We start from the raw sequence: 71,865 nt of genomic DNA on the forward strand, positions 1-71,865 counted from the left end.
TGGCCCTGAGCCGTTCATCTGGGAGATTTGTGGTTTACAGAACATAATGGCGTTTTATTAGTTGCTCGATTTCTGCCCTGCAATGTGAGACGCCCGCTGGTGCATTGAAGCACACTGCGAACGCTGTCGATTGGGAAACATGAGCTCCACTGTCTCGCATGACAGTCCTCTTTCTGCGCCTCTTTTATCTGGTAAACTAATAAATGTGCAGGAAGCAGGGTAGATGTTCACAGAGAGCTCGGCCAGACAGGGCCTGTATTTCAAACTGTGAAAACTGGCGTGTGCAAGCCTGGAGCCCCTTTGCGGCTCTCTTATAACTTTTAATTAGACTGATTTATCTGTGGATAAAACAAGCTGGCTTTAGACGTCTTGTCTTCATCTGTAGTCAGCCGTATATTTGCTGTGGGTGTCCGCTGGACCACAGGCGCTTTTAGAGTGTATTTACGTCCCAAAGGAATGATGCACGTCGCTGGTATATAAGCCCACATTTGTCTAACGTTTTTAGAAACTATGTGAAGACGGTCTGCCTCAGCTAATCTACAAACGCACTGCTAGATGGTGAACGCGCGCACACCATCTGGAATGCATTACACGGCCACCCTGACAGCTCCTAATTGATATTTATGGACGGCCATGCGCGAAACCGCCGAGAATATGCCAACATGGCCGCCTAATGCCCTATGGCATCAAGACTACTACAAAAACAGCACCGCGACGACCAATCAATATTCAGATAAGAAAAAACTGAGGAATGTGTCTTTCCCAAGGCCTTAACACACTTTTTTTTCTTTCTGTAGTAATAGGATCTCGGGCTCCGCCCGAGCCCTAAAAATGAAACAAAACTAAGCCCTCTCTTAGATTATTTTGAAGATACATGGGTAGGGAGACTACACAGATCAGGACACAGAAGGCAACCAAAATTCCAAATCTCTTGGTGGAACGTCTACCTAAGTACACTAAATAAACAAGCTAAAAGCAACAACGCTGTCGAAGGATGGCACAATGCTTTCCAAGCAAGTACAGGCAGAAGTTCCCTAACCCTACATAAACTCCTTCAAGCATTACAAAAGGAGCAAAGCTACCAAGAACTCCGAATGGAGCAATCTATAACACAAATTGGCCCTAAACTAACTAAAGAAACCAAAAGAATTTACAACACCTTACAAAGCCAGGTAACCCTATACCCAAGTACCAGAGGCCTACCATACCTATCTACCATAGCTAAAACAATTCTTTAAGCATAGCTGACATACCTACACTTTTCAAATAGTAAACATAAAATATACATATTAAACCCATGTTAGAAACTGTAACAAAATTATTAAAATACATTTAATACATTTATTTAAATATATCTAAATAATTTCCTTACAATTTCTAACATATAACGTAAAATTATATAGAAAATAACATGACAATCCCACCCAAACAAAAATGAAAAAGACTTACTCACTTTGTTGCTGAAGAGAAACCTTTGTAATGAAATAAATCCTTCCATAGAAGTAATCCATCCAAACAATCCAAACGAGATGATCCAAAAATAACACGAAATCCCAAAACGTTCTTCTCCAATACAATCCACTCGAAAACCCTTAAAACCCCGAAAATAGTTCCCAAAAACAGAAAAAACGCTCCATGGAAATGAAATATATAAAAAAAAAAAACGACATCCATAACGATTCTTCTCCATAATCGATCCAACGATAACCCATTAAAAACCCGAAAATAGTGTAAAAAATAAAAAACGCTCCTGGAAAATGCGTAAATGTTAGAAAGTGTGTCTAAAATATATTAAAATATAATAGACGCACTTCTTACGAAAAAAAACGCAATATTCTCCCAAAAACTACATTCACACGAAGTACCTGTAAAATATTTTTTTTTAAAAACCACCCGCACACCATGCACCCCAACATACAATTTAAAACATTATTAAACATAATACAAAACATTTAAGTAACATTTCTAACCCTATTCCTACCTCAACATAGTAACCCAAAACGAGTAAACAGGGACCAAAACGAAAACCGTAACTACCGCCTAAAACACACACATCCTACAACTACCAAACAATAGAAAACCTACACACACTCCACAAAGACTCGATCTAAACATATAACTTAAATAAAGTACTTAAAATTAAACTTACCCTTCCACACGCGAAGCAGCCTCCAACCGCGAGCTCTTCCACGTCGAAATGACCCAAAATAACATAGCGCGGTTACAAAATAGACCCCAACAAAAAAATAGTCCCATTGATATTAACATTAAATCACATTCTAAAATTATTTTACACATGTTACAATATATATTAGATAACTATTACTAAACAAAAATGTAAAATTGTTATAAAAATTATTACAATGTGCTATATGTTATTTTCAATTACTGTATATTAAATAAACAAACATTTACTTTAATAAAAATTACTTACATTACTGTATGAATATACAATACTGTTATTAATGTTACTATTATTTACTGGTTGTATAAACCAATAATTTACCTAAAAATATTACATGTATAAAAATACTTTACCTCTGTAAAAATTATTATTAATATTTTATATATTAATAAGAATTTATTTAAAAAAATACAAATGTAAATTGTATATTAACGTTAACAAGACCTACCTTTTTTGTTAATGTATATAAATATGTGTAATACAAAAAATGTTTAAAAATACTACCACAGTGTTAAACATTTTTAAAAATAATTGTTGTATAGGACTTGTAAAATAAATCTTTATTTTTACATGAAAAACTGTGAAATAAACAAAAAAATGTACACTTAATAAATATTACTTTACTTAAAAATATTTGTAAAAATTATCTTTGCAATAAAATTTTTTGGAGACAAATGTACAACTGTGATTAAAATGTAAATGTTAAAATATATATCATGAAGATAAAAATGTACACATAACATTCAAAAATGTAAATAAAATTATTTTCTTATTTCATTACCCCCTTTTTGGAAATAATAAAATATTTAAAACATGCTGTGAGTCTGATTAATTCATTTTTAATTACTAACAATTACAAAAATTTGTTAATATTTTTATAATAATTTTACCATACAACATGTATTTAAACATTGTTAATATCATTATATATACTCTCACAAAATACTAAACATTCAAGTATTATAATTTACTATTCCCACTCCATCAACTATATATTCTACCGAGGAGCTGAACAGTCAACCCAAATAATTTATTATTCCCACTCCACCAAGTATAAACTCAAGGAAGGTGCTGGACCCTCAACCCAAATAATTAACTATTCCCACTCCACCAAGTATAAACTCAGGGAGGGTGCTGGACACTCAACCCATATAATTTACTATTCCCACTCCACCAAGTATAAACTCAGGGGAGGTGTTGGACACAAAACCCATATATTTACTATTCGAACTCCACCAAGTATAAACTCAGGGAAGGTGCTGGACACAAAACCCATATAATTTACTATTCCCAATCCACCAAGTATAAACTCAGGGAAGGTGTTGGACACAAAACCCATATATTTTACTATTCCAACTCCACCAAGTATAAACTCAGGGAAGGTGTTGGACACAAAACCCATATAATTTACTATTCCCACTCCACCAAGTATAAACTCAGGGAAGGTGCTGGACACAAAACCCATATAATTTACTATTCCCACTCCACCAAGTATAAACTCAGGGAAGGTGTTGGACACAAAACCCATATAATTTACTATTCCAACTCCACCAAGTATAAACTCAAGGAAGCTGCTGGACACTCAAACAATATACTTTTCTATTCCCACTCCACCAATTACAAACTCAGGGAAGGTGCTGGACACTCAACCCAAATAATTTACTATTCCCACTCCACCAAGTATAAACTCAGGAAAGGTGCTGGACACAAAACCCATATAATTTACTATTCCCACTCCACCAAGTATAAACTCAGGGAAGGTGTTGGACACAAAACCCATATAATTTACTATTCCCACTCCACCAAGTATAAACTCAGGGAAGGTGCTGGACACAAAACCCATATAATTTACTATTCCCACTCCACCAAGTATAAACTCAGGGAAGGTGTTGGACACAAAACCCATATAATTTACTATTCCAACTCCACCAAGTATAAACTCAAGGAAGCTGCTGGACACTCAAACAATATACTTTTCTATTCTCACTCCCCCAATTACAAACTCAGGGAAGGTGCTGGACACTCAACCCAAATAATTTACTATTCCCACTCCACCAAGTATAAACTCAGGAAAGGTGCTGGACACAAAACCCATATAATTTACTATTCCCACTCCACCAAGTATAAACTCAGGGAAGGTGCTGGACACAAAACCCATACAATTTACTATTCCCACTCCACCAATTACAAACTCAGGGAAGGTGCTGGACACTCAACCCAAATAATTTACTATTCCCACTCCACCAAGTATAAACTCAGGGAAGGTGCTGGACACAAAACCCATATAATTTACTATTCCCACTCCATCAAGTATAAACTCAGGGAAGGTGTTGGACACAAAACCCATATAATTTACTATTCCCACTCCACCAAGTATAAACTCAGGGAAGGTGCTGGACACAAAACCCATACAATTTACTATTCCCACTCCACCAAGTATAAACTCAGGGAAGGTGTTCGACGCAAAACCCATATAATTTACTATTCCCACACCACCAAGTATAAACTCAGGGAAAATACTGGACACTCAAACCATATAATTTACTATTCCCACTCCACCAAGTATAAACTCAGGTAATTTGCTGGACACAAAACCCATGTAATTTACTATTCCCACACCACCAAGTATAAACTCAGGGAAGGTGCTGGACACAAAACCCATATAATTTACTATTCCCACTCCACCAAGTATAAACTCAGGGAAGGTGCTGGACACAAAACCCATATAATTTACTATTCCCACTCCACCAAGTATAAACTCAGGGAAGGTGCTGGACACAAAACCCATATAATTTACTATTCCCACTCCACCAAGTATAAACTCAGGGAAGGTGCTGGACACTCAAACAATATAATTTACTATTCCCACTCCACCAATTACCAACTCAGGGAAGGTGCTGGACACTCAACCCATATAATTTACTATTCCCACTCCACCAAGTATAAACTCAAGGAAGGTGCTGGACAGAAAACCCATATAATTTACTATTCCCACACCAACAAATATAAACTCACGGAAGGTGTTGGACACAAAACCCATATAATTTACTATTCCCACTCCACCAAGTATAAACTCAGGGAAGGTGCTGGAAACAAAACCCATATAATTTACTATTCCCACACCAACAAATATAAACTCAGGGAAGGTGTTGGACACAAAACCCATATAATTTACTATTCCAACTCCACCAAGTATAAACTCAAGGAAGGTGCTGGACACAAAACCCATATCATTTACTATTCCCACACCACCAAGTATAAACTCAAGGAAGGTGCTGGACAGAAAACCCATATAATTTACTATTCCAACTCCACCAAGTATAAACTCAGGGAAGGTGGTGGACACTCAAACAATATAATGTACTATTCCCACTCCACCAAGTACAAACTCCGGAAAGGTGCTGGACACAAAACCCATATAATATACTATTCCCACTCCACCAAGTATAAACTCAGGGAAGGTGCTGGACAGAAAACCCATATAATTTACTATCCCAACTCCAGCAAGTATAAACTCAGGGAAGGTGCTGGACACTCAAACAATATAATTTACTATTCCCACTCCACTAAGTACAAACTCAGAGAAGGTGCTGGACACAACACCCAAATAATTTACTATTCCCAACTCCACTAATTATATATCCAAAAACAAATAAAATAATAAACACATACAAAAAACATACTCACAAAAACCAAACATCTTACACCAATTTTTGTATTCACATATTACAAATATTGCAATCAATCAATAAAAATTCAATATTAACAATAATTATAAAATATTCTATCATTATTTTCATTATATAAATATAATTAATAAATATTTTTTAATACTTTTTATTTTTTTAATTATTTTTCACATAATTTTTAAAATAAAAAATTTTCAATTAAAAAAATTACCATAAATAATATTTAAATATTGTTTTAGATTTTTAATACATTTTTCCTAAAAAAATACTAAATGAATTAAAAAAAATTATAACTCCCACAATTTAAATTTTTAAATGTAATATTTTTTTATTTTCAATAAATTAAATTTCAAATTTGAAAAAAACACACCCAAAAAACTAAAAACATAATTAACACACCAAAAAGCAATTTTTTTAGGAAATAGTATGAAAATTTGAAAACAATTTTCAAACATTTCAATTTACATCTTTTTACACAATAACAACCTATTTTCATAACAAAATAGACATAACACTCCTATAATTTTCTATAATATTTGTTAAATATTTTAATATTAAATATTTAAAAAAATAATTTCAATTTCAAATGCAAATTTAAAAAAAACTCCCCACACTATACCCCTGAAAACACACATCCCATTCCTATAATTTATTATAACATTTTTATAAATTAATTCAAATTTTTTTTAAATTTCAAAATTAAATAAAAAAATTCAAATTTCACATTTTTAAAACACTCCTCTCCCTATTCCCCTAAAAACACACATCCCGCTACTAAAATTTATGATAATTTTTTAAAAATGTTTTTAAATTAAAATATTTTAGATTTTTAAAAAAATGTATCCAAATTCACAATATGAAAACACTCCCTACCCTATTCCCCTAAAAACCCACACCCCGCTCCTAAATTTTATTATACATTTTTTTAAATTTTTAAAAAAATGTAAATTTTTTTAATTAATTTTTTTTATTTACATTCTTAAAACACTCCCCACCCTATTCCCCTAAAAACCCACATCCGGCTCCTAAATTTTATTATACATTTTTTAAATATTTTTTTAAAATTTAAATTTTTTTAAAATAGTAAAATACATATTTTACAAATTCACATTCTTAAAACACTCCCCACCCTATTCCCCTAAAAACCCACATTCCGCTCCTAAATTTTATTATACATTTTTAAAAAATGTTTTAAAAATTTATTTTATTTAAATTAAAAAACATTTTTTAATTCACATTCTTAAAACACTCCCCCCCCATTCCCCTAAAAACCCACATCCCGCTCATAAACTTTATTATAATTTTTTTTAATTAATAAAATATTTAAAATATGTATTAAAAATTATATAAAAATATATATTTATCTTTATAAATTAACTAACATATTTAACAATGTGGAGAAGTGTGGCTCAGAGGTTAGAGGCGGCAGACCCGGAAGCTGAGATCGGTCCTGGACCAGGGTTCAATTCCCCGCTTCGACGGGTCTTGGGCTAAAAGTTCCACGGACTCGATAATTCTCGCCCCGGTGCCTCCTCGACTCACGGGTTCACACTCTGCGACTCTGGGAAATAGCTTGCTTAATCTCCACAACGGCCCCTCGCGGCGGGATGCCTGACTTTCACCTTGTGGATACCCTGCTATCTCACAGGGGAATACCAGGACGGGTTCCCTAAGCAAGCGCTGGGAAACCCACTGCGGGTAGCTGTGCGCTATATAAGCTCAACTACATTTACATTTACATAACAATCTAAAATCCAAATATCGATATTCTTACACTCTATATTTTGTCTTTCAATATTCTAACATTCTATATTTTTACATTCGATATTCTAACACTATATTTTTACAATCGATATTCTGACACACTATATTTTTACTTACGATATTATTTACTAACAAACATAAACGATATTTTACACACTCGATATTAACAACTCCTTCGATATTTTTTTTTCACTTTCAAAATTGATATAACTTACCTTGATATTATTGTAAACTCGATATTCCTCACTCGATATTATGTCGATAAAAAAACCTCGATATTTAGACTGCATACTGCCCAGGGATATTCTAAGTTAAGGAATCTGCGGCTAGACAACGTCTCTACCAGATACATCATTACCAAAGGTAAGTAAATCCTTCTTCTAGCTCAGTGGGTTACTGATTTTGTTGCAGAGATCCTGTTGTTACATGGATTTCATACGTAACAGTCCTTTTAGTATGTTATGCAATTTGAAGGATATAGGTTTAAAGCCTCAGCGTTTTTTCCCTTTAATCTTTAGTTATTTTAAGATTGCTAAAAAGGTTTTGTTGGGTAGTAATACAATTTTATGAGTATGATGTCCCAATCGTGTTACATTTTAAATCCTGAGTTAATGGGGCAGAGTTACTAACACTTTGCATCACAAAAGTGATGCAGGCCTTATGCAAACTGTTGGTTTGCAGCTTGCCTTCCAGCACAAATCCTGAATTGCATTGAACAGTCAAGTCAAGAAATTTATATAGCGCGCTACATACCCAGAGGGTCTCAAGGCGCTTGAGGAGGGGTGGGGAATTACTTCTCGAATATCCAGGTTTTAAGTTGCTTTCTGAATGCTAGGTGGTTTTGAGTGAGGCGAAGGTGCAAGGGAAGTGAGTTCCAGGTTTTGGCCGCTAGGTAGGAGAATGATCTTCCTCCCATGGTGGTTTTGTTGACGCGGGGAACAGCAGCGAGGGAACAGCAGCCCTAACGTGGCACATAATAGCACTATGTGCTACTTTCCATCAAGGAGGCACACCATGGGTAGTTCATGGATGTTCCAATGCACCCATCCATGATTTTTTATGCTAATCCCCATCTACTAACTTTATAGAACAGGATTTGCTTTTAAAAAGTACAACTCCAGGAGGAAGGCGTAAAGTTGGAAAAAATATTTTTTCTCTCCAAACTTTCCAAGTAGGGCGAACATGGCGATGATGGATTAAACCCAGATCAGTTGACTGGGGGTGAGTGCTTGTAATGTCCATCATCCCCTTTGGTTTTTCTTTGTTCGCCCTAAGATGGCAGGGTATCCTCAGACGTGAGTCTCTTGCTCACTTTGTCACTGGAGTCAAGCAAGCCGGGCTGAAGACGGCTGAAATGCCAGAAACCGGTCCTCGGAAGCTTGTTTCCGGTCCAGGGAAGACATGGCTTGGCAGTTCGGGCTGGACTGTTCCCATGAGGCACAGGGTCAGACTGATTTGCATATGGCCATGTCTGAACTGGGGTGGTGGAGTGAGCTAAAGAATGATGATGGATTAAACCCAGATCAGTTCACTGGGGGTGAGTGCTTGCAATGTTTAACTCCGTCCATCATCCCCTTTGGTTTTAACTACATTTGTGAGCACAGTTTCCTCTTGTGTTTTTCTGACCCTGCCTTTCAGCTGCAAACACAGGCAGGCCCAGGTTACTTGGGTACACAGATTGTTTATGTTTCTCACTTCACCGAGCGGGAGAGATATGCTGCTGGACAGACAGAATGGGATAAATTACAGTGTCTAAGTATGTGAACGTGAAGAATTCTGCCTCAGCTCTCATCGGAGCCTGGCCAGCTCTGTTGAGTGACCCCGACTCAGAGAGTGTAGCCAGCGCCTACAGCGTAGATGAAGGGAGGAGGAGCGTCTAGACTTCTCTCTCTGTGTTAGTAAAGAGTATAAAGATGGTGACCTCTTGGCGCTTTGACAGGAACTCTCCTGTGAGTGGACGCACTGCCCAGGGCGTTTGTCCCAGGTTGAGACCTCCTGTTGAGACTGTCAACAGGTTCCCCAGTCGTGCTGGCAAGGAAGATGCTAAACAGACAACCGATGAAGGATTCCAAGTTCTAATTACTCATTCCTGTGTACACGCAGTTATATTTATATGCACTTATTATTCTGTATATATATATATTCACTATGTGCATTTATTTTACATGTGCATTATTGCCATTTGATATATGGGAACTTGCTGCAAAAAATATTCCCCTTTACTTGGCAAATGAGTGTTGAGCTTTGTTATGTTATATTTTGGTATTCCAAAGTGTGTAGAGTCATATTTTGAAGAGTGTTCATGTTGTGTCCTGGTATTTTGAAGTCTTGCTGAGGTGTTCTGACGAAAAAGCAAGACATCAGGCGACAGGCCAGGTACTGTAGCAGCTAGTCTGGGGAGTCAGTCAGGATTTGGACAATGGGATGGCACAGAGAGATAGGGTCTCTTAATATAAGAAAGCGGGCCCACAGGGCCAGCCAGTTCGCCGGATGGGTTAACCCCCCTGGCAAACATGCCATACATCAGATTAAAAAAATGCGACTGACCCACCCCTGGAGCTGGGACAGGCGGGTACAGATCCGGAACCACCTGATCTGGGATAGATTGAGGTCGTATGGCGGGTTCTGGTTGCAGCGTTGGAGAAACTAGATCCAGGATCGGCATGGTCGGAGGCGCTGGAGATTTTCCCTGGGCTCCGGGGAGCCCCTCGGCATTGGAGAATGCTCCGGAGTCACCCGCTGTGAAGGCGAAGGCATGTTGTCATCCTTCCTATGATGCTGCAGAACCGTTGACGCCGACTTTGAAGACTTGTCCTTTGAATAGCGAAATTGGGATCCATTACGCCGCTTCTTCTTATGTTTTTTGGACGACCTCGAAGTGTGCGGAGTTAGCGACTTCTTCCTCGACTTAGTCCTCTTCTGACTTCTCTTCTCCTTCCTCGCCCGGGCCATGAACAGCTTTGCTTCTCTTTCTTCAAGAGACTTTGGATTCATCCGACGACACGATGAGCATCCATCGATGTCGTGGTCAGACGATAAACACCAAAGGCTTCTTCTGAGTAGCCATCGTGCAGAAACAGTTTAAAGACAACTGCAACAAAGTGGACTACAAAGAAATAGAAAATTCTAAAAAAACGTTACTCATCAGCGGGGCGGAAAAAAAGGAACTGACATGAGATCGCCGACTAGGTTTTCTTATCGCTCCGATGACGTCACGCGGAGTCTCGAGCGGAGCCATGCTATTTTGCAGTCCTCGAGGACGTGGAAGAGCTAAAAAAAATGTTTCTGTGGAATGCTGCGCAAGGGGAAATTCAAAAGGTGAAGAATTCACAGGCAGATGTATCCATCAGAACCATAGGGTTGGTTGGGTAGGTGCATTGCTCCACCAACCCGTAAATGAGGCCTCTAGGCGCCAAAGATACTTCTCTGGCTCGTGAGCTACTCTATTCACACTTCATTCTCATTCCCTTTCTCAAAGTTATGATCTGACCTCGGTCACTCTCTCTGCCATCTCTCCTGCTGCGCAGTACTTTGATGCCACCTTTTGAGGGAACCTAGCCCAATGTAAATAAAGTGCTATGAAAATAAGCAACATAATTACGTGTATAGCCTTGCTGTGCTTGTCTGCTGCAACCAGTCTTGCGTGCTCGCACATGTCACAGACCCTAGACTTCTCCCTCTGCGCCTTGTCAGGTAGATACCCAGTTCTAGCAACTGTATATGGAATTTGTTCATAAAACCTCTAGGCGCTGCGCAGAGCTGCTCTGCATCATTCAAACGGGAAACGGAACTCATGTCCCTGCTTTTGATTCAATGCCAAGCATTTCAATCCATTCTAGTGGTCACGACGCACAGGTACGGATGCCACGTGTGAGCGTGTTAAGAGCCACACAAGTGGCCATTGATGCACAAGTTACTTACCTTCGGTAATGATATATCTGTAAGAAACATTAGTAGTGATAGATTCCTTACCTTAGAATTACCCCCAGGCGTCAGACTGCATCCGGAAAGTTTTTCGTTAGCAGTACCCCTGCGCATCGGTAGGTGTCGTTGGTAGGCTCCGCGTGCATCGTTGGCGCCAGGATGACGTTGTTGGAGCTACTTAGACACACTCACGTGCGCTGACGTCAGTTCTGTACACGACTGTCCGCGCCAGGAACACAGAGTCATGCAAGAAAATGACCACTGGTGCCATGAAACTAGGGCCCTGAAAGGGATGACTTTAACCCTAGATATCAGTTCGCAGAACGGGGAGGATAGGTGGGGCGGTAAGGAATCTATCACTACTAATGGTTCTTACAAATATATCGTTACCGAAGGTAAGTAACTTGTGCATCTGAAAGAAACAGTTTGTAGGAAGGTGGATACCTGACTATAGTTACCCAAGATTTTTTGCCTTGTGTTTAGATGGTTTTTCGACTTATTTGGCCTGGGATTCTGCTAATCAGGGTCCCAGGCTATCTGTTTACTCTGTAAAATGGACTCCATGTACCTTAGGTACATCTCCAATTGGGAATTCGGTCACCTTGTGAGCCCCTGTATAGTGTACTATAGGTACCCAGGGCATGGGTGCATCCAAGGCCTGCCAGGGGCTGCAGCATGTACTATGCCACCCCTGGCTGGCCACTCAAACTGACACAAGTGACTGATCACTCAGCTGGGGCAAGGTCGTGTAATCACCCCTTGCTTAGGTATAGTATTCCTATATCTACCCTTATATATAGACACACAGTAACCTATATGTCACTCCTATGGCAGGCCTTAACAATCCTGGAGGCAGAGTGCTTGGTCATGTGTGAGATGGTGCTCTAGCATGAGCTGAGCCTGTCTGCAGCTTTCGGAACCATGTCCTTATAGCTGTTCTATGATAACGCCATACCATATACTCTTAAGTGCATTATAATCCTCGCGGTTACATGCTAACTTTGGGTTGGCTTTATCTAAACATGTTGTGTAAGGTGTCATACGCTTTGGAATACTACCCCCTCGCCAATTCTGGCGACGGGGGTAGCATTCCACCCTTCTAGAGGGAGAAGACATGTTGTTGCTGACTATCCCGGTTAGAGTTAACCAGAGCCCCAGCGTCACAAAATGGACGCTGCTGCCACAGACACAAGTCTGACCTCCTGCTGCTGGGAGTCCTTCCAGTCATGGAGGTTTGGACAATAGGTTTCCTGCCTGGAGAAGTGCGAGCACCACCCCAGACAGGACTTTGTGTATTGGGACAGGGAGGGCTGAATAGAATGAGACACTGCCTGAGGCACACTAGGTGCTCCATGCATACCCCAGTTCAAACCGGTTGCTGGGGCACTCCAGCCCCAGCTCTGGCGCGAAACTGGACAAAGGAAAGGGGGTGTAACCACCCCCCTTCCTGGTCCCACCCATAGGAGGGACCTAGGAACTAATCCAGCCCCTTTTAGCTGTATAAAGGTAGGAGCTGTGTCCTTAGACTTTAGATTTGATCCTGAACTGAAACTTGAATGAAACTCTGGACCTTCGACATTCTGATGAAGCTGAAGACTGAAGAATCTCCCTCGTGGCCAAGGAGTGACCACCCTGGGCAACCAGGCACCATCCAGCAAATCAACGGCTTGCTTTGTTAGCGTTCCCGCCGGGACCCGAGCACAGAGCCTGACAAGACCTAGACTTCCAGACCTCTCTGACCCTCTCTTCATGTCTGCAGCATAGCTGAGATCCGTGGAGGCGACGAGACACGTGGGACCGGCCATCTTGAAAAGTCCACGACTTGCTAACTGTGCAGCTCCTGAGGTATCCTCGAAGCTGGGGGATTAAGAAGCCCCGAATCCGAGCTCCACGTGCACCAAAGATCAGCCCTCCACACTCCACGAGTTCTGCGTGGGGCCCTTCTGCTTGTGTTCTGCTTGACGCGTTGTCTGGTTGCTGGCCCGTTGGCTGGTAGCCTCTGTGACGACAATCCTTTTGAATCACCTCGCTGGTCTGGTTGCTCCAGACTGGCCCTTGCCTCCCTGCAAAGGTGAGGCACCTCAGACCCTCCTGGTCTGCACCAGAAGCCTTTTGTGTATCCTGCGTGGGTTGCCTTTGCTTAGGCTTGTTGGCTCCAATCCGGAAGTCGACCCCTCCATCTGCGAGAACCTTCGTGGGACAGCTCCTCTCCAGCACCTGGTCGTCCTCGACGCCTCCTGGTCCGCGTGGCTGCAAAGACAAGCTTCACGACAGCACCTGATTGCTCCTCGACGACGTCTGGTTCCTTCCTGGTTCCACCTGGTCACTGGCTAGTGACCTAGACTCTGTCCCCTCTGCTTTCAGGTCTTCTTCATCTTCGATCCACCCTTGGATCCACCCGGACATCTTCCTCCTGGTCGCCTGCAGCATCTTTCTCCACAGGCTCCATAGACTTCAACGGCGAAACCCAACACATCTTCACACCTATGCACCCGCTTCCTGTGGGTGAGGTAACGCGAGTACTTCGGTGCTCCTAAGGGTATTGACTATCCAAGTGTCTAGGTTTTTAGTTGTTTCCTTCTAGCTAGACCGGAAGTGTCCTGAATCTTCATTTACTTACATTCTAAGTTCCCATTGCCTTTCTATTGACTCTCGCGCGAGTGTACTGACACTGCACGCGCCGCCTGTGGGCCTCCTACTCCTAACCTAAGGTTCAGATAGTGTAGCCCCAGCGATTCTCTAGGCCCTAGGCCTTTCCTTTTCTCGAGTTTTGGTTCTTATACCACTTACTTAGTATATGGTTTTACGCGCCCCTAGGGCCTAACTGTAAATTGTGCTATTTAAAGTATTTCTAAGAGTAACTTGTTATGTGCTTTGGCCTCTGATCTCATAAAGAGTTCAGAGGAGTGTGTTAGGAAATAAATATATATATATTTTATATATATCCTGTGTGGTGTCCTTTCATTTGGTATTCAAGAGGTTACATATGGTCAAACAGCTGGCTTTACACGCCCTCAAGAGTCTTTTAGCCTAAGACTGTTCTGTCCATGCTACCACTAGGATAGCTGGTCTATAAGGTTAACTTACAACCAACACCATAAGGGTTGTTTGGACTGGTGCAAGGGGCTCACTAGAATAGTGAACATCATATACCAGGCCAACTTCTCACACAGGTAGTGATAGATTCCTTACCTTAGAATAGATACCCCAGCAATACCAACCCCGGTGGTCGGTCTACGAACCAAGATCACACCAGATAGTCCTGGAGAACAGAACGGCCAAAGAAGCCGTCTCTCCGGACTTGGCTGTCAAGGCAGTAGTGCTTGGTAAACGGGTGCAGTGAGGCCCACGTAGCTGCCTGACAGATGTCATGCAAGGGAACGCCGCGTCCCAAGGCAGTAGTGGGTGCCGTCGCCCTGGTAGAGTGGGCGCGCAACCCCACCGGAAGCACCTTTTTAGCCAACGAGTAACAAGCCTTTATGCACAGAACAACCCATCGAGAGATGGTCCGCTTGTGCAAAGCCCGACCATTCTTGGCGTCCACGTAGCCAACAAAGAGCTGGTTACCCACCCGGAACTGTTGTGTGCGGTCCAGATAGAAAGAGAGCACCCGTTTTGGGTCCAGACGGTGGAGCCTCTCTTCCTCTTTTGGGGGATGCGGAGGAGGAAAGAAGGTGGGCAAAGTGATGGTCTGCCCGATGTGAAAGGCAGTGACAACCTTTGGCAGAAAAGAAGGACGAGTCCTTGAACAACTTTGTCTGGATGGACAGAGAGAGAAGGAGGCTTAGAAGAGAGAGCCTGGAGCTCACTCATCCTTCTGGCAGAGGTGATGGCATCCAGGAAAGCAGTCTTTAGAGTGAAGAGACGAAGAGGACAATTGTGAAGTGGCTCAAAGGGAGCACACATCAGAAAAGTAAGAACAAGATTCAAGTCCCACTGAGGCATCACAAAAGGAACAGGAGGAAACATGTACGTGATGCCTTTCAAGAACCTATTTACAACGGGGGACATGAAGAGGGAAGGCTGATCTGGAAGCCTTAGAAAGGCGGAAATGGCCGTGAGATGGCCCTTGATAGTGCCCAGAGCAGAGCCCTGCTGGGCCAAAGAGAGAAGAAAAAGTAGAACCTCTGAAAGAGGGGCGGAAATGGGATCCACAACCTTTTCTGTGCACCATGCCACAAACGTATTCCACCTGCAGGCGTCTACCGTTTTAGTATAGGGACGCCTGGCTGCCAGAATCACATCACAGACTTCAGGAGGCAGGTCAAAAGACGTCAACTGCCGCAGCTCAATCTCCACGCAAGGAGGTGGAGACTGGACAGGTTCGGGTGGAGGACCGTCCCCTGCTGCTGCGACAGAAGGTCCCCCCGAAGAGGCAGACGGATCGAGGGATCAATGCTCATACTGAGTAGCTCGGGATACCATACTCCTAAAGCCCAGTCCGGAGCCACAAGGATGACTTGGGCCCGGTCGCACCTAATCTTCTTCAGCACTCTGAGCAGAAGTGGTATAGGCGGAAAGGCGTACAACAGACCGCAACTCCACTTGCGACGAAAAGCGTTGGAGAGCGCGTGCCGCCTTGGAAATTCCAACGCGCAGAAGTGATGACATTGCACGTTCTCTCCTGTGGCGAATAGATCTCACCAAGGCTCTCCCCACTGTTGAAAGAGGCCTTGCGCCACATCAGAGTTCAGACGCCATTCGTGATCCATCATGCACCAGGCTGAGTTCGTCGCCCTGGGCGTTCAAGGAACCTGCCAGGTGTTGAACCACCAGGGACATGCCCTGATGTTCCAGCCAAGCCCAGCGGTGCAGAGCCTCTTGACAAAGGGTCCACAACCCCACCCTGCCCTGTTTGTTGTAGTACCACATGGCGGTGGTGTTGTCGGTGAACACCTGTACTACCCTCCCCATGACAGATGGAAGGAATGCCTTCAGTGCAAGCCGGATCGCCCGAAGCTCCAGAAGGTTGATGTGGAGCTTGGACTCCGCCGGAGCCCAGAGGCCTCTGATCTCCGCCTCCCCCATGTGGCAGCCCCATCCCAGAAGGGACGCGTCCGTCACAACTGTATATTCCGGTTGGGAAAGGGAGAGGGATCTGCCATTGACCCAATCGCTATTTGTGAGCCACCACTGCAATTGTCTTACAGTGCCCTTGGCTGCCTTGCGCAGCACCACAGCATAAGTAGCTCCCTCCTCCGTAGCCACGGAGGAGGAGAGAGAAAACCAGTGTCAGGTGAAGTGTCTAGACCACTGGCCTCCCCTAGCTCATCTGCCCAGTCCTGACATAACTGGCACTGCTGTGCCAGAGGGTCCTCAGACCCCTCCCAGTCCTCCCCTTCATCCGTGTCCTGATATACAGGCAGAAATGACGGAGCCGGGGCGTAGGTGAATAACTCACCAGTCGGGGTCGGAGACGGCGCCGGTCCGACACGAGGCCCGGGATGAAACCGGGGCCGGTTTCGCCCGAGGACGGCGCCAGTGGTGGCTCAGAGGGGGTCGGCGCCGGCAGAGGAGTCGTGAGGTCAACCGGCGTCGACCGGGATCCAGGCCTGGATCCCACGGGGTCCTGCGGTGCCAGGACCGAAGTCGTCGGCGGCGGCGGGGCCGAAGCCGCCGGCAACCTAGGGCTAGGACCGCCAGTCGGACCGCGGGGCACGAAGGCGTGCTGGCAGGGCCCGACGGCGGAAAGAGAGTCCTCATGGCCACGAGGAAGTCTTGAATCTACTCTAGTCTCGTTGAGCCTAGGGACCGGACGGTGTGGGGCTGGATGCGACTGCCCGGGCTCCGCCGAAGCCGCGCACCTGAACCCTCGGTCGAGCTGTGCGACCGGCGAGCGGAGGTCGAAGAACGATGGTGTTTCTTCTACTTCTTCTTCCCATGCCTCGACTTACCGGAGTGCGAGGACTTGGATGCTGACGAGCAGTGATGACTCCTGCTCCGTGACCGGTCCTTCGACCTCCGCGACCGGGACCTTGAGCGGCACGGAGCCAACTGCCGGATCACAAGCAGCTTACAGGAACGCTCCCGCCTAGCCTTCGACGTCAAGGCCCGGCAGTCGGGACACGACTTGTCGTTGTGGTCGGCCCCTAAACAGTAGAGACACCGGCAGAAGGGTTCGGTAACCGACATCAGTCGGTGACAGGCGTCACACGGCTTGAAACCGGGCATCCCTACCGGCACCAGGAGTCGAAGTCGACTCGAAATAGATAGACAAAAAATGTCCAAAAGTTAGTCAACAAATGACCAAGGGTATGCTCTTCCCGGATCTACGCTTGCTGGCGTGGAAAAAAGAAGAACTGATGTCAGCGAGCGAGGGCGGCATCTAAGTACTCCGGCGATGTCATTCCGGCGATCACGATGCCGACGACAGACGCGGAGCCGAAGACGACGCCTACCGACGCACAGGTGTACTGCTGAAGAAAACTTTCCGGGTCCAGTCTGATTCCTGGGGGTTATTCTAAGGTAAGAAATCTAACTAAAGTGTTTCTTTCAGATATTGAGGTTGGCGTGCGCGTTTCAATTCATAATAATATTTAATTGGGAGGTTTGCTCAGATTGCCAGCTGCCAATCATGCCAGAGGCAGAGCCTCTTGGTTCAACTGCACTCTACTAGAAAGGGCAGATTGTGGATTTCGTGAGCAGTGAGGTAAATGTTTATGATGTAGAGGTCTTTGCAAAGGTGGCGAGCAGAACAGCTCACCATTGTTTTACAAAAAAATGCGTCAAACATAGTATTTTGTAACTTTATGGTAAATTTAACAAGCATTTACAATGCAATGGTTTTGCCTTTGTTAAAGTTAGAGCTATTGGCATTGCTCTTGACACTCTGAAGCTCCACTCTGAAGCTCCACTCTGCACTCTGAAGCTCCACTCTGCACTCTGAAGCTCCACTCTGCACTCTGAAGCTTCACTCTGCACTCTGAAGCTCCACTCTGCACTCTGAAGCTCCACTCTGCACTCTGAAGCTGCACTCTGAAGCTCCACTCTGCACTCTGAAGCTGCACTCTGAAGCTCCACTCTGAAGCTCCACTCTGAAGCTCCACTCTGAAGCTCCACTCTGAAGCTCCACTCTGAAGCTCCACTCTGAAGCTCCACTCTGAAGCTCCACTCTGAAGCGCCACTCTGAAGCGCCACTCTGAAGCTCCACTCTGCACTCTGAAGCTCCACTCTGCACTCTGAAGCTCCACTCTGCACTCTGAAGCTCCACTCTGCACTCTGAAGCTCCACTCTGCACTCTGAAGCTCCACTCTGCACTCTGAAGCTCCACTCTGCACTCTGAAGCTCCACTCTGAATCTGCACTCTGAAGCTCCACTCTGCACTCTGAAGCTCCACTCTGCACTCTGAAGCTCCACTCTGCACTCTGAAGCTCCACTCTGAATCTGCACTCTGAAGCTCCACTCTGCACTCTGAAGCTCCACTCTGAAGCTCCACTCTGAAGCTCCACTCTGCACTCTGAAGCTCCACTCTGCACTCTGAAGCTCCACTCTGAAGCTCCACTCTGAAGCTCCACTCTGAAGCTCCACTCTGAAGCTCCACTCTGAAGCTCCACTCTGAAGCTCCACTCTGAAGCTCCACTCTGATGCTCCACTCTGATGCTCCACTCTGAAGCTCCACTCTGAAGCTCCACTCTGAAGCTCCACTCTGAAGCTCCACTCTGAAGCTCCACTCTGAAGCTCCACTCTGCACTCTGAAGCTCCACTCTGAAGCTCCACTCTGCACTCTGAAGCTCCACTCTGAAGCTCCACTCTGCACTCTGAAGCTCCACTCTGAATCTGCACTCTGAAGCTCCACTCTGCACTCTGAAGCTCCACTCTGAATCTGCACTCTGAAGCTCCACTCTGCACTCTGAAGCTCCACTCTGAATCTGCACTCTGAAGCTCCACTCTGCACTCTGAAGCTCCACTCTGAATCTGCACTCTGAAGCTCCACTCTGCACTCTGAAGCTCCACTCTGAATCTGCACTCTGAAGCTCCACTCTGCACTCTGAAGCTCCACTCTGAATCTGCACTCTGAAGCTCCACTCTGCACTCTGAAGCTCCACTCTGCACTCTGAATCTGCACTCTGCAGCTCCACTCTGAATCTGCAGCTCCACTCTGCACTCTGAAGCTCCACTCTGAATCTCCACTCTGAAGCTCCACTCTGAATCTCCACTCTGAAGCTCCACTCTGAAGCTCCACTCTGAAGCTCCACTCTGAAGCTCCACTCTGAAGCTCCACTCTGAAGCTCCACTCTGAAGCTCCACTCTGAAGCTCCACTCTGAAGCTCCACTCTGCACTCTGAAGCTCCACTCTGCACTCTGAATCTGCACTCTGAAGCTCCACTCTGAAGCTCCACTCTGAAGCTCCACTCTGAAGCTCCACTCTGAAGCTCCACTCTGAAGCTCCACTCTGAAGCTCCACTCTGAAGCTCCACTCTGAAGCTCCACTCTGCACTCTGAAGCTCCACTCTGAAGCTCCACTCTGCACTCTGAAGCTCCACTCTGAAGCTCCACTCTGCACTCTGAAGCTCCACTCTGAAGCTCCACTCTGCACTCTGAAGCTCCACTCTGAATCTGCACTCTGAAGCTCCACTCTGCACTCTGAAGCTCCACTCTGAAGCTGCACTCTGAAGCTCCACTCTGAAGCTCCACTCTGAAGCTCCACTCTGAAGCTCCACTCTGAAGCTCCACTCTGAAGCTCCACTCTGAAGCTCCACTCTGAAGCTCCACTCTGAAGCTCCACTCTGAAGCTCCACTCTGCACTCTGAAGCTCCACTCTGAAGCTCCACTCTGCACTCTGAAGCTCCACTCTGAATCTGCACTCTGAAGCTCCACTCTGCACTCTGAAGCTCCACTCTGAAGCTCCACTCTGAAGCTCCACTCTGCACTCTGAAGCTCCACTCTGAAGCTCCACTCTGCACTCTGAAGCTCCACTCTGAAGCTCCACTCTGCACTCTGAAGCTCCACTCTGAAGCTCCACTCTGCACTCTGAAGCTCCACTCTGAAGCTCCACTCTGCACTCTGAAGCTCCACTCTGAAGCTCCACTCTGCACTCTGAAGCTCCACTCTGCACTCTGCAGCTCCACTCTGAAGCTCCACTCTGCACTCTGCAGCTCCACTCTGAAGCTCCACTCTGAAGCTCCACTCTGAAGCTCCACTCTGAAGCTCCACTCTGAAGCTCCACTCTGCACTCTGAAGCTCCACTCTGCACTCTGAAGCTCCACTCTGAAGCTCCACTCTGAAGCTCCACTCTGAAGCTCCACTCTGAAGCTCCACTCTGAAGCTCCACTCTGAAGCTCCACTCTGCACTCTGAAGCTCCACTCTGAAGCTCCACTCTGCACTCTGAAGCTCCACTCTGAAGCTCCACTCTGCACTCTGAAGCTCCACTCTGCACTCTGAAGCTCCACTCTGAAGCTCCACTCTGCACTCTGAAGCTCCACTCTGAATCTGCACTCTGAAGCTCCACTCTGCACTCTGAAGCTCCACTCTGAATCTGCACTCTGAAGCTCCACTCTGAAGCTCCACTCTGAATCTGCACTCTGAAGCTCCACTCTGAAGCTCCACTCTGAAGCTCCACTCTGAAGCTCCACTCTGCACTCTGAAGCTCCACTCTGAAGCTCCACTCTGAAGCTCCACTCTGAAGCTCCACTCTGAAGCTCCACTCTGAAGCTCCACTCTGAAGCTCCACTCTGAAGCTCCACTCTGAAGCTCCACTCTGAAGCTCCACTCTGCACTCTGAAGCTCCACTCTGAATCTGCACTCTGAAGCTCCACTCTGCACTCTGAAGCTCCACTCTGCACTCTGAAGCTCCACTCTGAAGCTCCACTCTGCACTCTGAAGCTCCACTCTGCACTCTGAAGCTCCACTCTGAAGCTCCACTCTGAAGCTCCACTCTGAAGCTCCACTCTGAAGCTCCACTCTGAAGCTCCACTCTGAAGCTCCACTCTGCACTCTGAAGCTCCACTCTGAAGCTCCACTCTGCACTCTGAAGCTCCACTCTGAAGCTCCACTCTGCACTCTGAAGCTCCACTCTGAAGCTCCACTCTGCACTCTGAAGCTCCACTCTGAATCTGCACTCTGAAGCTCCACTCTGAAGCTCCACTCTGAAGCTGCACTCTGAAGCTCCACTCTGAAGCTCCACTCTGAAGCTCCACTCTGAAGCTCCACTCTGAAGCTCCACTCTGAAGCTCCACTCTGTAGCTCCACTCTGAAGCTCCACTCTGCACTCTGAAGCTCCACTCTGAAGCTCCACTCTGCACTCTGAAGCTCCACTCTGAATCTGCACTCGGAAGCTCCACTCTGCACTCTGAAGCTCCACTCTGAAGCTCCACTCTGCACTCTGAAGCTCCACTCTGCACTCTGAAGCTCCACTCTGAAGCTCCACTCTGCACTCTGAAGCTCCACTCTGAAGCTCCACTCTGCACTCTGAAGCTCCACTCTGAAGCTCCACTCTGCACTCTGAAGCTCCACTCTGAAGCTCCACTCTGCACTCTGAAGCTCCACTCTGAAGCTCCACTCTGCACTCTGAAGCTCCACTCTGAAGCTCCACTCTGCACTCTGAAGCTCCACTCTGAAGCTCCACTCTGAAGCTCCACTCTGCACTCTGCAGCTCCACTCTGAAGCTCCACTCTGCACTCTGCAGCTCCACTCTGAAGCTCCACTCTGAAGCTCCACTCTGAAGCTCCACTCTGAAGCTCCACTCTGAAGCTCCACTCTGCACTCTGAAGCTCCACTCTGAAGCTCCACTCTGAAGCTCCACTCTGAAGCTCCACTCTGAAGCTCCACTCTGAAGCTCCACTCTGCACTCTGAAGCTCCACTCTGAAGCTCCACTCTGCACTCTGAAGCTCCACTCTGAAGCTCCACTCTGCACTCTGAAGCTCCACTCTGCACTCTGAAGCTCCACTCTGAAGCTCCACTCTGCACTCTGAAGCTCCACTCTGAATCTGCACTCTGAAGCTCCACTCTGCACTCTGAAGCTCCACTCTGAAGCTCCACTCTGAAGCTCCACTCTGAAGCTCCACTCTGAAGCTCCACTCTGCACTCTGAAGCTCCACTCTGAAGCTCCACTCTGAAGCTCCACTCTGAAGCTCCACTCTGAAGCTCCACTCTGAAGCTCCACTCTGAAGCTCCACTCTGAAGCTCCACTCTGAAGCTCCACTCTGAAGCTCCACTCTGAAGCTCCACTCTGAAGCTCCACTCTGCACTCTGAAGCTCCACTCTGAATCTGCACTCTGAAGCTCCACTCTGCACTCTGAAGCTCCACTCTGCACTCTGAAGCTCCACTCTGAAGCTCCACTCTGCACTCTGAAGCTCCACTCTGCACTCTGAAGCTCCACTCTGAAGCTCCACTCTGAAGCTCCACTCTGAAGCTCCACTCTGAAGCTCCACTCTGAAGCTCCACTCTGAAGCTCCACTCTGCACTCTGAAGCTCCACTCTGCACTCTGAAGCTCCACTCTGAAGCTCCACTCTGAAGCTCCACTCTGAAGCTCCACTCTGAAGCTCCACTCTGAAGCTCCACTCTGAAGCTCCACTCTGAAGCTCCACTCTGCACTCTGAAGCTCCACTCTGAAGCTCCACTCTGCACTCTGAAGCTCCACTCTGAAGCTCCACTCTGCACTCTGAAGCTCCACTCTGCACTCTGAAGCTCCACTCTGAATCTGCACTCTGAAGCTCCACTCTGCACTCTGAAGCTCCACTCTGCACTCTGAAGCTCCACTCTGAAGCTCCACTCTGAAGCTCCACTCTGAAGCTCCACTCTGAAGCTCCACTCTGAAGCTCCACTCTCCACTCTGAAGCTCCACTCTGAAGCTCCACTCTGAAGCTCCACTCTGAAGCTCCACTCTGAAGCTCCACTCTGAAGCTCCACTCTGAAGCTCCACTCTGAAGCTCCACTCTGCACTCTGAAGCTCCACTCTGCACTCTGAAGCTCCACTCTGAAGCTCCACTCTGCACTCTGAAGCTCCACTCTGCACTCTGAAGCTCCACTCTGAAGCTCCACTCTGAAGCTCCACTCTGAAGCTCCACTCTGAAGCTCCACTCTGAAGCTCCACTCTGAAGCTCCACTCTGCACTCTGAAGCTCCACTCTGAAGCTCCACTCTGCACTCTGAAGCTCCACTCTGAAGCTCCACTCTGCACTCTGAAGCTCCACTCTGAAGCTCCACTCTGCACTCTGAAGCTCCACTCTGCACTCTGAAGCTCCACTCTGAAGCTCCACTCTGCACTCTGAAGCTCCACTCTGCACTCTGAAGCTCCACTCTGAAGCTCCACTCTGCACTCTGAAGCTCCACTCTGAATCTGCACTCTGAAGCTCCACTCTGCACTCTGAAGCTCCACTCTGAAGCTCCACTCTGAAGCTCCACTCTGCACTCTGAAGCTCCACTCTGAAGCTCCACTCTGCACTCTGAAGCTCCACTCTGAAGCTCCACTCTGCACTCTGAAGCTCCACTCTGAAGCTCCACTCTGCACTCTGAAGCTCCACTCTGAAGCTCCACTCTGCACTCTGAAGCTCCACTCTGAAGCTCCACTCTGCACTCTGAAGCTCCACTCTGCACTCTGCAGCTCCACTCTGAAGCTCCACTCTGCACTCTGCAGCTCCACTCTGAAGCTCCACTCTGAAGCTCCACTCTGAAGCTCCACTCTGAAGCTCCACTCTGAAGCTCCACTCTGCACTCTGAAGCTCCACTCTGAAGCTCCACTCTGAAGCTCCACTCTGAAGCTCCACTCTGAAGCTCCACTCTGAAGCTCCACTCTGCACTCTGAAGCTCCACTCTGAAGCTCCACTCTGCACTCTGAAGCTCCACTCTGAAGCTCCACTCTGCACTCTGAAGCTCCACTCTGAAGCTCCACTCTGCACTCTGAAGCTCCACTCTGCACTCTGAAGCTCCACTCTGAAGCTCCACTCTGCACTCTGAAGCTCCACTCTGAATCTGCACTCTGAAGCTCCACTCTGCACTCTGAAGCTCCACTCTGAAGCTCCACTCTGAAGCTCCACTCTGAAGCTCCACTCTGAATCTGCACTCTGAAGCTCCACTCTGAAGCTCCACTCTGAAGCTCCACTCTGAAGCTCCACTCTGCACTCTGAAGCTCCACTCTGAAGCTCCACTCTGAAGCTCCACTCTGAAGCTCCACTCTGAAGCTCCACTCTGAAGCTCCACTCTGAAGCTCCACTCTGAAGCTCCACTCTGAAGCTCCACTCTGAAGCTCCACTCTGAAGCTCCACTCTGCACTCTGAAGCTCCACTCTGCACTCTGAAGCTCCACTCTGAAGCTCCACTCTGCACTCTGAAGCTCCACTCTGCACTCTGAAGCTCCACTCTGAAGCTCCACTCTGAAGCTCCACTCTGAAGCTCCACTCTGAAGCTCCACTCTGAAGCTCCACTCTGCACTCTGAAGCTCCACTCTGAAGCTCCACTCTGAAGCTCCACTCTGAAGCTCCACTCTGAAGCTCCACTCTGAAGCTCCACTCTGAAGCTCCACTCTGCACTCTGAAGCTCCACTCTGAAGCTCCACTCTGCACTCTGAAGCTCCACTCTGAAGCTCCACTCTGCACTCTGAAGCTCCACTCTGCACTCTGAAGCTCCACTCTGAATCTGCACTCTGAAGCTCCACTCTGCACTCTGAAGCTCCACTCTGCACTCTGAAGCTCCACTCTGAAGCTCCACTCTGAAGCTCCACTCTGAAGCTCCACTCTGAAGCTCCACTCTGAAGCTCCACTCTGAAGCTCCACTCTGAAGCTCCACTCTGAAGCTCCACTCTGAAGCTCCACTCTGAAGCTCCACTCTGAAGCTCCACTCTGAAGCTCCACTCTGCACTCTGAAGCTCCACTCTGCACTCTGAAGCTCCACTCTGAAGCTCCACTCTGCACTCTGAAGCTCCACTCTGCACTCTGAAGCTCCACTCTGAAGCTCCACTCTGAAGCTCCACTCTGAAGCTCCACTCTGAAGCTCCACTCTGAAGCTCCACTCTGAAGCTCCACTCTGAAGCTCCACTCTGCACTCTGAAGCTCCACTCTGAAGCTCCACTCTGCACTCTGAAGCTCCACTCTGAAGCTCCACTCTGCACTCTGAAGCTCCACTCTGAAGCTCCACTCTGCACTCTGAAGCTCCACTCTGCACTCTGCAGCTCCACTCTGAAGCTCCACTCTGCACTCTGAAGCTCCACTCTGCACTCTGAAGCTCCACTCTGAAGCTCCACTCTGCACTCTGAAGCTCCACTCTGCACTCTGAAGCTCCACTCTGCACTCTGAAGCTCCACTCTGCACTCTGAAGCTCCACTCTGAATCTGCACTCTGAAGCTCCACTCTGCACTCTGAAGCTCCACTCTGAATCTGCACTCTGAAGCTCCACTCTGCACTCTGAAGCTCCACTCTGAAGCTGCACTCTGAAGCTCCACTCTGAAGCTCCACTCTGAAGCTCCACTCTGAAGCTCCACTCTGAAGCTCCACTCTGAAGCTCCACTCTGCACTCTGAAGCTCCACTGAAGCTACACACCGCGCAGGGCAGCTCTGGATGCTGATGCGAGAGGCCAGCTGGGAGGCGCGCTGCTCGTCTTCCTGCTCGTGCTGACTCGGAGAGAAAACTTGTTTTCATTGGGAGAGCGGCCTTCAAAGACCCGGTCACTGCGCCTCTCCGAGTGTTTAGCTTGGGATAAAATGGGCGCAGTGTTGTGGTGATGACAGTAGAGCAAGGGAGGTGCCGGCAATGCCGGAACAGACTCGGGGGCGTTCCCGGCGTCGCGTGACGTTGGCAAAAGGCAAAGAATGTCAGGAACGCCCCCGTGTCTGGTCCGGCATTGACGGACAGGCCCCTCGTCCAATGGCAAGGCTCCGTTTACGGAGCCAGCCAATCAATGACGAGGGCCGACCCAAAGCACCCTACAGTTCTCAACAGGACCACTCTGAAGCTCCACTCTGCACTCTGAAGCTCCACTCTGCACTCTGAAGCTCCACTCTGAAGCTCCACTCTGAAGCTCCACTCTGAAGCTCCACTCTGAAGCTCCACTCTGAAGCTCCACTCTGAAGCTCCACTCTGAAGCTCCACTCTGCACTCTGAAGCTCCACTCTGAAGCTCCACTCTGCACTCTGAAGCTCCACTCTGAAGCTCCACTCTGCACTCTGAAGCTCCACTCTGAAGCTCCACTCTGAAGCTCCACTCTGAAGCTCCACTCTGAAGCTCCACTCTGCACTCTGAAGCTCCACTCTGAAGCTCCACTCTGAAGCTCCACTCTGAAGCTCCACTCTGAAGCTCCACTCTGCACTCTGAAGCTCCACTCTGAAGCTCCACTCTGAAGCTCCACTCTGAAGCTCCACTCTGAAGCTCCACTCTGAAGCTCCACTCTGAAGCTCCACTGTGAAGCTCCACTCTGCACTCTGAAGCTCCACTCTGAAGCTCCACTCTGCACTCTGAAGCTCCACTCTGAAGCTCCACTCTGCACTCTGAAGCTCCACTCTGCACTCTGAAGCTCCACTCTGAAGCTCCACTCTGCACTCTGAAGCTCCACTCTGAATCTGCACTCTGAAGCTCCACTCTGCACTCTGAAGCTCCACTCTGAATCTGCACTCTGAAGCTCCACTCTGAAGCTCCACTCTGAATCTGCACTCTGAAGCTCCACTCTGAAGCTCCACTCTGAAGCTCCACTCTGAAGCTCCACTCTGAAGCTCCACTCTGAAGCTCCACTCTGAAGCTCCACTCTGCACTCTGAAGCTCCACTCTGAAGCTCCACTCTGAAGCTCCACTCTGAAGCTCCACTCTGAAGCTCCACTCTGAAGCTCCACTCTGAATCTGCACTCTGAAGCTCCACTCTGAAGCTCCACTCTGAAGCTCCACTCTGAAGCTCCACTCTGAAGCTCCACTCTGAAGCTCCACTCTGAAGCTCCACTCTGAAGCTCCACTCTGAAGCTCCACTCTGCACTCTGAAGCTCCACTCTGAATCTGCACTCTGAAGCTCCACTCTGCACTCTGAAGCTCCACTCTGCACTCTGAAGCTCCACTCTGAAGCTCCACTCTGAAGCTCCACTCTGAAGCTCCACTCTGAAGCTCCACTCTGAAGCTCCACTCTGCACTCTGAAGCTCCACTCTGAAGCTCCACTCTGAAGCTCCACTCTGAAGCTCCACTCTGCACTCTGAAGCTCCACTCTGAAGCTCCACTCTGAAGCTCCACTCTGAAGCTCCACTCTGCACTCTGAAGCTCCACTCTGCACTCTGAAGCTCCACTCTGAATCTGCACTCTGAAGCTCCACTCTGCACTCTGAAGCTCCACTCTGCACTCTGAAGCTCCACTCTGAAGCTCCACTCTGAAGCTCCACTCTGAAGCTCCACTCTGAAGCTCCACTCTGAAGCTCCACTCTCCACTCTGAAGCTCCACTCTGAAGCTCCACTCTGAAGCTCCACTCTGAAGCTCCACTCTGAAGCTCCACTCTGAAGCTCCACTCTGCACTCTGAAGCTCCACTCTGCACTCTGAAGCTCCACTCTGCACTCTGAAGCTCCACTCTGAAGCTCCACTCTGCACTCTGAAGCTCCACTCTGCACTCTGAAGCTCCACTCTGAAGCTCCACTCTGAAGCTCCACTCTGAAGCTCCACTCTGAAGCTCCACTCTGAAGCTCCACTCTGAAGCTCCACTCTGCACTCTGAAGCTCCACTCTGAAGCTCCACTCTGCACTCTGAAGCTCCACTCTGAAGCTCCACTCTGCACTCTGAAGCTCCACTCTGAAGCTCCACTCTGCACTCTGAAGCTCCACTCTGCACTCTGAAGCTCCACTCTGAAGCTCCACTCTGCACTCTGAAGCTCCACTCTGCACTCTGAAGCTCCACTCTGAAGCTCCACTCTGCACTCTGAAGCTCCACTCTGCACTCTGAAGCTCCACTCTGAAGCTCCACTCTGCACTCTGAAGCTCCACTCTGAATCTGCACTCTGAAGCTCCACTCTGCACTCTGAAGCTCCACTCTGAATCTGCACTCTGAAGCTCCACTCTGCACTCTGAAGCTCCACTCTGAAGCTGCACTCTGAAGCTCCACTCTGAAGCTCCACTCTGAAGCTCCACTCTGAAGCTCCACTCTGAAGCTCCACTCTGAAGCTCCACTCTGCACTCTGAAGCTCCACTGAAGCTACACACCGCGCAGGGCAGCTCTGGATGCTGATGCGAGAGGCCAGCTGGGAGGCGCGCTGCTCGTCTTCCTGCTCGTGCTGACTCGGAGAGAAAACTTGTTTTCATTGGGAGAGCGGCCTTCAAAGACCCGGTCACTGCGCCTCTCCGAGTGTTTAGCTTGGGATAAAATGGGCGCAGTGTTGTGGTGATGACAGTAGAGCAAGGGAGGTGCCGGCAATGCCGGAACAGACTCGGGGGCGTTCCCGGCGTCGCGTGACGTTGGCAAAAGGCAAAGAATGTCAGGAACGCCCCCGTGTCTGGTCCGGCATTGACGGACAGGCCCCTCGTCCAATGGCAAGGCTCCGTTTACGGAGCCAGCCAATCAATGACGAGGGCCGACCCAAAGCACCCTACAGTTCTCAACAGGATTTCGCCTGCGCCACACCGCGCAGGGCAGCTCTGGATGCTGATGCGAGAGGCCAGCTGGGAGGCGCGCTGCTCGTCTTCCTGCTCGTGCTGACTCGGAGAGAAAACTTGTTTTCATTGGGAGAGCGGCCTTCAAAGACCCGGTCACTGCGCCTCTCCGAGTGTTTAGCTTGGGATAAAATGGGCGCAGTGTTGTGGTGATGACAGTAGAGCAAGGGAGGTGCCGGCAATGCCGGAACAGACTCGGGGGCGTTCCCGGCGTCGCGTGACGTTGGCAAAAGGCAAAGAATGTCAGGAACGCCCCCGTGTCTGGTCCGGCATTGACGGACAGGCCCCTCGTCCAATGGCAAGGCTCCGTTTACGGAGCCAGCCAATCAATGACGAGGGCCGACCCAAAGCACCCTACAGTTCTCAACAGGATTTCGCCTGCGCGAAAAGCTGCGCAGAGCGCAGCTTTCGCTAGGCAAAACCTAAAAATGATGTGGCACGCTTACTATTCAAGGCTGTATTTTTTCCCCCCTCTGCGCTGTGTGCGGTGGTGGGACTCTAAGACGCCCCGTGGCCTGGGTGCAACTTCCTTTACACTCTGCACATATCCTCTCCCACTGACAGCTTCCTTCGTGCTCTTGTGCTATTAGGCCTACTCGTTACACCTCCCCCTGCTTATGCTGACCCAGAAGCACTGTGTCTTCTTTGGGGCTTGCACAGACCCCTGTTGTGTTGTTGAGTAAACCCATATTTTTAAGAATGAAGTGGAATGGTAGGGTGGTTAGGTAAAGATCCAAGTGACATACAGCTCTTAGAAGCTACAAAAAACGGTGTGATGAAGTTCTATGTAAAAACCTGATTTAGTAGCACATGTGTATTATGCACATGTATGTAGAAGTTCTTTACTTATGTATGTATGGTCTTATAATGTGCAAACTTTACCCAGCCAGGTTTCAGAGCGCTTAGGGTAATAGCGAGAAAGTGGCACAATGCCATCTACATCAGACCTTCTCCTCTCCCAAGACGCATGCACAATGCCGTACACAGCCAGGGGTTTAGCTATCAATAGTGCAGCAGCCGGTGCAGTGGCAACTGGGCCCATAGGCATAGGGGGCCACCGCACCCCAAATGGTGGCAGGTTTTTCTAATAAAACCATGGGGTGGGTGCCAAAGGTCCTTTATTTTCTCTAGGGCCCCTGGCATCCTTAACCCGTTGGTTGCTGCTGTCGGCCAACGGCCGTCGCAAGCACTACCTCGGTAGTGCTGCGCACGTTCGTTGGCTGACGTGGCCCCGCCCGTTTCTTAGAACGTTCCGTACTGGAGCGGAACGTTCAGCGCAGCCAACGGGTTAAAACACGCTTTGCTTTTGTCATTGCTGTAGTTGGTGTTTTTAAAGTCGCAGTTTTTTTGATTTGGCACTGGCGGACTCGGAGGAGGTCCATCGTGGGGTGAGTCATGAGGGGGTGACACACCATGAGTTACCCGCACTGGGTGACACCAACCCTAGTGACGCCACTGCCTTGAGGGGCATGAAAAGGGATGCATTTGTTTTGTAAGTGTCTTTGGACGGGAAGAGATTTGAGGTCGATTTTGAAGGTCTGGGTAGAGGTGGTGGTGCGGTGCTGTGGAGGAGGAGAGTTCCAGATTCTCACGGCATTGCCCGAGAAGGATGGAGCCATCGATCTTTCCCTTTCGAAGGTGGGGGCCTCAAGCAGCAATTTTTCCGCATTACATGAAGGTCTGGAGCCTCCAGAGATTTTAAGTTTATTTGCCAGGTATCGAGGGGAGGAGGGCGTGTGCAGGCAAGCTTGTAGATTGAGCTTGCTTCAATCGGAAGCCATCGAAGTGAAAAAGGTATGGGTGTGATGTGGTCACTTCTTTTGGGCCCAATTATTATTTATTTATTTATTATTTATGCGTTTTTATATAGCGCGGACTTTACCCAAAGGTGTCAGAGCGCTTCACAATAGGAACAGAACTGATACAAGAGAACATTACAAGTGAACAAATTACAAAAGCAAAAGTTACTTTACCTGAGGCAAAAGTGACATTCGTGAGTGAACAAAGTACAAGAGGTAGCAAACGGTGCAATACGTGAGGAAAAAGTGGCAAGTGTGCAGGTTACAAAAGTGAACAAAGTACAAGTAGAGGTATAATACTGCAATAAATGGAGGTCACTCAAACACAAGAACAAACGTTACGTAGGCAATGGTGGCACTTGTGCAAGTGTCAAAAGCAAACAAAATGTGAGAGGTAGCAAACAGTATGTTACAAGAGAAAAGTGACGTGTGCATGTTACAAAAGAGTACCAAACACAGGTACAATGATAATATTGCAATAAATGGCAAACACTCAAACCACAAGAACACACTGGGAAGGCACTTCCATAGTCATGGAGAATAGAAATGTTCTAAACTAAAAAGGTCTTCCCCCAGATAATAGAGGGCGTGAATTAACTTTGGAAGTGTCTTTGAAGGAGGAGAACTTTGAGGTCAGTTTGAAGGCCTGGGAGGAGGCGGTGGTCCGGAGCAGAGGCGGAAGTGAGTTCCAGATTCTCAATGACACACCTACCGCCTGGAATATTTTGATTATCCTGGTGAATAAATGCAGCGGAGAGCCCTTGCGGGCGCTGCTCCCCGTGTGGGGTCAGCTCACCTCATCTCTTGGCGCGTGTGCTCTCTGCGGGCCGTGTACCAATGTTTGAAGTGTTAATGGGAACAGCTCCTTGGGGGCTGTGCGCCCTCCCCAGCGCAGCAGCAAGGAGGGGTGGGTGCGTCAGTCTAGGCCCGTGACATGGGAGGGCTGCGCTGCATGGGGGCGGGGAGCAGCGATAAAGGAAGGGGTCCCCTCCTCTGAAACCATTTGAAGTGCCGCCTCCGAAGCACAGCGCCTGCCTGCGAGAGAAAGCGCCTGCCTGCGAGAGACAGCGCCTGCCTGGCAGCGCAGCGCCCAGCAGCATAGCGCCCAGAAGCACAGCGCCATGGCCAGCTCCCGCCTGCCCCTCCTCTGCCTCACCTGCTCCCTGCTGCTGCTCCTGGCCTGCAGCGAGGAGTCGGTGGAGCTGCGCTCAGCTGAGAGTAGCGCCAACAAGAGCCAGGAGGAGAAGGAGCTAGTAAGTGCCACGGGCGTCCCACTGGGTGGGTGGGGAGCTTTACCCAGGAGAGCGGCGGGGCTGGGGAGGAGTCCGGGGCACGCCTGCTGCTGGCTCACTGTGTGTAAACTACTGGACACGTGTGTGAGTCCTGCAAGGGCTGCTCCGCCTTTTATCATTCCGAGGCCCACAAACTTGCTGCCCCCGAGTTGTATAAAAGCAACACTTATTAGTTATAGCGACAAAAATACGAGCGGATTCATTAGGTTAGAAACGTTATCTAAAATCTTTCTGTATTCCTTGCACTATCAACATTTCTCTTGTTTATCCCCACAAAGCATGTCTAATTTGATACCCCTCTGTTTCTCCCTGGTTCCGTCGATCTGTCTCTTTCCTCGGGCGCTCACTCAGTTTCCCCTTAACATGTTCCTTTTCATCCCCAGTTTTCCAATGTTATGTCCCCCCTTCCTCTCACCCTAACTATCTCCACCGCCTCTACGTTTCCCTCTTTAAAGCGCACGCGCTCATCTTCTTTCTTGATACTTCTCTCTCTCCCTCCCTCCCTCCATCCATTCTCTCTTCCTTGCCTCCAGCGCCTCGATGCCCCCTAGCAAGGTCTGAGCTATAAAAGTACTATTTTTTTATGCCACCCGCTGGATACACCTTTAAGAAGGGGCGGGGGGCTTGCAGTTATTTATCATAACAGCCTTCAGCCCTCATTCTCGACAGGTTCTAACCAAACATTTGAAACTCTGTCACTTTTCGTTCGACTCTCCCCCCAGGATACTTTTAAAGCTATGCTTATCTATCGCCCTCCGGGGCCAGAGGTGCTTTCCTGGATGCTATTGGCCCCCTGTTGGAGGAAGGGAAACATCCTTTACGACGCAACTTTTACCACGCAGTGCCTTTACAACGCAGGTTTTTCAACGCAAGTCATTACAACGAATTGCGCTGGGGGGCGCTCTAGGATAGGTAATAGTTTAATTTACTATCCAACTCCTTCCCTACTATCCACGGGGACTGGAGTTGGAATAGTAAATTAAACTATTCACTATCCAGCACCCCCCAACGCAAGTCGTTGTAACGACTTGCGTTGAAAAACCTGCGTTGTAAAAGCATGCGTTGTAACAACGTACATCCTTGGAGGAAGGGCTGTGTGCTAACTCCTTCACAATTTTGGGGGACTTCAATTTTCATTTGGAGGACTCGGCTGATCTTGACAATATGAGATTGAAGTTAATAACGAACAGAGGAAATCTCGGGCAACGAGTAGAAGGCGCTACACACGCTGCAGGACACACTTTAGATGGCATATTCACGAATAACGTAGGCCTCTCTCTGTCAGAGATATTGCCACTTCCTTGGACAGATCATTCGGCCATAATTTTTAATCTTGCACGAATACCCCACGATCGACTTAAATCTAAGCCCAAAAAGAATGTAGTTACCCGGGCCTGGAAAAATATTGATAGCCTTGAGACTGGGAAGTTTCTGAAAGTAGCCACCCCAAATCTTTCAACTAATGTGGATGAGGCCACAACGGCTTACTCGAGACCGCATGTGGGAAATTTGCTCCACCCAAACTGGTTACCCCTAAGAGAGCCCGCCCTCAGCACCTTGGTTCTCTGCAAACCCGCAAAAACTTAAAACAGACTGTAAGAGGCTGGAGAGGGTATGGAGAAAAGGGTACAATATTAGAAATAGAGAAGCTTATAAAGAAATCCTCTCCATCTATAAAAGGTTACTCTTAGAATAAAAAAATATATATTTCGCAGAGCAGATAAAAGAGGCTAAATCCTCTCCTAAAGAGTTGTTTAGAACTATTTCCAATCTTACGAACCCTGCCAAATCAAATACTCAAAGTATACAGATAACCTGTGCACACACATAGAAATCAAACATATAATATGGCAGTTTGTAAAACTGGAAGAAAAAAGCAGTTGAAGCCTGTTGATCTCGTTGCTTTAATGTTCGTTCTAGAAAACACCAGCCGACACGTGTTTCGTCGGAGTACAATACACTCCTACTCTTCAGGGCTAGGTCCTAATAGATGCGAAAAAATTAATTCCCCACAACCGGTGATAATTCCAACCCGGTTAGGGTATCTACAGATTGTTCGGTGGGTGGAGAAAGAGAATCAATTGCTCCGCTGTGGCGGTGTGCTCAATAAATGTTGGCCGATAACAGGGTCAGGACAGACGTGGGTACGTCTTCAAGTGCAGAATGAGAAAATATATCTTCACTGTGTGAATTCAAGTATTGACGGCTCCTCAGTAAAAGCCTGGCGGTCTGTCCGACTCCGGTCACGGCGTCCTCCTCGGTAACGATGATGTGTATTGATGTGCACAGGTTATCTGTATTTAATGTAGATGTATGTCCTGTACAACATCATCTAAGGGGTTGTTAGGGTCACCCCTTTCCTGTACGGCACCACACTATTAGGCCTTTTACAGTGAATTGGCCAACTATCCAGCGGAGCGCAATCACTCCCTCACACTAAGAACCCTTTCCTTTGGTGTTAACAAATACTCAAAGTAGCCCAGCTCTGTGTGAGTCGCTAGCCTCCTTCTTTCATAACAAGGTGCTAGTTATCTTCTCCTCTTTTATGAACCAGCAAGGAAAGGTGGGTGACGCGGCAGCCAACCCTATGCTGGAGACCACCGCCTCGTCACATATGCTAGAGGGCTTCAAACCTTTCGAAACCCAGGAAGTAATTAAACTTTTGTTGGCAGCTCGGTCCGGGTCCCCCCTGGACCCGTGTCCAGAGTCAGTGATCAAATGCTTCCCAGAGTTCATTGCATCTACCCTCACAACATTGATTCACATCATTATTGAGTCAGGTCAATATCCCAACATTTGGAAATCAGCCTCAATTCTTTCGCTGAGAAAGAAACCGAATTTGGATAAAAATTATCCTAACAGCTATAGACCTATTTCACGACTTCCGTTACCGGCCAAAATGATACAGAAGGCCACCAATGTGCAACTCAGCACGTTTCTCCAGAACACCCATGCACTTGACTCCACATAGAATGGCGTTCGTGCAGGTCACAGCACGGAGCTAGCTCTTATTAAAGCTATGGAGGAGGTCAGAGAAGTGGTGGACCAGGGAGGTATGGCGATCTGATTATGCTGGATTTGTCAGCAGCCTTCGATACGGTCCACCACGATGTTTTGAAGGGCCGTTTATCGAAGGTAGGGGTTCAGGGCAGGGCCTGGAGCCTCTGGAACTAATTTCTGGCCAGCAGAACACAAACGGTGGATCTTGACAGGGAGAGATCTAAGGCCTTCTCCATCCCGTGTGGGGTGCCTCAGGGGTCCTCCCTCAGCCCCACGCATTTCAATGTATATGTCTGTCTGCTGGCAGCATTGATAAGATCCTACAGGCTTCAAATCACTTCCTTTTTAAAAAAAAAATTATATTTATTTTATTTCCACAATATCAATGCAAGGAAAAACAAACCAAAGCAGACAAAACGGCGAGAAAGAGAAAAAAAAAATTGAATCATGCATTCATATATGCAGAAAAGGCTCCCCATATATACAATCCTAGTTTACGCTTTCTGGCCCCCTTTATAGAATACAGACTCACTTCTAGATTAGCTAAGATATACATTTTGGCCCGCCAACACTCAAATGTTGGAGCTCAGGCCGTAGCTAATCGGAAGCTATACATAATCGTGCTACAGTCATTGCAACAAAGAAAAAGTGATGATGTTTATAGAAAGAGTTTCCCTTTTTACGACCTGACCAATCCCTAAAAGCATTAAGGCCGGGGAAATATTGAGCGAAGTCCCAAGGATATTGGATATAAAATTTTCAATATCATGCAGATAATTACTCAATTTGACACAACTAAAAAATATATGGATACTATCTGCATTGTCTCCCCCACATCGAAAACATTTACCATCATAGCGATCTCCCCATGTAAACATACGTGCTCGCATCGGCGGCACATATTTTATTTATTTATTTATTTTCTTCAAAGGTTTTATATAGCACTGCTGGACCCAAGAGTATCAGAGCGCTTTACAAGGAGGGTGAACATAATGAGATAAAATTACCATTGTGCGAAAAGAAAAAAATTACAAAATGATATTGTATTCAGCAGAGCTAAGGGGGCAAAGAAATGGAGAGATAAAATTAAGGGGAAAATGAATATTGAAAGTTAGGAGAGAGAAGGGGGTGAAGAGATGGGGAGTGAGAATATGAAGGGATTGAGAGGGGGTGGGGAGAGAAGTGGACAAGAGAGGAGAAAAGAGTGAACATGTTCAGAGTCAGTAACACTAGATACCCCAATATTTGTTGAGAAGAAGTACTTTGAGTTCTTTTTTGAAGAGAGGGTAAGAGGGGTTGCAGCGAAGATCCTTGGGGAGAGAGTTCCAAATTGTAGGAGCGTTACCAGAGAACGCACGGGATTGGGTCTTTTGACATTTGAGTCTGGGAGGGATCAGGACAAGGGAGTTTGTGCTCCTCAGGGACCTGGAGCAACCAGCTTTATGTAGTTTGGTTGCAAGGTAAGAGGGGGTGTTTTGGTGAAGAGCTTTGTGAGTGATGCAGGCAATATATTAAATTGGAACGATACAGAGAAGATTAGCATGGCTCCCGAGCTTCAAATCACTTCCTATGCAGACGACACACAAATTGTGTTGTCCGTACAACAAGGCAAAGAAGAGGAAATGACTTCTTGATGCCAGGACTGTCTGAAAGACATATCTGGTTGGATGGCCTTGAACTGCCTGAAACTTAATGCAGGCAGAACCGAGGTCATTACATTTGGAAACCACCCCAACCTCCGGTCACCGGACTTGTGGCCCGAAGAAATGGGTAGGTTTCCAGCTCCCACGTCCAAAGCTAAGAACCTGGGAGTAATTATGGACAACAAGTTGGCTTTTGCAGAAACCACCGCAATGGATCACACACCGCTAGCCCCTCCTCCGGATCGCCTCTAGGCACTCTGGTACATGAAGTGCGTGAAGTTCGAAGAATGACTGCAGATCAGGTCAGTGGAGTTGTTTCGTCAAGTTTTTTCCTTCTTAGAATCTTGAGGAAAATACAAGATTTCTTACCAGAGGACTGTTTTAGGAATGCTGTCTCAGCCCTCATTTTGTCACGGCTGGACTATTGCAACAGTCTGTACCTGTGTATTAGGAAAAAACATCTTCACAGACTCCCGCTAGAGCAAAACGCAGTGGCTAGGTTGCGAACGGGCATACCAAGGTTTCTCTCCGTCAGACAGAGTCTTCGTTAATTACAATGGCTCCCAGTAGCTAAACGTGCACAATTTAAAGCACTGGGCAAGTTTTTTGAATCTTTGCGGGAAATGGCCCTGAAGACCTGAGCAGACGTTTCAAATGGTATGTCCCCAAAAGAGTGCTGCGCTCTTCGGAAGGAAGACAAGTGAGTGTGCCCCGAGTAAAGAGGCCAACTGGGGCGGCAGCAGCTTTTCTTTTTTGGCGGCACAAGCCTGGAATGACCTGCCAGGGCATCTCAGGAGTGCCACCGAGCTCCTCTCTTTCAGAAAGGGGCTGAAGACCTGGCTATTCTCTGAATACAAATAAACAAAGGGGAAGTGTAGAGGTATTGGTGATAGAATCGCCCTCCTTGGATATGCATACAAACAATGGGATTCTATCAATGTGACAAGAAAATTAATTTTTGATTGGATTTTTAATTTTTCAGAAAAAAAGGGGGTTGAAAAGGCTATTCTTTGCTGATGGCAAAGGCAAGCACTTCCTAAAAAAAACAAGTGCTCCCGCATCGTTCGTAGGTCGCAGCACGCCCCGCCCCGTAGAGGGACGGGAAGACCCCTGTGATGACGCATGACACTAAGGGAATCTTAGTGTGTGAGGGGTATTTTAAAAACACATAGTGCTTGCCTTTGCCATCAGCAAAGAGTAACCTATTCTCTGAATAAACATTTTACCTATGGAACCACTGGGACAGCATTCAGCGCCAGGACACCCTAGGGTATACGTGCGCTTTAAAAGCTTCAATAACATAACACACATACACACAAACCTGCTCCCTTCCTGCCTCTCTCGCCCCATTCCATTCCATCGCGTGCCTTTCGTCTATCTTCCCTTTCCCCTCTCTCTCTCCTTCTGCCGCTCCGACCCCATCCGTGTTTCCGTTGCCACGTCTGTTTTTTTGTATTTTTCTTGTCCCTTTTGCATCCATCTCTTTGTGTTTTGTTTTTCCCTCCTCGATATCTCACTCGCCCTTCTATCTTCCTTCTTTCTTTCTCTTCCACTCCTCTCTCTCCTCTGTCTCTTTCTGTTCCTCTCTCTCGTCTCTTGTCTTCTTCTCTCTTTCCTGTCACTTTCTCTTTGTCCTTGGGGGGTAACTCAAACTGTTGGGGCGTCTCTGCAGAATGTTATCTGGCCCCGACACCCCAAAGCTCATAGACATTGAAGCAATTCATCTGTGTTGTGTGAAGACACATCTGTCACGAAACTTCCATTTTATAAGACAATTTCATTAATGAGGCAGAAAAATGATGCAATGGGTTCTATGCATGAAGTCACTGTGTGTGCTAGATGGTGGGGTTGATGATAGAGAAGGCATTTATGGCCCGGGAGGTGACTCTTGCATTGTCATATACAAACCCTCTCAAATAAAGCATGGCCTGGACCTACCTCCCCGGTGCTCGAAGAGCTGACTGCAGGTGGATGGATGCACTGGAGATCTCTGCAGCAGGCGCATGAACCGAGTCATCTCCCGTGCTTGCTCGCGAACAGTAACCATCCTGGACAAGCTGTAAGATTAGAAAAATGTGTTTGTGTTACGCTTCAGCACACTCTGTGAAACACGACAGCTGTTACTACTACCCAGTATAAAGAGGCTCGATTCACCGAGCTTGGAAAGATGACGGACTGAGTCAGTCCTGCTGGGATTCCAGTTCACTCGTCCATTCACTCATCCATCCATCCCTCTACTCACGCACCCGTTGACCTTTACATCATCTAGCCATGAATGCATCTATTCACCTGTTCATCCACCATCTCCAGGTAACTACCCATTGAGATACTCAATCACCCATTCAATCGCCTCCCCATTAATCTGCTCATCACCTATCTCTTACAATCACCTGCACGTCCATCCATCCAGCGATCCATCCAGGCACCCACTGGCCCATTCATCCATGCACCCACTGGCCCATTCATCCATGCACCCACTGGCCCCTTCATCCATGCACCCACTGGCCCATTCATCCATGCACCCACTGGCCCATTCATCCAGGCACCCACTGGCCCATTCATCCATGCACCCACTGGCCCCTTCATCCATGCACCCGCTGGCCCATTCATCCAAGCTCCCACTGGCCCCTTCACCATGCATCCACTGGCCCCTTCATCCATGCACCCGCTGGCCCATTCATCCAAGCACCCACTGGCCCATTCATCCAAGCTCCCACTGGCCCATTCATCCAAGCACTCACTGGCCCCTTCATCCATGCATCCACTGGCCCATTCCTCCATGCATCCACTGGCCCATTCATCCATGCATCCACTGGCCCCTTCGTCCATGCACCCACTGGCCCATTCATCCAAGCACCCACTGGGCCATTCATCCATGCACCCACTGGCCCATTCATCCAAGCTCCCACTGGCCCCTTCATCCATGCACCCACTGGCCCATTCATCCAAGCTCCCACTGGCCCATTCATCCAAGCACTCACTGGCCCCTTCATCCATGCACCCACTGGCTCCTTCATCCGTGCACCCACTGGCTCCTTCATCCAAGCACCCACTGGCCCATTCATCCATGCGTCCACTGGCCCCTTCATCCATGCACCCACTGGCCCCTTCATCCATGATTCCACTGGCCCATTCCTCCATGCACCCACTGGCCCATTCATCCATGCATCCACTGGCCCATTCATCCAAGCACCCACTGGCCCATTCATCCAAGCACCCACTGGCCCATTCATCCAAGCACCCACTGGCCCATTCATCCAAGCACCCACTGGCCCATTCATCCAAGCACCCACTGGCCCATTCATCCAAGCACCCGCTGGCCCATTCATCCAAGCTCCCACTGGCCCCTTCGTCCAAGCTCCCACTGGCCCATTCATCCAAGCACCCACTGGCCCATTCATCCATGCACCCACTGGCCCATTCATCCATGCACCCACTGGCCCATTCATCCATGTATCCACTGGCCCATTCATCCATGCACCCACTGGCCCATTCATCCATGCACCCACCCACCCTATTCATGCAGAATGACTGCCCGCCTTCCCTCCCTCCTTCCCTCATTCCCCCATGGCTCAGATCTCCTGCGCAATCATTCACTCGTGCGCCCATCCAGCGCCTCGCTCAATGCTGCTTCTCCCTTACAGATCGAGGCGCTGCAGGAAGTGCTGGAGAAGCTGAAGAGCAAGCGGGTCCCGTCCTTGGACAAGAAGCTCGGCTGGGTCCCCTCGGTGAGTGGGGTCGGGGTGGGCAAGGGTGGGCTTGTGGGCACCCAATACTCCTCTGGGTGGGCTGTGTGGACAAAACCTTCTGCTGCCGCTTTCCAGGGAGGGGCTAAAAACCCAAACAGCAGGCGCATCTGGGCAGTGTGCGGCATCCAAACTCCTAGCCAAGGACTACCTGCACAGACCCCCAGAAGCCACTGCAGCAAGACGAATACACCCTTCGACATCCCGGGGCTTCTAAACAGGCCCGGGGCACAAACTCCGACTCCCTCTGTAGAGCACCAGGTTTCATAAAGTGAACAGATGTTTTCAGGAGGGTGTTTCTCTCTGCCAGGCAGCAGCTCCTCGCTTACTGGCACTCAAGGACTCACCTGTGCCCCATAAGCTAGCAGTGAAGAGCAATTTTAAAACTGTTCTGTTCCTAGCGTGCGGACATCCTTCATACGGTTAAAGCGCCGATATTAGTGGCTTCAAGTAGCTATAGCAGTGTGCCCTTACCAACAGGGGATTGGACGTGCCAGGGAATAGTACAGAATGGCGGTGTACAGGCTTGTACCAGCCAATGCCAGTCTTCTTGTGAAAGAATGAGGTGATGCCAAGGCCAGCGTGCCCTTGGTTCTCAGTGATACCACCCCACAGGGGTTTATCAGTTCTGATGGCCTCTCTCGTCCCCTTTTCAATCAAACCCTTCGGCTGGGAGCAACGCCTAAACGTTTACCAGAAATTAATATTGTTTCCAGATTTGTGCCCCATGTCCAGAGGAGCGAGGTGCCTTTATCCAATGATACGGCATGCATATACAAATGGACGGATTTTAGGTCTCGCCTATTTAACAACGTAGGTGCTACCTATTGTGAGACAGATTGTAGGCTTACCAAGGACCTACGGGGACTGAGAGCCCGCCCATTGCTTTCCATTGTTTTGCTTTCCTCTCACTCTCATTTGTGCACTACTTATCCAGCGCCCCAACTTTTCACTATTGTTTTTGTCCCTCCCATGGAACATTGCCTCTTTACCATCTCTTTTGATTGGCTTGCTTCAATGGCTCTACTGATTGCTTTTCAAGCATTCATTTTTAGGTCGAGCCTAGCGCAGCGCACATGCCCTGCTCTAGGAGATGACCTTGTGGAATCGGTCTGCACTTTCCTAACACTCGTACTTGTGGCGGCATCCACCTTGTGGGAGCGAGCAGCGACGAGCAGGGGCCATCTGTTTCTAACTAGTGTGGCCGCGCACGCTTGTTTACATTTCTCTATTCTCTCTCCCCTGCCTGTATCACCCTCGTTTTGGATTCGGAAGGACATAAAGAGAATAAACTCACAAGGTGTAGAGTTAAGTGCAGCCGTTTCTTTTTTTAATTGTACTCTGTGTCCCCGAGATCCCTGTTATGTCCCGTACATGCTGCAGCATCACAGATGGCCATGTATTTTAGGGGAGGATACACTATTGCGTACACTGTGACCAGGGGGCTACAGTTTGTAACAAGTGCCACCAGCCACCGAGTCACACGCTGCGTGAGAGTTTCGGGCAGCTGTGTTTTTTGCAGAGAGCTTCCGGTCAAACAAACAGAGCCACTTTGAGCAATTCCAAAGCATCTGTCTCGTCTGCAACACACAGCTGTTTGTTTTTCGTCTCCTCTCTCTCTTTTCCGTCCCGTCCCCGTTTGTGTTGTTTAAGCGGACCACGGCACCTTGTGGAAGTCAGGCATATTTGAATGTATGGACGAAGGAGCACTGAAAGCAATTTAGAGGAAGATGCTTATATTTTAAAAACTTCAGCACTGTGAGGTCCAACCCTTTGTTTTTAAAACACAGAAGCAGAACATGGCATTTTACCCTTGCTTCTCTTGCCAAATATATGAAAGAAAAATGTTTAGGACGTCAGTGGGAAGTTTGTGGTATTTACAGCACTTCATATTGGCCTCTAAGCACTCAACGGTGTGGCTATATCGAGAATTTGGGCACAGCCTTCATTCCGACCGGACTACATACACTTTGTAACTCGAGCAGGACCTTAAACTTGTTTATTATCAGGCTTAGCGCTCAGAAGTGCTAACACTCTTCAAAACACCCAGCGTACAAAGACCTAAATAAACTTGAAATTGGTTTATTACACCACAGCAGTTTTATCATACTGGAGGACGCTCGGAGCAAACCTGTTTTCAGTTTGATTGGATTGAAGAGGAAAATGTGCGGCACACAATTACGAGCCTGTTGTGTCGTGATTCGTAGAACGCACACATTTCTCTACCCCTTATAACCAGCGACACATCTGAACCCAGACCAAAGTATTTTTGAGCCCAGGGCTTTAAGTGGGCCGGGTCCTGCCGGTGCTCAGCTCCGGCGGCAGTTCTAAAAAAGCAGGTGCTGAGACGGGTCTCTAGCAGGCTCTCCATTTTTGCCCTCAGTGTGAAAAAAAGTCTTCACTCTGCAGCAGTGCCACCCTCCACTGCCTGTGATGTAACTTTAAAGAGACTCGCTATAATTCTTATATTGTGCTGCATAACTAAACACTTATAAGGTCCCAGAGGCGAGACCCATTGGCTATGGCAATGCTTGTTTTCTTTTGGTGTAAGCACCCCAAGAAAGTGCATGTGTTTTCCAGCTGTCTTATACATGTACTTGTCTCCCCCTGCACTCAATGTTGCTCCCTGTTGTACATGTGCTTCTCCAGACACCCCTTTATTTTGAGCTTGCTGTTTTGTACTCCTCTTGTTGCCTGCTCGCCAGTGTGCTCCTCCACCACCTGCTCCACTTTACTCTTTCACACCCATTGCTTCTCCTCCTAACCCTTACCCTCTGTATTGCTTTCCCCATCTGTGCCCTCCTCTCAAATCCATTGCTTCTCTCCCCCCTCCCTGTACTCCCCTCATTGCCTGCTTCCCTGGGGGCTTCTTCCCTGTCTTCTCCATGTTATTCTTTCGTCCATTACTTCTCCTCCCCCTCTCGCACTGTCTGTTTTGTAGCATTCCCTCATGTTGTTCCACCCCCTGTGTTGGTTTCCTTCCCACCTACCCCCCCAAAAAACAAGATGTTTGCACTTTTTTTTAGGTTGAGCCTAACAGTGAATGCGCTGTCTCTTCGAGACATGCTGTATTCACTCTGTGGGCATGCAGCTAGCCCATTGCCTTTTGCTTGGTCCCTTCCATTGTCCTTCAAAAATACTTGCTTGCTGTTGGTTAATCCTTGCTTTTTGCCCTCCTTTTTGTGTTTTGTTCACTCACACTTTAGTGTTTATCTGTTCGCGAGTGGGACTATTTTTTTTTTTATTCCTTTCCTGCTTGTCTTTGTTGTTGCAGCTTAAAAGCATCCAGCCGCTACCAATCTCCCTCTTCCCCGCAGCACTCACTCCAGGCTTCCTCTGCAAACAGGGCTGTAATTATTGTTCTTATTGCCTCACTTAGAATATTCCAAAAAGTTGGCGTAGATTGCGACAAGTGTGCATGTCAAGGTGTTACTTCCTATTACAGAACACATGTTGACTGCTTTAGTACATGTGAGTCCGTGTTCTAAAAAAACAAGGAAATATCACTGCGGCTCTCCCCGGAATAAACTGCTTGCTACAAACTCACCCCATAACGCTTGCAGGGCCTTGACTTGAAAATGCCTTTTCATCCTTTTCACAGCCTGTCTGTGGTGGTACTAGGGCAAAGGGACCACCCCCAAATTGTTCAGCACAAAATGGCCTTGCTTTTACTGACAACCTCCAGGTCCTCACCCTATGTTGCGGGGACCTCAAAACTATCACATTCCCTGCCTTTCGATGCAGTTTCAAACTTTACCATGGCTAGAGGTTTTGCACAATAACTGGAAGTGGTTTGTGTTTTAGGGACCTTGTGCATGGCAACATTGTAAAAACCCTGAAAGACTGAAAAATGTTTAATGCTTGATTACGCTCTCTAGAGACTGATTATTCGATTTTAATTCACTGTTCTTTTACAATGAGGTTTTAGTGTGATGTCTTGCCTTTTTGGATTTTTCTTAATTGTGTTTTAATATATCTTTAGTTATCCACTTCCCAAAATTAAAGCTGCAGTGCAGTTATTTCTGCGGAACACAATACATAACAGGGTGAGGTAATAACAAGGAAAAATCACTGGCAACACTCTCCGGCAAAGCCGGTAACAACAAGAAAATATCACTGGCAACTCTTCCCTGGCACAGCCCGAGAGCGATGACTATAAAATTCACTGCTTGCTGCAAACACACTGCGTAATGCTTGCGGTGCCCCACCTTCAAAGTGCCTTCTCGTCCATATCTCAGCCTGTGGTAGTCCCATGGTGACAGGGCCACCAGCAAATTGCTCAGCAGGACGTGGCCTTTTTTTGTCACCTTCCAGGTCCTCACCCTATGCTGGCGGGGAAGACCTCAAACTCATCCGCTTCCCTCCAATGCAGTTTTTTTAAATGTATTTATTTATTTATTTGATTTTTTATTTCAAATGTTTTTATTAAAATATAAGTTTCATATCAGAAGTTACATACAGTACATTATAATGCAGAAAGAAGAGAGAAAGTTTTCAATCTCTCTCATGGCTGGAGCTTCTGTTCTACAGTTGGGAGTGTTTTGCCTTTTTAGGGCCATGGTTCATGGAAACACAGTGAAAGGTTAAAAATGTAAATGTACTGTTCCTGTGATTATACCCTCTAGCGGCTGATTGTAATTCAAAGCTCCTTCACAATGCAGTTTTACTTTGATGTCTTAACCTTTTTGTTCCCTCCTAATTGTGTTTGAACCTAATTTTAATTATCCATTCACCTAAAGATGCAGTAGTTATTTCTGCAGAACACAACACTTCCACAGTGAGGTAAAACAGCATGCCATGAGTTAGTTCTTAATAGATAACTAGTGTTAACTGCTTTACTACACACAAGGATGCGTTCTAAAAAAAACAAGGAAATATCACCAGGGCTATCCTAGCACAGTGGGAGAGCTGCTAATATAGCCTTATAGCCTGCCGTAGAGGGCTATACCGGCTATTAAAGGCCCTCTCCAGCGTTAAAGGCCCCGAGCCGAAGGCGAGGGCCTTTAACAAGGGAGAGGGACTTTAATAGCCGGTATAGCCCTCTACGAAGGGCTATAAGGCTATTAGAACATTCTGTCACAAGAGGACAGAATGTTCTAACAACAAAAAACAAAGCCTTTTGGGAGCGTGAGGGGATTGGAATCCCCTCAGGGTCCTTGAAGCCTTTGTTCCCAGCCAGAGCTGTGAACAAAGAAACATTGGAATGTTGGAGCTCCGGGCTTCTACCAGCCATTATAAGCCCGGAGCACTCCATTGTTTTCAATGGAGCTCCAACATTCCAATGTTCTAATATAAATTAAACTGCTTGCTGCAAACTCGGCCCATAATCCTCTGCAGGGCCTCGCCTCTAAAATGCCTTTATGCCCATATCTCAGCCTGTGGTGGTGCCAGGGTGATGGGACCACCACCAACTTGTTCAGCACAACTTGTCCTTTCTTTTCTCTTCAGCTTCCAGGTCCTCACCCTAAGTCTGGGGGAACCTCAAAATCATCACTTTTCCTGCCTGCCAATGCATTCTCAAGTTTTCCCATGGCTGGAGCTTTTGGTCTACAGTCGGGAGTGGTTTGTTCTCTAGGGGCCTTGTGCATAGTAACATTGTAGAAGATTTGGAAGGCCAAAACATGTATAATGCACTGTTCATGTCTCACAGGGAAAGCCAGGAAGGGTTCCACAGCGGTATACAGCGCCAGGATGATAGTGCGCTTTACAAGTATACATACATACATACATGACCTTCAGGGGCTGATTGTATAGCTGCAATGTAATGCTCTTTCACCATGCAGTTTTACTGTAATGTCTTGCCACTCTTGTTTTCTCTTAATTGTGTTTGAACTTATCCTTCGTTAACTTCTCCCAAAAAGTTGCAGTACAGTTATTTATGCAGAACACAATACTTTCACAGTGAGGTAAAATATTGTTATTTGTGTTATAAGACAGCAGATACCGTCAGATGTAGTAAACACACATGCCTTCCCCCACATTGTTTTCACTCTGCTACCATTTGCAGATGAGAGGATACATGGTTTCGCTCATATCACATTAAGCTTAGCATATCATTTCCAGAGCTCCTGGTTGTAAAGTTTCTTTCTAGGGATGAACCCGACGCTTGCCTTTCCACTGTGAATCATTCTCAGTGTTGGCGTCATCATGTCCCATTGCTCAAAACACAACGTCACCCTCTCTTGTGCCTTTTGGTTGAAGCAGAGTGGGCTTGTGTTATGTCATATGATACGCGCTTAGCTCATGCACACAGAGGGGCGTATTTATGAGAGCCCTGTGTCACATTTGCACCACATAAAGTGGTACATGCATGAAACAGGGTTCACATAAAGACTTATGAAACCGCGCAAAGCCACCATGCATGGCTTTGAGTGGGATGTATGACGTTACAACGCATGCTTTTACCACGCATGCCTTTACATCGCAGTTTTTACAACGCATGCTGTTACAACGCATAGCGCTAAGGGGTGTTGGATAGTTGGATTTACCACGCAGTGCCTTTATGACGCAACTTTTACAACGCAAACCATTACAACGCATTGCGCTGGGGGGCGCTCTAGGATAGGGAAAGATTTAATTTACTATCCAACACCTTCCCTACTATCCACGGGGACTGGAGTTGGAATAGTAAATTAAACTATTCACTATCCAGCACCCCTTAGCGCTATGCGTTGTAAAGGCATGCGTTGTAAAAACCGCGTTGTAAAGGCATGCGTGGTAAAAGCATGCATTGTAATGTCATACATCCTATACAGTATCTTGCCAATGCTGAGGAGCATCTCCAACGGTACTGCCAAACCAACAGATCCCAAAGGTGAGACCTATTGGCTATGCCAATGCTTGTTCTTTTTAATTACCGATCCAACTCAGATCAGTAACTAAAAAGAAAAAGAAAAAAAACAGCCCCGTTATTTTATCGGTGCGCGCATGCACGCGCGGTGCCGGATCCAACAAAATGACGCGGGAGGCCGTGCCGTAGTGTGTTTTTCTTTCATCATGCTGCACAACATCGGGTGATGTGGGAAGGGGAGGTGGTTGTGAAGTGTGCATGGTTCCCCCTCTAGCTTGAATCACACCTCTCTTGTGTCTCCTTTCTGCAGTGTGATGCCGGGGAGCAGTGTGCAGTGCGGAAGGGCTCGCGGATCGGGAAGCTGTGCAACTGCCCCCGGGGTACGGCTTGCAACTTCTACATCCTCAAGTGCTTATGAAGGTCATCTGAAGGAAAGAAAGCAAGAGGAGGTCAGAGGGCTCGAGGGACGGAGAAGATGCTGCTTGATTGGACGGGGAAGGGGAGACACGGCCTAGCTTGAACTATAACCTCCTCATTTGATGGTCGCGACCTTCCCTTCACCTTGAGCAGGAGGCAAAAGAAAACTTTTCTTCAGGGGATGTTTCTTTGTCAAAAGACCACACCCCTTTTCTCCGTTTCTCTTCTGCATTTGGTATTTTAATTTCACGCTTCAGGTCATGAATTGGGCCCTTTCTTGGGGCTGCTTTATTTTTGTAGTGTTTCTATGTATTCATTTTGAGTGTATTGAAGAATATGAACCAATGGTCGTGCGGGAGATAGGCACCACACTCTGAAACAATTAACCAATAAAAGATGTTTCTATTCAAAACCTTGTCTGAAGACGCCTTCATTTTGTTTCCAAAGATGGCTTCCTCTGTGCCTTTCCTAAATACGCATGCGTGAGGGAGTGTTGCACTGCCATCTTGTGGCAGAGAGCTAGCACTGCAGCCTAAGAAGATATCAGTATTTGTCAGTAAAGACAGAATGGGCATAGAAGGTGAGGTCTGCAGCTGAAAACATGCCCTGTGTCAGAGGCGCAACTAGAGTCAAATTTCAGGGGGGGGGGCTAAGAAAAAAATTTCGGGGGGGGGGGGGGCTGAACCTTTAATCAGTAGGCAGAGTGGAGCTGCAGGGCCTCCAACAAGGGGTGAAACAACAGCAAGGCCTAATTAACATTCAAATGGTCTTTTAAAGACCTGTGAAACGTTCAGGTGTGGCTGTGTGTGTGCCCGGGGATCTGTCTCATCCCGGGCTGCCACACACGACGGGGGGGCTGAAGCCCGGTGAGTCCAATGGGTGTTGCGCGCCTCCCCTGTGTCCAGTTTCCCAGCTGAGAAGATCTGGAACTATTGAATTAAATATATTGTATCCTTACGGAGGATGGCTCGTGCTCTCTGATTAAAGGTATAGCAGCCCTGCTGAGAAGAGCTTGCATTGTCCAATAAAGGAGCCCAATGGCCAGGTTCGGAATGGTAACGTGGGCACTCGGGAAATGGCCGAAGGGCCGGTAGCCGAGTTCCAGCTGTGGACTGCTTTTTTGTGCAGCCTGGGGGCTGTCTGTGCCGATAGGGTGCCGCCAGCGGCCCAGTGGGTGCCCCCTCCCTTTCTCTCGCTGGGCCAGTCCATTAATGTTTGCCAATTGAGCGGGGGCAGGGGGCCTGAGCAGAAGTGGTCTCACTTGCATTCATATGTGTGGCTCAGCAGTGTGAACTAGTCTGTGCATTTTTTTTTTATCTATGTTAAGTTAATAAAACATGCCCTACCCCCTTTCTTTTCATAAAACTTCGCTGAAGCAGTATTTTGCGGAAAGGCAATACGCAAAGGTGGGCCACTTTTTAGTTGTTTTACCCGGGCCGATTTTTTATCCCAATCCAACCCTGCCAACTGCCCCAGATGAGCGGGTGCCATCATTAGCTATAGGAGCCCCACCCAATATTGCCGATGCTTGTAAGAATCACAGGTATTTGTAGTTGAAGAAATGAACCCCATCCTTACTTGAAACTCGCCTTCGGATACACACCGGACGGTCTGAGCCAGTTTACCCCGCTTTACATTAAAGGAGTCAGAATGCCCATCGGGCATTGGTCGAAGGATGGCACACTGCATGGATGGAGATAAAGATGCCACGGGTATGGGACTGGAATTTCGAAATCAAAATATAGTCTGACAGGAATATTGTGCCCTAAATTTCGTTTACAAAAGTATCACCCCATTGTAGTCAACAATAGACAATCTACACCTGATGAGATGTTAATTCTATAAATATGATTTGGTAAAAAATATTTATGGCAGGCAATATTTTTTCTACCTACATGTTGTTCTATATCCGATGCCAATGGTAGAAGAAAACACACCACACAATGTATGAGAGAAGACAAGGTCTAACAACAGGACACTACCTTTCTCCAGTCTAAGATGGAACATGCAAAATGCTTGCACAAGAGAACCTTCCCTCTCTCCTATTCTGTCTCTCTGACTCTCTTTCTCTCGCTTGCTGTTTGTCTGCTCTCGCTCTCTGTCTCTCTTCATCCCTTGCACTCGCTCTGTTTCACACCCCTTCTGTCACGCCTTCTCTATCTTTCTCTCTCTTTTTCCGCCCCCTCTCTCTGCCCTTGTCTCTCCTCCTCCCTTTCTCACTCTCTCTCTAAATCTTCCTCTAACTCGTTCTGCCTTGCTGTATTGCTCTCTTAATGTCCTTCTTCCATTCTTTCTGTCAGTTTCTCTCTGTAGTCTCTCTTTATCTCTTTTTGGCAACGTCTTTCCCTGCCTCCCTTTTTTCAACCTTTCTCTCTTCTATCTCAAGTTTTCTCTCAGCCTCTTCATTTTTTCCCCTCGCTGTCTCCCTTTCTTTTCTGCTTTTTCTCTACTTTCTGTCATCCGCTCTCTGTCTCTCACTATCTCATTGTCACTCTCTGTGTGCCTATATTTCTCTCTCTCTCTATGTATATTTTTTATATCCCCTTCTCACTATTTCTATGTCTCCCTCTTTTTCCTCTGTCTCTATTGTTTTCCCTCTCCCTTTCTTTATTGTGTTCCCTCTCTCTGTCTGTCTGTCTCTCTATCTGTAGAAGTGTTACTTGTTAGCCTGTTTTATTGTGGATTTATGAGTTCAGGAACTCATAGGACAGGAGGTCATCCAGTTTTATTAAGACACAGGGGCATATTCACAAGGGTTTATCTCTGAATTTTCCCCACTTTAACGCATCAAAAGTGGTGATAGAATTAACACCCCATTCACAAGCTGGTGCAAACTGCAGACAACACCAGTATTCCCGCGATAACTGCCCCCTAATTTATCTCCACGGTGGACACCACCAGCTAACACTAATGAGATGCAGAGTAGGCGTTCCCGTGCAAAAACACACCAGAAAACCACAACACCACATTCACAACAAACTGCCAGATCTGCGACGCGAAGCAAAAACAGGTGATAACCCGTGGTAGGACCAGGGATTTTACACCTGCCTTTTGCTGGTGTTAAGCAGGACGACTACCTGAAGCATGGAAGGGAACACAGCTTGGAGCCTTTTAAGATGCAGGTATTCCAGATGGAAGGTGTCTGCCTAAATTAGCACCACTAAAATGACAGTATTTTTGGTTAAAACAAATGAACAGTCTTCGAGGGAGCTGATTGCCGCAGTCACCATGCTGCTAGTCTCACAGTGACGCCTGGCTTCCAGCAGGGGCAGTGTTGGGCCGGGAGCTAAAAGTAGTGATGATGGGACTTCTCAGCCGATAACTGGCCATTGACAACGTATCGCCGGCTAACGCAGGATTTTAATTTGCCATCGCGATGATTAGTATGTGGGTTTTGACACCTCTTCCCTGTTTCTATCCCCATGTACCTTGAGCTTGAAAATAGCCCGCTAACATGGCGATATTACTCAGGGTTAGGCAGTGTTAACTTTTCTTGCAATGACTGACGATAGTTATAGCCCGTCTTTGTGAATATACCCCAAAGTGTGATGCCATTATTGAACTACTCCTTGCCAGCCCTGCTGAGACCGGCTATTGCCTCAGTTTATTGCCAGTTTTACACTTCTTTCAGCAGCTCGTCAGCCACAGTCTTTATCCCAAATAATGTCATTATATATTCTCTGACTGTTATGAAGCTTTCCAGGGCCACATAACACACCCGATCAAAGGATTTCTGTAGAAATGTAATTCCTTCAGTTAGAACCTATCTTCGAACCTGGTGGGCATTTATTCTAAGCCCATGTATCACAGTTTAAAACCGCGTCTGAAACAAATTCAATTGATTATTGTTGTTTACTCAAAATTACATCTTTACACATTCTTTGATTTAAACACATTTCTGTATAACTTCAAAAGACTAATATGGGCCTGACATGTAAAAGTAGAAGAGACCAATCCTCTAGTCCTCTCTCTGAGTGGCCCTTGTTTCAAAGGGACATTTCCAGCTGAGCCAACTAATCAGGCAGCACAGAAGGTGTCAACACTCACAAGAGAAAGTTTAATAAACAATGTCCAAGAGGTCAAAAAAAATGAATTTACGTATCGAGATACTCGTCGGTGAATGGTAGAACTAAGATAATTATCTAGAAGCCATTACAAATCATTATAAAGCCAGATAAATTATGTGATTCATGACCGATTTCTGCCTTTCAAAGATCAAACAATTGTAAAGCGTTGGTAACCTTATCACCAAAAAAAAAAAAACTAAAAACCACAAACATGGAACATTCAATGCGGACATCATAGCATTAAACAAATTTGCATAAACTGTTACTCATCCAAACACAGGCAACATATCAAGGTGAGACTTTCCAAACCATGTGGCTCTACGCCGGTGATGTACACCATGACATGTGCCAGCTGTTTGAACAGCTGGGCAACAGAGAGAGGACAACCAAAAAACAACTAAATGAGCAAACGAGGGACAGAAGAACAGAGAATCGGAAATCAGCCATAGAAAACCAATTCTCTGGTAAGACAAGAAGCACAGAATTCATCAATTCCATTGTTGTAAAATTTTGGGAGTAGTTGATGAATCACAAAGAGGCGGCGATTGCTCCGGTTTAATACAATGACAAGGCAGGTGGATGGGAGTCTTAGATACATTTCCCCTTAAGGCATGAATGATTTTCAGAATTATACCAGCTTCCTGTGCAGAAGTCACATGTTTTTGTGTGACTGGAGGCGAGGTGAATATAACAATGGTTCTACTGATGAGGGAGAAGGGATGCAAGGTTAACTGTGGTTTACGAGGAACAGTTAAGAACAGACTCCCTAAGTATAACAGGTAATCAAGCTGAGAGAAAGACTGACTGGAAGGGAAGGCTTTCACGAACGAACACCATCACCACATCATGTTGGAGACAAAAGGCTGAAAAGTAAAGAAACAAAAAGGGTTGCATGTTAATGTGTGAAATGACAGCGAACTGTAATAAGAAAATAAACTAAAATGCTTATAAGGTGATATTTAGATTGATTTCTGAGGTACTTTATGTTTCTACGTTATAGAAACAAAATAAATGATTTCAAGAAATGTATGGATATACTCCTCATAAAGGGGGAAATATGGCTGCCAAAATACATAAAGTCATGTTATTATTGAAGTTTCTACAAATCTGAAAATGTAAATGATGTACCTCTTGTCTTTCTATTGGAGTATATGAATTTATGCGTATGGGTATTTGTGTGTGAGCGTGTGCTTTCTGTGTTTGTGAGTGTCTATATCACATGGGAGCCTGCAATCTTGTACAAAAACCAGTCTATAATTTCCATATCATTATAGACTGGTGATGTCTGTAGTCACCTGCCAGAAGAATATGATGTAGCTTCTCAACTGTAATATAATATTACAGTTGAGTTGTGATGTCCTAATGCCTCCTGCCAGAGTGAACAGCCAGCGTGAAAGGCAGGTTATAGGAGCTTCATTGTAGTTACAGGTTAAACAACGAAAAAGACAACTGTCTTTTTGTTCTTATGATCTGTTTTTCTAAAATGAAGAGTGATCAATAGAAAGAAGATATTTATGTAAATGTAAATGTATGTGTCTTGTAAAGCGCACTGCTGCCCTGAGGCGTCGTGGCGCTGTAGACCGCTGGGGAACCCGTCCTGGCTATCCCTGTGAGATGGTCCCTACTGGGTATCTCCAAGGTGAAACCAGGCATCCCCGGCGAATGTGGGGGGCCGTTGTAGAGATGAGGCAAGCTAATGCCCAGAGTTGCCGAGTGTGATCCCTGGTTAGAGTAGGCACCGAGGCGAGAATTATCGAGGCCGCTGACCCTGGTCCACGACCCTGCCGCGTCGGGAATTGAACCCTGGTCCCGGGCCGTTCTCTGCTTCCAGGTCTGCCGCCTCTAACCAGTGAGCCACACCACTCAATATCTTTATTTTTTCACACTATAGGCCATTATAGGATAATACTACTCTTCATGAGATAAAGCCCTTACTAAATCTGATTTACATTAAACAGATTCTAATATGTTTTGCAACAAATTACTAGATTCATTTGGGGTGTTTAATTTTGCACTACAGATTCCGCTTTAAATCTTAATGTCTGAAAACATGCTTCTCTTCCACATGACGGAGCAAGGGTCTAATGATTTTAGGGGTTTATGGGAAGAGTGATGGTATGGCCATATAATATAAGGAATAAATTACCCTCTGCCATAAAGGATGCTGCACATCACATCAGTGTTCCATGACCTTATAAAGGACCTTAGCCCTCAACTTTGTTACTATAGATCATTGGTCTTCAGACTGTAGAGCGCTCCCTCCAGGAGGGTTGTGGAGCTGCAAGAAGGGAGTGCCATTCCCTGGGGGGCATGCATGTACAAGAACAAATAAACAAGTGCTTTTGATTTACTAATACAAATTGGGAGAGCACACTGCAGGTGAAAAAAGCAGAGGAGAAGGCAATCCCACATAATGACAGTGGTAAATATACCTCCATCATTGTGGGCTACAGATGTTTCTGGCTTCTTTCTTTTTATTTATTTATTTTTATTGAGAGTTCATAGACTTAAAATCATACAATTGTACCATATATGAATACATATTTGAAAACGTTGGAAATGGAAGGAGTCTAATTAGATCCAAGATACAAAACATTACAGTATTATAGATATGCATTTCAAAATACTCCATAATACAGTCATAAACAACCTTAATAGATTAAAGTGCAAAGTTCTAAATCAAAATATAAATGTGTAGCTACCTATATGTCCTACCCGCTTAATCTAAAGTGCAATGTGCCATACCCGTACAAATACATATATTGTATCCATGTATGTCCCCTACTGAATATTCTCTTATGTTCCAAACATACTCCAATATTTCTCATACTTTCTTACTGCTCCTGCTCTTATTGCATATTTCTTTTCTAGTTCTAGTATTCTGGACAATTTTGATCTCCATGCATTAAAGGTTGGTACCTTCTCTGTTCTCCACAATTGCAGTATTAAAGATCTTGCTATTAAAGCTGCAAGAAACAAACCTTCCTCGCATAAAGAGGTAGAAGTAGAACAGCCCAAAACTGCCGTGGATTTATCGAGTGCGATGAGAGGATCAATTATAATTTTAAGATATTTCTCAATCTCCTCCCAAAAACCCTGGATTTTTGAGCAGTCCCAAATGATATGTGTCCAGGTTCCTTTTTTGGCGCACCGGAAACATTTATCTTTCACTTGCGGGTATATATTATGAAGAAACAAGGGTCTTCTATATATCAACCCTTTTGAATAGTATAACATACATTTAAAATGTGCTCCTCTAAAAACAACTACATTGAGTTTGTTATGCCTATTCCAGGATGCCTCAGTCATTTTCATTCCTTCCCTTTTCTTCCATCTATCCCTAGCTTTTTCATATAGTGAAAGTACTTTATTGTCATCAAAGACTTTAATCCAGTTGCTAATTTTCCGTTGCGTAGGGCAATTGAGGGCTTCACTAATATTAGTTTTATAACACAGGCTTTCATATCTAATTTTCCCAATATAGGTTTCAATTTAATAAAAGACCCTTTTAGGATTATGCTTGAGAATTGAAGCCCTGTTTCGATCTCCGCCCAAGTTTTCCAACAATTTCCCTTAATAAAATCCTGGATCTGGGTATATCTGTTTTCTTCCCACAGTCTAAATATATTGTTCCCTACAGAGCTGTTTCCCCCATATATAGATTTGAGATCCTGGTTGAAATATTGATTCATAAAATATCATAGTGTGTTAAAAGCTGGGTTTTTAGGTCGAGCGACCTATCTCAATGCGCATGCGCATTGAGCGGGAGCTCGATATATAGCGGCTTAAACAGAGCTTACCGAGATCAGGCGATTCCCAGGCGATTTCTTGCCGTGCATGTGAAAGCGCGTGCACAATGCCACCAGCTGCTTGCCTCGCATTATCACATCAAAGGCGGTCGCATCTCAGGCCCCTGCTGCTTCACACCCTCATGCCGCTCTCCCCGCTGCGCCCCCTCCCCTGCCCGCCGTGTCGCATTTCTCCTCGTACTTTCACTTTGACGGCCGCAGGCCGTCTCTCATGTTTCTCCTTGTATTTTCTTCTATTCCCCTTCTTTTCTTTTCTCCCTTTTTTTGAAGTATCCTCCACATTAGAACACGATGCCGCTCTCGCCGCTCTCCCCGCTCCGCCCCCTCCCGCCGTGTCCACTTCACTTTGACGGCCGCAGGCCGTCTCTCATGTTTCTCCTTGTTTTTTCTTCTATTCCCCTTCTTTTCCTTTCTCCCTTTTTTTGAAGTATCCTCCACATTAGAACACGATGCCGCTCTCCCCGCTCCGCCCCCTCCCGCCGTGTCCACTTCACTTTGACGGCCACAGGCCGTCTCTCGTGTTTCTGCTTGTTTTTCTCGTTGCCTCATCCAGCCCGGCGGTAATCCAATTTCAAACCGGTGTGACGAGGCCACTCGTCAGCCCTGATTATGCTATCTGGAGCCGAGCCATGTTGACAGTACCGGATGATACACGCTGCAGCTATCTGTGAACTATTTTCCAGTTTCATGATCGCAGATTGTATATGCATCTCTTGCGTATGCGTTTTTTTTCAAGCTTGTTAGGTGTATTGGTCGTACCGGCGTAAAGATTGAAGGCATTATTTAAATGTATCAACTGTAAAGTGCTATTATTTTTTTACAGCAGTAAATTAGAGTGATTTTTGTTTCACAGTTTTATACAGTGTGAACTACACCAGAAGGGTTCAGAGCGCTTTACATGAGCACCAGTTGCGTTACTGACGGACACGTTATTTTTAGGCACGAGAGATTAAGCTATTTGCCCAGGATCACAGAATGCTTGAGCCTCCCGCCAGACTCGAACCCAGTTCCCCAGCTTTAAGGCCGGCCGCCGTAGTCGTTAAGCCACACCCTCTGCCTGTAGCAAAAGTTCAGTTGTAGGGTGACCATGCGTCCCGGACTTTCCGGGACACGCCCGGGCTTTACATCGCAGATTTCCGCAAATGTGGCTCGTCATGACCCGGCTGAAAACAGTGGGAGGCTGGCACATTTTATATGTTGCAAAGCTCGACTAGCTAGCAACTCTTATCAAAAAACAATTCAATTTACAGGTAAGATATTGGGCTTAGAAATTGCATTTCACTTCCTTAGTGCATCCTTTTCTGTGTTTGTTAATCGGCGCTGCCGTTCTGTGACCCTCGACAGATTTAAAATGATAGTCATTCTAATGTTTTTGCAAAATAGCCCGGGTTTTTGTTTTTTTAAATCTGGTCACCCTACTACAGGCGCCAGTTGTAAACAGTTTGTTGCCACGCACGTGGCATCTTAGAACTTAAAGTATGTATTACCTTTTAGTTACCCCCTCATCATCTCGGGAAGAAATTCAAAGAATGCAGCCGCAGGTGCACGTCTCAGGCCGCTTTGTCCTGTGGAGTCTTGTTGAGCACTTCAGAGCCATGTTTGCATTCCTGTAAGCAACCCCGCAAGCAACCCCGCCAACCGGAAGCAGTCACTTGGTCACCTTTGCTCTTGTAGTGTAGTGTCTTCGTTTATTAAACGGCGCCCATATTTAAACTGTTAGCACTTTACTTGTGCACATTTCAGGGCCCACAAAACTTTGATGAATCGCATTTTACAACTGAGGCTGTTCAACAAGTCAATAATTCAATAAACCGAAGCGCATGAGGCTCTACAAGGAACGCACAGAATAATTTTCAAAACTTTAAGAATTATTAAAGTTTAATGGATTACATAAGGCAACCATCATCAACCCGGTATCAATGAATAGTTAAAGTATGAATGCATCAACAATACCAGATCAAAGTCATATAAATGAGAGGACCAAGCAAAATAATCATACATGCCACTGATTCATGCCAGAGATTTCCGATTTTTGAAACCCAAAATAGCTTTATTTTGACTCTCACATGCCTGAAATGTTCTCAGTTTCAGTAGCAGTCAGTGGGGGGAAATACCTGATCATTTATTATTTTGAAAATTCCCACTTTCCATTTTTAAAATGTTGGCATGCATGTATAAGTTCGCCTCAAAGGGAAAGAAACAGGCAAATCGCTTCTCTCCTTAAGAGAGTCCAGTCAGGTTTAACCAAAATAACACAATTGTGTGCCTCATACCTTCTCAGGGCGTTTACAATACAGCTTTTTTTCTGCGCCTTTTAAACTTACATTATCTGTAGCAAGATGAGATACAGGGGCCACCTCTAGTTTGCAGGTGGCTTCGTGAATGCTCTACTCATTTAAACATCCCATGAATATCGCAAAGAAAAGAAAACCTTTCACTTGGGAAAGAAAGCACAAGAACATTGCTTTCAATAAATCAAGCTTCACCAAGAAATAAAATGCTCGGCGTTTTACAAACCAAGATGGCAACCAGCATTAGTCAATTTAACATGCAGGCCTACATTATCTGTGATCAATCTAAAAATGTACAAACATAGTTAATAAGATGTGTTAGTGTTGATGTTGATTCAAGCCAAACATTTTATATAAAAAAACCCTTTCAATTAGGGTGACCAGATTCTCAAAACAACAAGCATTGGCATAGCCAATAGGTCTTGCCTTTGGGACCTTATAAGTGTTTAGTTATCCAGCACAATATCCTTGGTGCAACATCACCTGTTGTATGCTGAAGGCGAGACCTATTGGCTATGCCAATGCTTGTTTGTTTAAGTAGCCATTGTAAGGTCTTATAACACACTTTTTTCGGGTAATTGATAACTCTAGTGGGATCTATTATATTATACTTCCTTAGCATCTTTTTCATAAAGAAGTAATCTGCCTCCTGAGGATCTAAAAAAATAATCTAAAACTATGATGTGCAAATGTCGCATAGTAGTAATTTCTAATATTTGGAAGAGATAATCCTCCATCAGCGACAGAACAATTTAAAGTGCTAAGTGCCAATCTTGGTATCTTGTTTGTCCATACAAAAGAGGACAACATACTGTCTGTTTCTTTAAAAAAAAAAGAGGTTTGTATTGCACAAGGAGCAGCGCTAAAAAGAAAATTAAACAATGGAAGAATAGACATTCGAATTAACGCGACTGCCCTATTATTGATAGTGGTAACTGGTTCCAACACGTTAACTGAGAATGTACCTTTTTCAAGAGAGGAACATAGTTTAATACAAAAAGATCTTCTACTCTCTCAGATACATAAATACCTAAATACCTCTTTGGACGGGTATTATATGTCTGTCTAAGTTCTGATAAAAGGGAATTCGTATCACAATTACATAATATAATTTCTGTTTTAGATTTATTAATCCTATATCCTCCTATTTTTTCAAAGTCTGCAAATATTCTCATAACATCCGTTTGGGTTTCTATCTTTGGGTTCAGGAAGAGAACAATGTCATCAGCATATAGTTTTATGTTCGTCATTCCTTGAACTGGTACCGTGTGGGCCCTTTTTTCCCTAATTGCAATTGCCAATGGCTCTATAAATAGCGCAAATAAATCGGGGAGAGGGGGCAGCCTTGTCTAGTACCTCTATTTATTTGGCATGTCCCTACATTCATAGAATTAATTACAATTTGGGCCTGTGAGTTTTTATAAATTTGTTTCAATAAAAATATAAATTCATTTGGGAAACCAAACTTTTCTAAAATTGTAAAAAGGCAATTCCAGGAAACTTGGTCAAATGCTTTTTCAGCATCTAAAAACCAAATCTGTGCTTCAACCTTATTAACATTTTAAAAAAATCAAGTGCCTCTAATAACAATGTTGTATTAGTGCAAAGCCGTCTCCCTGCTACTGTTTCTGGCTTCTTTCTAACAGCAGTTGTGCTTGAGGGCAGAGACTGGAGAGGGACTGCTATAGGAAGAGGGAGTGACAGGGCTGGTAAAAGAACAGGGCCTTTGCAGGTACACGGTGTAATGGTGAGGAGGAGGGCAGTGCTAGGAGGCGGGGAAAGTGTAGGATTGACACAGTGAATATTAGCAGAGGGGACATGAAACGATGGGGAACATGTGAGCTTTGACATGAGAAGTTCCAGTGGCCCGAGGACTTTGGCTGAAGAGTGGGACATTAACAAAAGACAAGGACAGTGGCAGACGACGTGCGCTGCGATGAGACACACGGGCATTGATGGGAGAGACGGGCATTGATGGGAGAGGCAGGCAGTGACGAAGGAGGTAGGCAGACATGTAGGGGCTGTGCAGTGACAGAAATGGTGGGCACTTAAAGGATGAGTGGGTGGAGAAGTGTGGCTCACTGGTTAGAGCAGGCAGACCCTGAAGCAGAGGTCAGACCCGGGACCAGGGTTCAATTCCCGACGCGGCAGGGTCTTGAGCTCAAATGTCCATGGACTCGATAATTCTCGTTTCGGTGCCTGACCTAATCATGGGTTTACACTCTGCAACTCTGGGCATTAAGCTTGCTTAATCTCCACAACGGCCCCCCTGCGGCGGGATGCCTGGCTTTCACCTTGGAGATGCCCTGTAGGGGCTATCTCACAGGGAAAAGCCAGGACGGGTTCCCAAGGCAAGCGCGGAGATACCCCTTCGGGGGTCGATTCAGGCGCTATATAAGAAACATGATAATAATAATAATAATAAGTGGGCACTGTCCAGAAAGGCGGGCAGTAGCAGGTGAGGTGGACACTAACAGGACGTGAAGGAGTGGCAGGGGAGAGGTGGACTCTAATGGGAGAGGGGCCAGTGCTGGAAGAGAAGGACAGTGAGTGGAGATCTGGACAGTGCCAGAAAAGTGAACTCTTGTGTGCAATGTGGACACTTATGGAAGACGTTACCAGTGATGGGGCAGTGAGTGATATCTGTCCAATGATGCAGGGAGTGACATGAGGGATGCACTCTTAATTCTTGATTATTAATGGGGCTGTGATCAGAGAGGGGACCATGACTGCCATGAACACGACAGAGATGGGGCAATGGAAATGAAAGAGTTGAGAGAAGGGGCTACCCCCTGCATCAACAGTGCTCTGGTACAACCCCACTTCACCAGCACTTTAAAATACTTTCATCATCACATCATCACATCACCACCTTCTCTTCCCATCAGCCAAAGTTGTAGGGGGCCCAACACACCCTCACTCTGTTCCGGAGGCCCTCTGCCTTATACATTTGGAAGACCACTGCTCTATATGGTTAGGGAACTCCTCAGTGACTTTCAGTATCCTTATAATGTACAGCAGGGGGTATTTTATCACATATATTATGTGTGTGTTGTCCCTGTTGTTCTGCTGCAGAGGTAGACGTGTAACACGGTATGCGTGTTGATGGTTTTGTTCTGTTACATGGAAGTCTTAGACCCGGTGTGTGTTTGTGTGTGTGCTCCCTTTCCAGCTCACCCATGGAAAGCTGTGATGCATGTTGCCATGTGGCAGGTGTGAACATTTGCACCTGGCTCTTGTGGGGTGTTAATACTTCTTGTTTACTCACAGGTGATTCACAAAGAGAGGATGGACAGCCTCACAGTCTGGTCTAAAGTTCAAACACTCCAGGGTCCAATGTTTTTTATCAGGCTAACAGAAAATAATATGTGCATTGTAAATTACTTTTCAATTTTGCTCAGACCTTATCCACAGACATCAATCAAAAATACTTTACAAAGAATCATGGAGATGAATTTGAAAACTTTTATCCCACACACAGAAAACTATGAAGTTAGATGAATACCCTTGGGGGTCATGAAGTAAATTCATCAGACTTTTATTCATCAGACAGGCCCAAAGTGTCTAGAAAACCAAAATTAAAGTAAATAAAATTGAGTTTAGAGAAAATTCCAGATACTGAAAGCGAGGGTAGTGGAATTGACTGGTCCATAACGCAATGTATTTACAAATACCGATTGTTAGTCCAGATAGTGCATTGTATTGGAATGGTCACTGTATCAAAGGCGGTACAAAAGGGGGTCCACCACCACCCCTTTTGTACCACTTTGTTCGCCATAAGTTGGCAGGGTATGCTCAGACGTGAGTCCCTTGCTCACTTTGCCACTGGATTCAAGCAAGCCGGGCTGAAGACGGCTGAAATGCCAGAAACCCGTCCTCGGAAGCTTGTTTACGGTCCAGGGAAGGCATGGCTTGGCAGTTCGGGCTGGACTGTTCCCATGAGGCACAGGGTCAGACTGATTTGCATATGGCCATGTCTGAACTGGGGTGGCAGAGTGGGCTAAAGAACGGTGATGGATTAAACCCAGATCTGTTGACTGGGTGTGAGTGTTTGATTGGTTCAGATGCTCCGTCCATCACCACCCCCTTTTGTACCACTGTATCAAAGGCAGCAGAAAGTCAAGAAGGAATTGTACTAGCGCTTAATTTATTTTGCTTTAGCAGCCAATGCTGGTTGTCCAGCAGAAACAGCTGCTTGCCTTGAATATCTTGATTGAAAATGTGGTGCCAGAAGGGCAGTGGTCTAGCTGGAGCTTGTGAGGCATTTTTGCATGGCATTGTTGGAAAGAAATGTCATTTAATCTTGGTTTTTCAGACAGCAGCACTAAGCCTGCTGGGAGTTGTAGGCCCTTCCCTGGGAAGAAGACAAACTGCAAGATAGGATAGATAAGAGAATGCTTAATAGTTTTTAACTCCCTGCAGTCTTGTTTTGATCGTTTTAAACTAATTAGACTGAAACACCTGAAATCAATGGTTTGTAGCTGAAAAAGTGTTCATAGTAACCAGGCATGAGGTGGTCACCCTAGCATTGTGTAAACAAGTTACACATAACAGGAAATAGGCAACCTTATGTGTCAAAGAACGTGAAACAAGCAAACACACTACAAAGTCATCAGCACACAAACTGAACCCCCAGACGCACACCACCCCAGACAGCAGCTGATGACACACTCTGGATTAGACAGTATAAGATAATGGGGTAGCCCAGTTACGTGCAGAACCTGGGGATTCATATATTAAGGGAACAGTGGTCCTGCCACCTATTCGCCTCAAAAAGCGTGAAACCTTTTCCCACAATTTTGACCCTCTATTAAGAGGAGACGCACATTTGCTTCTGATTCAATATATGATTTTATAGTAAATGAATGCAAGTTGTGTACTCAAAAAATATATGACTGAAACAAATATATGCAAACACAGATATACACTATACAATTACACTTAAGTTGGTGACGTGAAGTGAACACAAAAGAATATATTTACATATCACAACACAATATAACATAACACATGAACATATATTCAAGACATACATTTAAACACAGTGTGGGGTATTTGTAAATATGTATCACCCCAACTAGCACTTCATCTAGTTATTCTCAATTGTTCTGGGTGATCATTTACACTCGGTATTAAGCTTAATACTGAGTGTAAATGGTCACCCAGAACAATTGAGAATGACTAGGGGCCAGATGTAGGTAGCCCTTTACCGGTCGGAATCGGCCGAAAATACCGATTTTCGGCCGTTTCCGACCGGTAAAGGGCTATGGAGATGTAGGGGCACAAAAAACTGACATTTTCGGTAATTTTACCGAATCGGTAATTTTACCGAATCGGTAAAATTACAGAATCGGTAAATTTACCGATTCTGTAAATCTTACCGATTCGGTAAATTTACCATTCGGTAAAAATACCGAAAATGTATTTTGTGATGTAGGTAGCACTTCTAACAGTGCTACAGGGCCTTTAGAATTCGGTATTTACCATGCATTACAATTGCATGGTAAATTACGAATTCTTGTGTACATGCACATCTGTGCATGTACACCTGTGCCATGTAGCACACAGACATGCCCTAAGGGCATGTATGTGTGCCATATGGCGCAAACGCCAGTTACAGGGGTGCAACAGGGTGTCAAAGTGACACCCTGTCCCCCTTAGCAATTCTGTATTTTTACCGATTCGTTAAATACCAAATCGGTATTTGCTATTGAATCCTATGGGCTTCAAGGCCCATAGGGTTCAATAGCAAATACCGATTCGGTAAATACCGAATCTTACCGATTCGGTAAAAAATACCGAATTTTTACCTACATCTCATTTACCGATTCAGAAATACCGAATCGGTAAAATTCGGTATTTATGAATCGGTAAATGAGATTTACCTACATCTGGCCCTAGATGAATTGCTTGTATTGTTTCCCCTTCCCTTTGCTCCACCCCAGGTGTTGGTCTGCTCAGGGGTGTCTAGAAGCAAGCCTAATGATAAAGCATGTCACAATTCTGTGAGTGAGGGCAGTATTTTTTCACGAAGCACGTGCCACTGTTGTATTGCATTTCCCTATTCCTCCGTGTGTGTGATAGTCATTAAATAAGACAAGACAGCCTTGTGGTATTGGATCTACTCAGCGGCTGTGCGACACTGCTAAACAGAATTTGTCACTTCTGAGACCTTCTGTGTCTGCGAGGTAGATGTGCACTAGACCAGAACCTCTGGGTTTTTTTTTCGGTGACGCAATGCATTGGAAATAACAAGAGGAGGCAGTTACCATCAGTACACGAACAGGTCTGTACATACAATGATCATGCATTAACACCTTGGCTGCTATTGTTATTCCTCCCCTGTGCTGGACCTCAATGTAAATGGGTGTGGTCATGACGAGCTCAGCTCGTCATGAGCACCCTAGAGGTTAACCTCAGTGACATACACTTACAGGAGCAAGGCATGAGAGCAGAATAACCAAAATCACAGATTGGAGTGTGTCACTCCCAAAGATAAATTCGGACTGCAGTTTGGATTTACTTGCACTTCCAAGGATAATCTTGGAACAAAGGCTGGAATTACTTGCACTCCCATGGATAGACTTGAAACACAGGTTGGAGTTATTTTCGCAAGGATAAAATCAGAACACTGGTTGGAGGTACTTGCGCTCCCCAAGGATACACTCAGAACACAGGCTGGGGTACACGGTTCATGCATATATCAAAGACTCTGAAGTGCTTTCTCTAGGCATCAGGGCCGGACTGGGAACCTTAATCGGCCCTGGCAAAGTGCTCTGCCAGCTCCCCAGGGGGTTGGGGGTATGGCCGAGCTGTTTGCCAGTGCCGGTTTCTGACGATTTTGTTACAATGCTGCAAAAACGACCCTGTAACAAAAACCTGGTGGCCCAGGGGCGAAATGTCCGGTACCCGCTATGCCCATTTCAGCCCTGCTTGGCACTACTGTTCATCAGAGAAACACTGAGCTAAAGTCTACAATCCTTGCACAGTAACAATCCTAAAATCTAAAGTTGCAGGAAGGGTCCCAGGCATGAACACACAAAGGGTGGTGGAGGAAATCATGGACAGGATATGGAGGAAAAGTCTATAGTCTTTAAAGACACTGATACTCGGGCCATCTGACTACTATAGGATGATTAGTGCGCAATACCTGATATCAGGTACTTAGCACAGTTCTTCCACTTGACTGAAGTTCGAAGAAGATCTTGAGGCTTTGACTCTGGGAGGTGCAGGGGTCCGGAGTAGCTGCGCAGAAGGGAGAGAGGCTGAGGACGTCAAGGGAGCTGGAGCCACGGGAACCACCGGTTCACTTGGGCTTGAAGGAGACTAGAGCACTTCTCGGTTACAGCTGGATTCTTCAGGCGAGTGGGAAGGGTGGAGCTTGTTCCACAGGGAGTGAGGCCACGACTCAGGCGGGGTGGGGTTTACATACCCCCTCGAAGGCTCAACAGATATACCTAAATCACGAGTGGCATATGGGGTGCATGACCGTCTGGAAGGTTTTCGAACCTTGAAATAAACAAGTGGCAGTACACTCGCTTTGACCTTACAGAATGGGCAGGTGCAACATGAATATCGGAACCAAATAACAGGAAACTAATGTATTGTTTTCGCTCGAAAGTGCATAATGGAAAATAACACCAAGGCCCCAGTAACAGAGGGCACAGATGGATGTATGACGTTACAAAGCATACTTTTTCAACGCATACCTTTACAACGCATTTTTTACAATGCAACATCCATTACAACGCATTCCATTGCAACGCATGCCATTACAACGAATTTTTAAAAACTACCATTACAACGCATTCCATTACAACGCATACTACCTTTACAACGCATACCATTACAACGTATAGCATTACATTGCATGTATGGTAAGTATTGGATAGTGTAGGGGTAAGAATTACTATTCTAACTCCAGGGGGGTGAAACAGTAGGGTAAGTGTTGGATAGTGTAGGGGTAAAAATGACTATTCTAACTCCAAGGGGTGCAACAGTAGGGTAAGTGTTGGATAGTGTAAGGGTACTATGCGTTGTAATTGTATGCGTTGTAATGACATGCGTTGTAGTGGTATCCGTTGTAGTGTCAAGCGTTGTAATGGTTGTGTTGTAATGGCATGCGATGTAATGGATGTTGCGTTGTAAAAGTTGCGTTGTAAAGGTTGTTTCCCGCACAGATAAACCATTGCGTCACTGTTTTTTGAGGATGCTTGCAGGGATTTAAGTGCAATGGAATTATGGGTCTTGAGATCACCAGTCACGGTATCATTTTGCACCATAAAGGACTACAGGGGTAAAGCAACATGAGCCCTGTGCACTAGAAAACTATGCAGGGGGCACAGGAAAGGGTCTTGATAGAGAGGATGCATGAGGGGGCCGTGACATTTCCACACGGTGCAGCCGTACATCTCAAATTTTTGAATCTCCAAGGAGGAGGATGAGATTGAGTGTTCTTGGTAGATGACACCATTGAAATGAACAGAAATTAATTAATGACGTGTGACTTGAAGGATAGGGAAGGTTTTCAAAACGAGCAATCCCATTCAATCGCATGGGTTGTGTACTGCTTGTTTGGAGTGTGCAGATGGTGTCAAAGGAGGGCGATGACCTCCAAATGAGGTAGGTTTGAGAGGTACGCAACATTCCACCCAGCAGTGTGACAGCACTCCGGTCATACCAAACTGATGCAAGGAGGGCTCAAGTCGGCATAAGAACCCAGAGTGCGCAGGAATGCGGTATCGATCCTTCCAAGGATGGGGAACAGAGGTGGTGTATTCTCTGAGTAAGATGGCATCCTCCTACAGTTTGTTCCTACACCGGTTGTGTCCTCTGGTTGACACAGTTTGCTTCTACCGGTTAGGGCTAGAGTGGTTGTCTTCTCTGGGTTGTGGTTTCCCTTCAAAGGTTAGAGTTACAGAGATTTTTTTCATTCGATGTTGCAGTTTGCTCCTACAGGCTAGGGGTAGAGTGGTTGTCTTCTCTAGATGGTGTGGTTTCCTTTTAAAGTTTAAGGCTAGAGTGATTGTCTTCACTCGGTGATGTGGTTTCCTCCTACAGATTAGGCCTAGAGTGTTCTCTGTGTGGCAATGTTTCCTTTCCTCCTACAGGCTCGGTCTAGGTTGGTTGTCTTGTCCAGGTGTTGTGGTTTCCTTCTACAGATTAGTCAGTTGGTGGTTGACTTCATTGGATGATGTGGTTTCCACCTACAGTTAAGGCTAGAGTGGTTGTCTTTACTCGGTGATGTGGTTTCCTCCTACAGATTAGTCCCTTGGTAGTTGCCTTCATTGGATGATGTGGTTTCCACCTACTTTTAAGGCTAGAGTGGTTGTCTTTACTCGGTGATGTGTTTTCCTCCTACAGATTAGTCCCTTGGTGGTTGCCTTCATTGGATGATGTGGTTTCCAGCTACAGTTAAGGCTAGAGTGGTTGTCTTCACTCGGTGATGTGTTTTCCTCCTACAGATTAGTCCCTTGGTGGTTGCCTTCATTGGATGATGTGGTTTCCAGCTACAGTTAAGGCTAGAGTGGTTGTCTTCACTCGGTGATGTGGTTTCCTCCTACAGATTAGTCCCTTGGTGGTTGCCTTCATTGGATGATGTGGTTTCCAGCTACAGTTAAGGCTAGAGTGGTTGTCTTTACTCGGTGATGTGGTTTCCTCCTACAGATTAGTCCCTTGGTGGTTGCCTTCATTGGATGATGTGGTTTCCACCTACAGTTAAGGCTAGAGAGGTTGTCTTCACTCGGTGATGGGGTTTCCTCCTACAGATTAGTCAGTTGGTGGTTGCCTTCATTGGAGGATGTGGTTTCCACCTACAGTTAAGGTTAGAGTGGTTGTCTTCACTCGGTGATGTGGTTTCCTCCTACAGATTAGTCCCTTGGTGGTTACCTTCATTGGATGATGTGGTTTCCACCTACAGTTAAGGCTAGAGTAGTTGTCTTCACTCGGTGATGTGGTTTCCTCCTACAGATTAGTCAGTCGGTGGTTGCCTTCATTGGATGATGTGGTTTCCACCTACAGTTAAGGTTAGAGTGGTTGTCTTCACTCAGTGATGTGGTTTCCTCCTACAGATTAGTCAGTCGGTGGTTGCCTTCATTGGATGATGTGGTTTCCACCTACAGTTAAGGCTAGAGTGGTTGTCTTCACTTGGTGATGTGGTTTCCTCCTACAGATTAGTCCCTTGGTGGTTGTCTTCATTGGATGATGTGGTTTCCACCTACAGTTAAGGCTAGAGTGGTTGTCTTCACTCTGTGATGTGGTTTCCTCCTACAGATTAGTCAGTCGGTGGTTGCCTTCAGTGGATGATGTGGTTTCCACCTACAGTTAAGGCTAGAGTGGTTGTCTTCACTCTGTGATGTGGTTTCCTCCCTCAGATTAGTCAGTCGGTGGTTGCCTTCATTGGATGATGTGGTTTCCACCTACAGTTAAGGCTAGAGTGATTGTCTTCACTCGGTGATGTGGTTTCCTCCTACAGATTAGTCCCTTGGTGGTTGTCTTCATTGGATGATGTGGTTTCCACCTACAGTTAAGGCTAGAGTGGTTGTCTTCACTCTGTGATGTGGTTTCCTCCTACAGATTAGTCAGTCGGTGGTTGCCTTCAGTGGATGATGTGGTTTCCACCTACAGTTAAGGCTAGAGTGGTTGTCTTCACTCTGTGATGTGGTTTCCTCCCTCAGATTAGTCAGTCGGTGGTTGCCTTCATTGGATGATGTGGTTTCCACCTACAGTTAAGGCTAGAGTGGTTGTCTTCACTCGGTGATGTGGTTTCCTCCTACAGATTAGGCCTAGAGTGTTTGTTCTCTGTGTGGCAATGTTTCCTTTCCTCCTACAGGCTCGTCTAGGTTGGTTGTCTTCACTCAGTGATGTGGTTTCCTCCTACAGATTAGTCAGTCGGTGGTTGCCTTCATTGGATGATGTGGTTTCCACCTACAGTTAAGGCTGGAGTGGTTGTCTTCACTCGGTGATGTGGTTTCCTCCTACAGATTAGTCCCTTGGTGGTTGCCTTCATTGGATGATGCTGTTTCCACCTACAGTTAAGGCTAGAGTGGTTGTCTTCACTGGGTAATGGATCAGAATGCTTGTTTACTATCAGTGATGTGTTGTGCTATGAGTGAATACTAGGACTGCTACTCTTATAATTAATGGAATAGACGGATGTGTGAGTCATTGTCTCACCTGCGTCATTCGAGGTGGGCGGAATGGCTATTGTCTCTGGGTAATATGCTATCATATAGGTAAGTGGAGTGGTTGTGTCCTTCTACCCATACTGTGCTCATGCAGGTGGGCTGCATCTACAGTTCTCACTGGGTGATGACGCCGCATAGAGATGTAAACTGGAGTGCTTGTCTCCTCTCAATTGAGTGGCTTTCTTGTAGGAGAAGGCTTATATAGTTGCGTTCTATGACTAACGTAGGATCAACACCAGGACGGGAGTGGTAGTTTCCTTGTAGTAGGGTGGCGGTAGGGAGCAGCAGCGACTATCTAGAACTAGCAGTGCAACAGATGAGGGCTAAAGTGGTTGTCTGCTCTGGGCACTACAGCATCCTCTTACTGGAACCAGTGCTTTAGATATGGCCCCTCAGGAGTGGGTTGTGCCTTCAGGGTCTGCACCTGAGGATTCCCTGCCCCCACTTAACCCCCGCCCTGGCTGAGTCATGCAGCCCCCGCACTGCACCAAGTATACACACTTATTCTCCCTGCTGTCTGAGGCTCAGAAGCGGCTAACCCTCCATGGTTGACCGGTCTACAATGCACTAGCCCCTGGCCGAGTCCAGCGAAGGCGTCACGTGCAGCAGCAGGGGTCTGTTACAGCAACTGAGCTCCCTGCTCAAGTCAGTGAGTGCAAGTCTCACACCTTGGAACACAGTCTTAATGGTGAAGTGTCAGTCTCACTATTGTATTGCATTGCATTGTATTGTATTTATATATCGCATCCTACCACTGACAAGCCCTTTACAGCGAGTAGCACGCTTCTTCGGAACCCAAGGTTAAGCGAAGCATCAGTCTCACAAGCTGAAGTGCAGACTCACTCGTTGGGGATGGTGGGGGTGGAGCTCCCACTTTGCAGCATAGTCCCTACTCATTGTCCTAGACTAGTCCCACCGCAGGCTTCCGTATCACACCCTCCTCGGCTGTTACTACCCTATATACATTCCCATCAGCTATTACTTCCCTACATAGCCACTCTCTTTCTTCCCCAAGGTGTCGGCCATCCTAGGCTAGTCCCTCCTCAGGCACCCACTCTCATTCTCTACAGCCCCTACCTACCCGCGACAATACCACACATTCACCATAAATATACCTCTTTTCTCACAATGGAACTCACAGGCACCCACACATACAAAATCATTTACCCCCCCCCAAGCTCACAAAAAAATCTGCCAAAACCTTCAAACACAACTTCCTGAAATCCCACCCAGAAACCCCCTTTGCAGATCCTTATTTTTCACCTCTATTTGGTCCCACAACTGCCAACATCATCTTCTACACCAAACGTAGAGCACAATGGAGGAAAGCCTTCCTATCCTTACTCATGACTTCCTCCATGAAGAAGTCCGCACATGGTCTTCGGATGTCTATTACATCATCACAACTCTTACAAGCCACAGCAACCATCACTATCTACATTAACGGCACTGTCCTCATTCAGTCCACGGATCATAGCCTTAACCTATTTGATAACATATTTCATATTATCAAAGAGCATGTATCCAAGCCTCTCCTTTCTCCCAGCCCCTCTTCCTCTTGCACCACCCTTCCGCATCCTTCATCTAGGTCCCCCTCCCCTACCGCCTCCCCACCAACCCTCACACGTAGCCCCTCCTCCTCTATCACCTCCCCCTCCTCTTACATTTAGTCCACCCTACTCCTGCTACACCTCCACCCCGCCACCTCCCACAACCAACCCTCCCCCCTCCTTTCACATCACCACCGCGCCTCCTATCCTATCTTCTATCTTGCCCCCTCCTCCATCACCACCCCTCCTCCTTCCATACCTATTCCCCCCACCGCCCTCACCTCTTCCCCACCGTTCACACCCAGTCCCCCCTCCTCCTCCTCTCACAACATCACCACCCCTCCCCCTCTCACACCTAGTCCCCACTCCCCCATCACCACCCCCTCTTCTCACATCCAGTCTCCCCTCCTCCTCTCACATCTTCTCCTCCCCCCTCTCACACCTAGTCCCCCCTCTCTTCGCACATCACCACCCCCCCCTCCTCTCACACCTAACCCTCTCCTTACTACCACCCCCACTTCCCCCACCTCTACTCCCCCCTCACCCCATACCTCCTATATGCCCCCCCTCCTATACCATCCCCACTCCCCCTCCTTCCACACCACACCCCCACCTTGCTAGCCCTCCCACACCCTGTCAGTGGAATCTCACAACTACCCACCATGGAAACTCCTACCTCATCTCCTCTCCCTCCTTCACACGCCCCTGCTTCCTCTATACTCACGCCTAACACATACCAAACTCTTTACCCACCTCCGCCCCATACTCTTTCCCGGCCCCTTTCAGGTCTCACACCAAACAAAGACCAATCTCCTCAACTTTTACTTCGCTCTACCATCCCCACCACTACCGTCCCTAACTCCACTCTGGACAAGATTATGTCCACCCTCTTCCAAATTAAAGACGAGCTACAAACATTCAAAGAGCTACTTACAAATCATATTAGACACCCCTCTCTACCCGGTACCCACCTACCCCGCCAGCCCCCCACCCCATCTACATGCTCACACATACACAACCCTCCTCGCTGGACCTCTATCCCTGCCCATAGCTCTTCCACCCGACCTTTCCGATCCATCAATACATTGACACGCTATGACATACGTGCCCTCCTACACTCCTATGATTCTGCCTCCACTGCCCACACAGCCACCACACACCTCCCCATC

At 46.6% G+C, this 71,865-nt stretch overlaps 1 protein-coding gene across 1 annotated transcript; it reads left to right on the top strand.

Moving 5' to 3' along the window:
* The first annotated feature begins 32,026 nt into the window (after positions 1–32,026).
* Positions 32,027–48,157, top strand: LOC144798952 (cocaine- and amphetamine-regulated transcript protein-like). Its single transcript, XM_078670091.1, has 3 exons — positions 32,027–32,158; positions 40,485–40,568; positions 47,687–48,157. The coding sequence occupies exons 1-3, from the start codon at positions 32,027–32,029 to the stop codon at positions 47,792–47,794; spliced, it is 324 nt and encodes a 107-aa protein (XP_078526217.1). The 3' UTR covers positions 47,795–48,157.
* The last annotated feature ends 23,708 nt before the right edge of the window (positions 48,158–71,865 follow it).

This window comes from Lissotriton helveticus, chromosome 12, assembly GCF_964261635.1.
Source record: "Lissotriton helveticus chromosome 12, aLisHel1.1, whole genome shotgun sequence".
In the NCBI taxonomy this organism is placed as follows: Eukaryota; Metazoa; Chordata; class Amphibia; order Caudata; family Salamandridae; genus Lissotriton; species Lissotriton helveticus.

What these genes read in the sequence shown, in the direction of transcription:
- LOC144798952 (XM_078670091.1), top strand. Translation starts at nt 32,027, where the DNA reads ATGGCCAGCTCCCGCCTGCCCCTCCTCTGCCTCACCTGCTCCCTGCTG. An exon ending in GCCAGGAGGAGAAGGAGCTA is followed by an intron (nt 32,159 to 40,484) that starts GTAAGTGCCACG and finishes TCTCCCTTACAG; the next exon opens with ATCGAGGCGCTGCAGGAAGT. An exon ending in AGCTCGGCTGGGTCCCCTCG is followed by an intron (nt 40,569 to 47,686) that starts GTGAGTGGGGTC and finishes TCCTTTCTGCAG; the next exon opens with TGTGATGCCGGGGAGCAGTG.